The 72,089-nt window shown below is 38.2% G+C and overlaps 1 protein-coding gene and 2 non-coding genes across 5 annotated transcripts; 2 read left to right on the forward strand and 1 right to left on the reverse strand.

The window, feature by feature from the left end:
- Nucleotides 1-11,760: 11,760 nt before the first annotated feature.
- Nucleotides 11,761-11,868, forward strand: LOC130977268 (small nucleolar RNA R71). The gene has a single exon (XR_009084968.1). It is a non-coding gene; the product is annotated as a small nucleolar RNA R71 (small nucleolar RNA).
- A 13,296-nt stretch (nt 11,869-25,164) lies between these two features.
- On the reverse strand, nt 25,165-30,069 carry LOC130976933 (U2 small nuclear ribonucleoprotein A'). 3 transcript variants are annotated; one of them, XM_057901888.1, is made up of 9 exons: nt 29,929-30,069; nt 29,631-29,732; nt 29,513-29,553; nt 29,236-29,365; nt 28,940-29,145; nt 27,980-28,153; nt 27,013-27,063; nt 26,226-26,399; nt 25,165-25,472 (listed from the first exon to the last, which is right to left on the reverse strand). In XM_057901888.1, exons 2-9 carry the CDS (start codon nt 29,710-29,712, stop codon nt 25,467-25,469), a joined length of 864 nt encoding a protein of 287 aa, XP_057757871.1. In that variant the 5' UTR covers nt 29,713-29,732; nt 29,929-30,069; the 3' UTR covers nt 25,165-25,466. The 3 variants fall into 3 exon arrangements, with proteins under 3 accessions (XP_057757871.1, XP_057757872.1, XP_057757873.1); XM_057901889.1 differs by having other exon boundaries at nt 29,922-30,005; XM_057901890.1 differs by lacking the exon at nt 25,165-25,472 and adding an exon at nt 25,651-26,063 and having other exon boundaries at nt 29,631-30,023.
- An 11,328-nt stretch (nt 30,070-41,397) lies between these two features.
- Nucleotides 41,398-41,505, forward strand: LOC130977742 (small nucleolar RNA R71). The gene has a single exon (XR_009085420.1). It is a non-coding gene; the product is annotated as a small nucleolar RNA R71 (small nucleolar RNA).
- Nucleotides 41,506-72,089: the final 30,584 nt, after the last annotated feature.

The following is a 72,089-nucleotide window of genomic DNA, read 5'->3' on the forward strand; positions in this document are numbered from 1 at the left end:
ATCACTTATCGACCACCCAAGAGTTGTCTTGTGTGTCATTAGCACCTGAATTAGTGCTTTCTCTTCCAGTGGCTCTAAAGTAGAGCTTATGATCACGGGAAAAGTGTCATCCTCTCCCAGAAATATATATTTCAGGGATGGTGGTAGTGGTTTGAGCTTGGGTTTAGGAGGCTTCTCCTCTTCCTGAGGAGTTTTCAGAGGTTCTTTTGTTTTCTCTGGTTCCTCCAGATCAGGCTGAACATCTTTAAAAATGTCCTCTAACTCTGATTCGAGACTCTCAGTCATATTGACCTCTTCCACTAGAGAGTTAATAATATCAACGCTCATGCAGTCGTTTGGGGAGTCTGGATGCTGCATAGCTTTGACAGCATTCAACTTAAACTCATCCTCATTGACTCTCAAGGTCACCTCCCCTTTTTGGACATCAATGGGGGTTCCTCCAGTTGCTAGGAAAGGTCTTCCTAGAATGAGAGTTGCACTCTTATGCTCCTCTATTTCCAGCACCACAAAGTCAGTGGAAAAGGCAAATGGCCCAACCTTGACAATCATGTCCTCAATTACGCCTGATAGAATTTTAGTGGAGCCATCAGCAAGTTGGAGGCATATCCGGGTTGGTTTAACTTCATCAGTCAAACCAAGCTTTTTGATAGTGGATGCAGATATCAAGTTGATACTTGCCCCAAGATCACATAGAGCTGTATTGGTACAAGCATCCTCTAATGTGCAAGGTATCATAAAGCTTCCGGGATCTTTAAACTTCTCCGGTAAGCTTTTCAGAATGACTGCACTGTATTCTTCAGTGAGGAAAAATTTTTTAGTTTCTCTCCAATCATTCTTATGACTTAAGATCTCTTTCGTGAACTTAGCATAAGAGGGTATTTGCTCAAGTGCCTCTGCAAACGGAATCTTTATTTCAAGAGTCCTGAGATAGTCTGCAAAGCAGGTAAATTGTTTATCATGTTCATCTTGGCAGAGTTTCTGAGGATAAGGCATCTTGGCTTTATAGTCTTCAACCTTAGTTGCTGCAGGTTTACTTCCTACAGAAATGGTTGGAGAAACCTGCCTAGGGGGTTGTTATCAGCACTTGCAGGAGTCTGATTCCCCATTGGCGTTTGAACGCCAGAATTGGGGGCTGTATGGGCGTTTAACGCCAGATTGCCACCCTTTTCTGGCGTTTAGACACCAGAATTGGCCATCCACTGGGCGTTTAACGCCACTTTTTCACCCTTTTCTGGCGTTTGAACGCCAGAATCATTCCTCTCTGGGCTCTTACTATCCTCAGAGGGATTTTGGGCAGTAGGTTGGTCATCCTCTGTCAGTTGTTCCTTTTTTGGCTTCTTGCTGCCTTGAGTTAAAACATTCAATGTCTTTCCACTCCTTAAATGAATAACTTGGCACTCTTCTGTTATTTGTTTAGATAACTGCTGTCTTGTCTGATCCAATTGTGCTTCCATATTCTTATTAGCATTTTTAGTGTTTTGTAGTATTTCCTTAAATTATGCTCACTGTTTTGTTATAAAAAGCAATTGTTGATTGAGTTCAACAACTTGTTCTAGAGGACTAAGTTCAGTGGATACTGCTTTAGCCTCTTCTTTCATGGAAGACTCACTACTTAAGTACAGATGTTGATTTCTAGAAACTGTATCAATGAGCTCTTGAACCTCTTCAATTGTCTTTCTCATGTGTATAGATCCACCCGCTAAGTGGTCTAGAGACATCTGGGCCTTTTCTGTAAGCCCGTAGTAGAAGATGTCTAACTGCACCCATTTTGAAAACATTTCAGAGGGGCATTTCCTTAGCATCCCTCTATACCTCTCCCAGGCGTCATAAAGAGATTCACTATCCTCTTATTTAAAGCCTTAGATGTCCAGCCTTAGCTGTGTCATCCTTTTTGGAGGAAAATATTGATTCAGAAATTTGTCTAACAACTGTTTCCATGTTCTTATGCTGGCTTTGGGTTGGTTGTTTAACCACCTCTTAGCTTGGTCTTTTACAGCAAATAGAAACAGCAATAATCTGTAGACATCCTTATCCATTTCCTTATCACATACTGTGTTAGCAATTCGTAAGAACTGTGCCAGAAACTCAGTAGGTTCTTCCTGTGAAAGACTGGAATACTGGCAATTTTACTGCACCATGATAATGAGCTGAGGATTTAACTCAAAACTACTGGATCTGATGGAGGGTATACAGATACTACTTCTATATGAAGCAGTAGTGGGGTTAGCATATGACCCCAAAGCCCTTTTGGGCTGTTCATTCCCACTTAGGTCCATGATGGAGAAAGGAAAATAATGTGAATTGTAAATAAACAATTTTTTCTGCTTTTTTTTTTTAAAACCGAAATTAAAAGAAAAAAATAAAATAAAATAAATAAAAAATTAAATATAAGTTTTGAAAATTAAGAAGAGAAAAAGAAATAAAAGAAATTAGAAAACTAAACTAATTAATTAATTGAAAAGATTTGAAAAAAATTTTTGTGTGGATTTTCGAAAAAAAATGAGGAGAGAGAAAGTGGTTAGGAAGTTTTGAAAAAGATATGTCCTAAAATTAAAGATACTTGAAAATTAATACTTGTAAGAAAAGAAAAGATTTGGAAAATATATGATTTAAAATTTTAAAGATTGAAACTTTCTTAACAAGAAAATATCAAACTTAAAGTTTTTCAATCAAAATAATAAAATGGAATAAGAAATTCAAAAATTTAAAAAGAAAAAGGATTTTGAAAAATTTTATAAAAGATTTTCGAAAAAATATAAAAAGAACTTTAAAAAAGGATTTATTTTGAAAAAGATTTAAAAAAAATATAAAGTTTAAAAAATTGAAAGCTTGACTTGACTAACAAGAGACTACCAAATTTTAAAAATTTTGACTAAGTCAACCTAAATAATTCGAAAATGATGAGTAAATAAAGGAAAAGATATATATATATATATATATATATATATATATATATATATATATATATATATATTTGAATTTAATGAGGAAAGAGAAAAATAATAGAATGACACCAAACTTAGAATTTTTAGATCAAAACAAAGAAAACAAACAAGAAAACTTTGAATGTCAAGATGAACACCAAGAACACTTTGAAGATCAAGATGAACACCAAGAACAAATTTTGAAAATTTTTAAGGAAAATAAAAACTCAAAGAACACCAAACTTAAAATGTGAAACTAGACTCAGACAGAAAACTCTAAACCAACAAAAATAAATTATTCCTAATCTAAGTGATGAGCGGATATTTTAGACGCTTTTTGGGGGTAATTTCATGTAGATTTTAGTATGTTTTAATTGATTTTTAGTAGAATATTATTAGTTTTTAGGAAAAAATCATATTTCTGGACTTTACTATGAGTTCGTGTGTTTTTCTGTGATTTCAGGTATTTTCTGACTGAAATTGAGGGAGCTGAGCAAAAATCTGAGTTAGGCTGAAAAAGGACTGCTGATTCTGTTGGATTCTGACCTCCCTGCACTCGAAATGGATTTTCTGGAGCTACAAGAGTCCAATTGGCGCGCTCTCAACGGCGTTGGAAATTAGACATCCAGGGCTTTCCATCAATATATAATAGTCCATACTTTGCGCGAAGATAGATGACGTAACTTGGCGTTGAACGCCAAGTACATGCTGCTGTCTGGAGTTAAACGCCAGAAACACGTCATGATCCGGAGTTGAACGCCCAAAACACGTTATAACTTGGAGTTCAACTCCAAGAAAGGCCTCAATTCGTGGATAGCTTTAGTGTCAGCCCCAGCACACACCAAGTGGGCCCCAGAAGTGGAATTCTGCACCAATTATCTTAGTTTACTCATATTCTGTAAACCTAGGTTATTAGTTTACTATTTAAACAACTTTTAGAGAATTATTTGGGATCTCATGACATTTTCAGATCTGAATTTTATACACTTTGACGGCATGAGTCTCTAAACTCCATTGTTGGGGGTGAGGAGCTCTGCAGCGTCTCGATGAATTAATGCAATTGTTTCTGTTTCACTCAAACGTGTGTATGGTCCGATCTAAGATAGTTATTCGCGCTTAATTATGAAGGAGGTGATGATTCATGACACTCATCACCTCCCTCAATCTATGAACGTGTGCCTGACAAACACCTCCGTTCTACATCAGACTGAATGAGCTTCTCTTAGATTCCTTAATCGGAATCTCCGCGGTATAAGCTAGAATTGATGGCGGCCACTCTTGAGAATCCGGAAGGTCTAAACCTTGTCTGTGGTATTCCGAGTAGGATTCAAGGATTGAATGGCTGTGACGCACTTCAAACTCGCGATTGCTGGGCGTGATGACAAACGCAAAAGGATCAATGGATCCTATTCCAACATGATCGAGAACCAACAGCTGATTAGCCGTGCTGTGACAGAGCATAGGAACGTTTTCACTGAGAGGATGGGAGGTAGCCACTGACAATGGTGACACCCTACATACAGCTTGCCGTAGACGTGCTTTACAAACAATTGAGTTGAATGTTACATTGCAGAAATTCAGAGGACAAAGCATCTCCAAAACTCCAGCATATTTCTCATTACTTCACAACAAGTAACGATTTTATTCTCTTTTATTTTTCCAATCTAACAATTCCAACTGATAATTTTAATTAATATCCTGACTAAGAATAATAAAATAAACATAGCTTGCTTCAAACCAATCATCTCCGTGGGATCGACCCTTACTCACGTAAGGTATTACTTGGACGACCCAGTGCACTTACTGGTTAGTGGTACGAGATCATAAGAAATTTTGACTTTGATAATTGGGATTAAGATTTCGTGCACCACTAAGCAACAAGATGAACCTTCAGTTGTTCAAACTCGAAAAATCCCCGACAACGGCGCCAAAAACTTGGTGCACAAAATTGTGATCACACTTTTCACAACTCCACACAACTAACCAGCAAGTGCACTGGGTCGTCCAAGTAATACCTTATGTGAGTAAGGATCGATCCCACGAAGATTGTCGGCTTGAAGCAAGCTATGGTTATCTTGTAAATTTTAGTCAGGAGATTAATGATAAAAATGATTTTGTTTATGAAAAGTAAATAACATGAAATAAATGATACTTGTGATTCAGTAATGAGGAACAGGTTGAGGTTCCGGAGATGCTCTATCGTCTGAATCTCTGCTTTCTTACTGTCTTCTTCTCCACACACGCATGGCTTCCTTCCCTCAACCTAGGAGGTTTAGAAACACATAGTGATGTGAAAAACAATGGTAAAATGTGTATGATGGTAAAAGTGATGTAAAGGTCTGAATAACATAAATTTAATTCCATTAATACTAAACAAATGAGTAGTAAGGGTATAACAGTCTATTTAGTGGTAAAATTCACTTCTGGGGTCTACTTGGTGAGTGTTTGGGCTGAGCTTTGATGAGATCCACCTGCTATGAGGTCTATTGGATGTGGAACATGGTGCACGAAATTTTGATCAATACTTTTCACAACTCAAATAATCCCCAGTAATGGATCCAAAAACTTGGTGTTCAATACCATGGCATAAACACAACTTCGCACAACTAACCAGCAAGTGCACTGGGTCGTCCAAGTAATAAACCTTACGCGAGTAAGGGTCGATCCCACGGAGATTGTTGGTATGAAGCAAGCTATGGTCACCTTGTAAATCTCAGTCAGGCAGACTCAAATGGGTATAGTGATAAACGAATAAAGCATAAAGATAAAGATAGAGATACTTATGTATATCATTGGTGAGAGCTTCAGATAAGCGTATGAAGATGCCTTCCCTTCCGTCTCTCTGCTTTCCTACTGTCTTCATCCAATCCTTCTTACTCCTTTCCATGGCAAGCTCATGTAGGGTTTCACCGTTGTCAGTGGCTACCTCCCATCCTCTCAGTGAAAACGTTGCCTATGCTCTGTCACAGCATGGAAAATCATCTGTCGGTTTTCGGTCAGGCCGGAATAGAATCCATTGATTCTTTTGCGTCTGTCACTAACGCCCCGCCTGCTAGGAGTTTGAAGCACGTCACAGTCATTCAATCATTGAATCCTACTCAGAATACCACAGACAAGGTTAGACCTTCCGGATTCTCTTGAATGCCACCATCAGTTCTCGCCTATACCACGAAGACTCTGATCTCACGGAATGGCTGGCTCGTTTGTCAGGCGAGCACTCGGTTGTCAGGCGATCAACCATGCATCGTGTATCAGGAATCCAAGAGATAAACACTAGAGCCTTGCTTGCTTGTAGAACAGAGTGGTTGTCAGTCACTTTGTTCATAAGTGAGAATGATGATGAGTGTCACGGATCATCACATTCATCAAGTTGAAGAACAAGTGATATCTTGGACAAAGAACAAGCGGAATTGAATAGAAGAACAATAGTAATTGCATTAATACTCGAGGTACAGCAGAGCTCCACACCTTAATCTATGGTGTGTAGAAACTCCACCGTTGAAAATACATAAGAACAAGGTCTAGGCATGGCCGAATGGCCAGCCTCCCAAATGATCTAAGATAGCATGAAACTCAAAGATAGCTACCAAGATGTCTAATACAATAGTAAAAGGTCCTACTTATAGAAAACTAGTAGCCTAAGGTGTACAAAGATGAGTAAATGACATAAAAATCCACTTCCGGGCCCACTTGGTGTGTGCTTGGGCTGAGCAAATGAATCATTTTCGTGTAGAGACTCCTCTTGGAGTTAAACGCCAGCTTTGGTGCCAGTTTGGGCGTTTAACTCCCATTTAGGTGCCAGTTCCGGCGTTTAACGCTGGAATTTCTGTAGGTGACTTTGAACGCCGGTTTGGGCCATCAAATCTTGGGCAAAGTATGGACTATCATATATTGCTGGAAAGCCCAGGATGTCTACTTTCCAACGCCGTTGAGAGCGCGCCAATTAGGCTTCTGTAGCTCCAGAAAATCCACTTCGAGTGCAGGGAGGTCAGAATCTAACAGCATCTGCAGTCCTTTTGAGTCTCTGGATCAGATTTTTGCTCAGATCCCTCAATTTCAGCCAGAAAATACCTGAAATCACAGAAAAATACACAAACTCATAGTAAAGTCCAGAAAAGTGAATTTTAACTAAAAACTAATAAAAATATACTAAGAACTCAACTAAAACTACCAAAAACATACTAAAAACAATGCCAAAAAGCGTATAAATTATCCGCTCATCACAACACCAAACTTAAATTGTTGCTTGTCCCCAAGCAACTGAAGATCGAATAGGATAAAAAGAAGAGAATATGCAATGAACTCCAAAAACATCTATGAAGATCAGTATTAATTAGATGAGCGGGGCTTTTAGCTTTTTGCCTCTGAACAGTTTTGGCATCTCACTCTATCCTTTGGAACTCAGAATGATTGGCTTCTTTAGGAACTCAGAATCCAGATAGTGTTATTGATTCTCCTAGTTAAGTATGATGATTCTTGAACACAGCTACTTATTGAGTCTTGGCTGTGGCCCAAAGCACTCTGTCTTCCAGTATTACCACCGGATACATACATGCCACAGACACATAATTGGGTGAACCTTTTCAGATTGTGACTCAGCTTTGCTAAAGTCCCCAATTAGAGGTGTCCAGGGTTCTTAAGCACACTCTTATTGCCTTGGATCACAACTTTATTTCTTTCTTTTTCTTTCTTTTTCTTTCTTTTTCTCCCTTTTTTTTGTTTTTTTTTTTTCGCTTGCTCTCTCTTTTTTTTTTGTATTCACTGCTTTTTCTTGCTTCAAGAATCATTTTTATGATTTTTCAGATCCTCAGTAACATGTCTCCTTTTTCATCATTCTTTCAAGAGCCAACATTCATGAACCACAAATTCAAAAGACATATGCACTGTTCAAGCATACATTCAGAGAACAAAAGTGTTGCCACCACATCAATATAATTAAACTGTTATAAAATTCAAAATTCATGCAATTCTTTTCTTTTTCAATTAAGAACAATCTCTAAGAAAGGTGATGGATTCATAGGACACTCATAACTTTAAGGCATAGACACTAAGACACTAATGATCATAAGACACAAACATAGATAAACATAAAGCATAATTTTCAAAAAACAGAAAATTAAAGAACAAGGAGATTAAAGAACGGGTCCACCTTAGTGATGGCGGCTTGTTCTTCCTCTTGAAGGTCTTATGGAATGCTTGAGCTCCTCAATGTCTCTTCCTTGTCTTTGTTGCTCCTCTCTCATGATCCTTTGATCTTCTCTAATTTCATGGAGGAGAATGGAGTGTTCTTGGTGCTCCACCCTTAGTTGTCCCATGTTGGAACTCAATTCTCCTAGGGAGGTGTTTAGTTGCTCCCAATAGCCTTGTGGAGGAAAGTGCATCCCTTGAGGTATCTCAGGGATCTCATGATGAGAAGGGTCTCTTGTTTGCTCCATCCTTTTCTTGGTGATGGGCTTGTCCTCATCAATGGGGGTGTCTCCTTCTATGCCAACTCCTACTGAATAACAGAGGTGACAAATGAGATGAGGAAAGGCTAACCTTGCCAAGGTGGAAGACTTGTCCGCCAGCTTGTAGAGTTCTTGAGCTATGACCTCATGAACTTCCACTTCTTCTCCAATCATGATGTTATGAATCATGATGGCCCGGTCTAGAGTAACTTCGGACCGGTTGCTAGTGGGAATGATTAAGCGTTGAATAAACTCCAACCATCCTCTAGCTATGGGCTTGAGGTCTTGCCTTCTCAATTGAACCGGCTTCCCTCTTGAATCTCTCTTCCATTGTGCGCCCTCTTCACATATGACTGTGAGGACTGGGTCCAACCTTTGATCAAAGTTGACCCTTCTAGTGTAAGGATGTTCATCTCCTTGCATCATGGGCAAGTTGAATGCTAACCTTACATTTTCCGGACTAAAATCCAAGTATTTCCCCCGAACCATAGTGAGATAATTCTTTGGATCCGGGTTCACACTTTGATCATGGTTCTTGGTGATCCATGCATTGGCATAGAACTCTTGAACCATCAAGATTCCGACTTGTTGAATGGGGTTGGTAAGCACTTCCCAACCTCTTCTTCGGATCTCATGGCGGATCTCCGGATATTCACCCTTTTTGAGTGAAAAGGGGACCTCGGGGATCACCTTCTTCAAGGCCACAACTTCATAGAAGTGGTCTTGATGCACCCTTGAGATGAATCTATCCATCTCCCATGACTCGGAGGTGGAAGCTTTTGCCTTCCCTTTCCTCTTTCTAGAGGTTTCTCCGGCCTTGGATGCCATAAATGGTTATGGAAAGACGAAAAAGCAACGCTTTTACCACACCAAACTTAAAAGGTTTGCTCGTCCTCGAGCAAAAGAAGAAAGAAGAGAGTAGAAGAAGAAGAAATGAGGAAGAAGGGAGTGGCTTATGTATTCGGCCAAAGAGGGGGAGAAGTGGTGTTTAGGTTGTGTGAAAATGAAGGAGTGAAGAAGGGTATTTATAGGAGAGAGGGGGGGATAGGGTTCGGCCATTATGGGTGGGTTTGGGAGGGAAAGTGGTTTGAATTTGAAGGGTGAGGTAGGTGGGGTTTTATGAAGGATGGATGTGAGTGGTAAAGAGAAAGATGGGAGTTGATAGGTGAAGGGTTTTTGGGGAAGAGGTATTGAGGTGATTGGTGAATGGGTGAAGAGGAGAGAGAGTGGTGGGGTTGGTGGGGATCCTGTGGGGTCCACAGATCCTGTGGTGTCAAGGAAAAGTCATCCCTGCACCAATTGGCATTCAAAATCACGTTTTGAGCCATTTTTGGCGTTAAACGCCGGGCTGGTGCCCATTCCTGGCGTTTAACGCCAGGTTCTTGCCCTTTTCTAGCGTTTAACGCCAGTCTGGTGCCCCTTTCTGGCGTTAAACGCCCAGAATGGTGCCAGACTGGGCGTTAAACGCCCAGCTGCTAACCTTACTGGCGTTTAAACGCCAGCAACATCTTCCTCCAGGGTGTGCTGTTTTTCTTCCTGTTTTTCATTTTGTTTTTGCTTTTTCAATTGATTTTGTGTCTTCTCATGATCATCAACCTACAAAATAAAATAGCAAAAGAAAATAGATAAAATATAACATTGGGTTGCCTCCCAACAAGCGCTTCTTTAATGTCAGTAGCTTGACAGAGGGCTCTCATGGAGCCTCACAGATACTCAGAGCAATGTTGGAACCTCCCAACACCAAACTTAGAGTTTGAATGTGGGGGTTCAACACCAAACTTAGAGTTTGGTTGTGGCCTCCCAACACCAAACTTAGAGTTTGACTGTGGGGGCTCTGTTTGACTCTGAATTGAGAGAAGCTCTTCATGCTTCCTCTCCATGGTGACAGAGGGATATCCTTGAGCCTTAAACACAAAGGATTCTTCATTCACTTGAATGATCAGTTCACCTCCATCAACATCAATCACAGCCTTTGCTGTGGCTAGGAAGGGTCTGCCAAGGATGATGGATTCATCTATGCACTTCCCAATCTCTAGGACTATGAAATCAGTAGGGATGTAATGGTCTTCAACCTTTACCAAAACATTCTCTACAAGTCCATGAGCTTATTTTCTTGAGTTGTCTGCCATCTCTAGTGAGATTCTTGCAGCTTGTACCTCAAAGATCCCTAGCTTCTCCATTACAGAGAGAGGCATGAGGTTTATACTTGACCCTAAGTCACACAGCGCCTTCTTGAAGGTCATGGTGCCTATGGTACAAGGTATTGAAAACTTCCCAGGATCTTGTCTCTTTTGAGGTAATTTCTGCCTAGACAAGTCATCCAATTCTTTGGTGAGCAAAGGGGGTTCATTCTCCCAAGTCTCATTTCCAAATAACTTGTCATTTAGCTTCATGATTGCTCCAAGGTATTTAGCAACTTGCTCTTCAGTGACATACTCATCCTCTTCAGAGGAAGAATACTCATCAGAGCTCATGAATGGCAGAAGTAAGTCCAATGGAATCTCTATGGTCTCATTTTGAGCCTCAGATTCCCATGGTTCCTCATTAGGGAACTCTGTGGAGGCTAGTGCACGCCCATTGAGGCCTTCCTCAGTGGCGTCCACTTCCTCTCTTTCCACTCCAGATTCGGCCATGTTGATGGCCTTGCACTCTCCTTTTGGGTTTTCTTCTGTATTGCTTGGGAGAGTACTAGGAGGGAGTTCAGTAACTTTCTTGCTCAGCTGTCCCACTTGTGCCTCCAAATTTCTAATGGAGGATCTTGTTTCAGTCATGAAACTTTGAGTGGTTTTGATTAGATCAGAGATCATGGTTGCTAAGTCAGAGGGGTTCTGCTTAGGATTCTCTGTCTGTTGCTGAGAAGATGATGGAAAAGGCTTGCCATTGCTAAACCTGTTTCTTCCACCATTATTGTTGAAACCTTATTGAGGTCTCTCTTGATTCTTCCATGAGAAATTTGGGTGATTTCTCCATGAAGAATTATAGGTGTTTCCATAGGGTTCTCCTAGGTAATTCACCTCTTCCATTGAAGGGTTCTCAGGATCATAAGCTTCTTCTTCAGTTGAAGCATCCTTAGTACTGCTTGGTGCATTTTGCATTCCAGACAGACTTTGAGAAATCAAATTGACTTGTTGAGTCAATATCTTGTTCTGAGCCAAAATGGCATTCAGAGCATCAATCTCAAGAACTCCTTTCTTCTGACTTGTCCCATTGTTCACAGGATTCCTTTCAGAAGTGTACATGAATTGGTTATTTGCAACCATTTCAATGAGCTCTTGAGCCTCTGTAGGCGTCTTCTTCAGATGAAGAGATCCTCCAGCAGAGCTATCCAAAGACATCTTGGACAGTTCAGAGAGACCATCATAGAAAATACCTATGATGCTCCATTCAGAAAGCATGTCAGAAGGACATTTTCTGATTAATTGTTTGTATCTTTCCCAAGCTTCATAGAGGGATTCTCCATCCTTTTGTCTGAAGGTTTGGACTTCCACTCTAAGCTTACTCAATTTTTGAGGTGGAAAGAACTTTGCCAAGAAGGCATTGACTAGCTTTTCCCAAGAGTCCAGGCTTTCTTTAGGTTGAGAGTCCAACCATATTCTAGCTCTGTCTCTTACAGCAAAAGGGAATAGCATCAGTCTGTAGACCTCAGGGTCAACCCCATTAGTCTTGACTGTGTCACAGATTTGCAAGAATTCAGATAAAAACTGATGAGGATCTTCCAATGGAAGTCCATGGAACTTGCAATTCTGTTGCATTAGAGAAACTAATTGAGGCTTAAGCTCAAAGTTGTTTGCTCCAATGGCAGGGATAGAGATGCTTCTCCCATAGAAGTCGGGAGTAGGTGCAGTAAAGTCACCCAGCACCTTCCTTGCATTGTTGTTGTTGTTGTTGTTTTTGGCTGCCATGTGTTCTTCTTCTTTGAAGAATTCGGTTAGGTCCTCTACAGAGAGTTGTGCCTTAGCTTCTCTTAGCTTTCGCTTCAAGGTCCTTTCAGGTTCAGGGTCAGCTTCAACAAGAATGCCTTTGTCTCTGCTCCTGCTCATATGAAAGAGAAGAGAACAAGAAAATGTGGAATCCTCTATGTTGCAGTATAGAGATTCCTTGAGGTGTCAGAGGAAAAGAAAAGTAGAAGATAGAAGTAGAAAATTCGAACTTATCAAAGAAGATGGAGTTCGAATTTTGCATTAAGGAATAGTGTTAGTCCATAAATGGAAGGATGTGAGAAGAAGGGAAGTAATATTCGAAAATTAAGTAAAAGATTTTGAAAACATTTTTGAAAAATACTACTTGATTTTCGAAAATAAGAGTGGGAAAGAAATCAAATGATTTTTGAAAAAGATTTTGAAATTAGAAGTTAAAAAGATTTGATTGAAAACTATTTTGAAAAAGATGTGATTAAAAAGATATGATTGGTTTTAAAAAGATGTGATTGAGAAGATGTGATTTGAAAAACATTTTAAAAAAAAAATTTGATTTTAAAATTAATGACTTGCCTGACAAGAAAAGATATGATTCAAAAATTAAACCTTCCTCAACAGAAAAGGCAACATACTTGAAATTTTGAATCAAATCATTAATTGTTAGCAAGTATCTTTGAAAAAGGAAAGAAATTGATTTTAAAAAACATTTGATTGAAAAGATATGATTTGAAAAAGATTTGATTTTGAAAAACTTTGAAAAAAACTTGAAAAAAAATTGATTTGAAAACAAAATCTTCCCCCTTGTGCCATTCTGGCGTTTAACGCCCAAAATGCTACCTTTTTGGGCGTTAAACGCCCAACCAGGTACCCTGGCTGGCGTTTAAACGCCAGTCTGTCCTTCTTCACTGGGCGTTTTGAACGCCCAGCTTTTTCTGTGTAATTCCTCTGCTGCATGTTCTGAATCTTCAGTCCCCTGTACTATTGACTTGAAAATAGAACCAAGATCAAATAAACAAGGCATGCAAGACACCAAACTTAAGATTAGACACTAGACTCAAGCAAGAAACATAAAATCTTTTTTTGGTTTTTATGGTTTTGTAATTTTTTTGTGCTTTTTCGAAAATTATATGAAAATAGAAAATGAAGGTTTCAGAATTCTCAATTTGGATTCCAGGAATCATTGCAATGCTAGTCTAAGACTCCGGTCCAGGAATTAGACATGGCTTCACAGCCAGCCAAGCTTTCAAAGAAAACTTCGGTCCAAAACACTAGACATGGCCAATGGCCAGCCAAGCCTTAGCAGATCATTGCTCCAATAGCAAGATTGATAGAAATCAACAAGCTCTTGTGATGATAAGTTGAAACCTCGGTCCAATAAGATTAGACATGGCTTCTCAGCCAGCCAGACTTCAACAGATCATCATGAAACACTAGAATTTATTCTCAAGAACTCTGAAGAAAAAAAAATACCTAATCTAAGCAACAAGATGAACCGTCAGTTGTCCATACACAAGAACAATCCCCGGCAACGGCGCCAAAAACTTGGTGCACGAAATTGTGATCAATACTTTTCACAACTCAAATAATCCCCAGTAATGGATCCAAAAACTTGGTGTTCAATACCATGGCATAAACACAACTTCGCACAACTAACTAGCAAGTGCACTGGGTCGTCCAAGTAATAAACCTTACGCGAGTAAGGGTCGATCCCACGGAGATTGTTGGTATGAAGCAAGCTATGGTCACCTTGTAAATCTCAGTCAGGCAGACTCAAATGGGTATAGTGATAAACGAATAAAGCATAAAGATAAAGATAGAGATACTTATGTATATCATTGGTGAGAGCTTCAGATAAGCGTATGAAGATGCCTTCCCTTCCGTCTCTCTGCTTTCCTACTGTCTTCATCCAATCCTTCTTACTCCTTTCCATGGCAAGCTCATGTAGGGTTTCACCGTTGTCAGTGGCTACCTCCCATCCTCTCAGTGAAAACGTTGCCTATGCTCTGTCACAGCATGGATAATCATCTGTCGGTTCTCGGTCAGGCCGGAATAGAATCCATTGATTCTTTTGCGTCTGTCACTAACGCCCCGCCTGCTAGGAGTTTGAAGCACGTCACAGTCATTCAATCATTGAATCCTACTCAGAATACCACAGACAAGGTTAGACCTTCCGGATTCTCTTGAATGCCGCCATCAGTTCTCGCCTATACCACGAAGACTCTGATCTCACGGAATGGCTGGCTCGTTTGTCAGGCGAGCACTCGGTTGTCAGGCGATCAACCATGCATCGTGTATCAGGAATCCAAGAGATAAACACTAGAGCCTTGCTTGCTTGTAGAACAGAGTGGTTGTCAGTCACTTTGTTCATAAGTGAGAATGATGATGAGTGTCACGGATCATCACATTCATCAAGTTGAAGAACAAGTGATATCTTGGACAAAGAACAAGCGGAATTGAATAGAAGAACAATAGTAATTGCATTAATACTCGAGGTACAGCAGAGCTCCATACCTTAATCTATGGTGTGTAGAAACTCCACCGTTGAAAATACATAAGAACAAGGTCTAGGCATGGCCGAATGGCCAGCCTCCCAAATGATCTAAGATAGCATGAAACTCAAAGATAGCTACCAAGATGTCTAATACAATAGTAAAAGGTCCTACTTATAGAAAACTAGTAGCCTAAGGTGTACAAAGATGAGTAAATGACATAAAAATCCACTTCCGGGCCCACTTGGTGTGTGCTTGGGCTGAGCAAATGAAGCATTTTCGTGTAGAGACTCCTCTTGGAGTTAAACGCCAGCTTTGGTGCCAGTTTGGGCGTTTAACTCCCATTTAGGTGCCAGTTCCGGCGTTTAACGCTGGAATTTCTGTAGGTGACTTTGAACGCCGGTTTGAGCCATCAAATCTTGGGCAAAGTATGGACTATCATATATTGCTGAAAAGCCCAGGATGTCTACTTTCCAACGCCGTTGAGAGCGCGCCAATTGGGCTTCTGTAGCTCCAGAAAATCCACTTCGAGTGCAGGGAGGTCAGAATCCAACAGCATCTGCAGTCCTTTTGAGTCTCTGGATTAGATTTTTGCTCAGATCCCTCAATTTCAGCCAGAAAATACCTGAAATCACAGAAAAACACACAAACTCATAATAAAGTCCAGAAAAGTGAATTTTAACTAAAAACTAATAAAAATATACTAAGAACTCAACTAAAACTACCAAAAACATACTAAAAACAATGCCAAAAAGCGTATAAATTATCCGCTCATCAGAACACCAGCTAGGGAGTCCTCTCTGGGCGTTTGGATGCCCTTCTCTGCCCTTTGGGCGCTGGACGCTTGGAAGGCGGCAGGAAGCTGGCGTTGGACGCCATTTTTGGGCCTTCTAATCCGAAGCAAAGTATAAACTATTATATATTGTTGGAAATCTCTGAAAGTCAGCTTTCCATAGTCATTGAGGTGCTTCATTTCAAATTTTGAAGCTCCAGAAAAGCTCTTCCGAGTGCAGGTAGGTCAGATCCATACAACACCTGCAGTGCTTTCTCTGTCTCTGAATCAGACTTCTATTCCAGCACCTCAATTTCAGCCAGAAAATACCTAAAATTGTACAAAAACACAAAAAATCATAGTAGAATCCAAACATGTGAATTTAACACTAAAACCTATAAAAACTTAATAAAAACTAAATAAAATATACCAAAATCTATATGAAAATGATGCCAAAAAGTGTATAAAATATCCACTCATCACAACACTAAACTTAAACTATTGCTTGTCCCCAAGCAACTAAAAACATAGTAGGATAAAAAAAATTAAGATACAATAAATTTCTAAGTTTCCAATGAAGCTTAGTAACAATTAGATGAGCGGGACTTAGTATCTTTTTGCTTCTGAATAGTTTTGGCATCTCACTATCCATTGAAACTTAGAATGGTTGGCATCTTTAGGAACTTAGAATCCAGATGATATTTGACGTTGGGACTTTTGATGATCTAGATTTTTTTCTCAACATGAGATTTCTTTCGTTGCAAGTATAGTCTAAATCAACAAACGGTCCTCACAATCAAATATTTCAATTCAAAACAAAATATAACCGAGAGTATCTAAACCTCATGTCGTTCTCCCTAGGAAGGCAATTGAAGTGTTACTTCCTTGGTTGTTAAGACAAAAAGGGGTTTTCGAGGAAGAAATTAAAGATTAAAAGAACTAAGAAATCAAAGAACTAAGTAATGATCAAAATTGTGGGTTAATGCATAAAAGAGACCTTGACTTGGGGATTAAGAATTCAAGGAATCCTATCATTGCCATAACTACAACTATGGTAATTGTCATGAGTCAATCTCGCCTAGTCAACCCCAACCATCGAGGAGTAAGTCAAGCAAGCATAATTGACCTTAATCCATAAGTCCCAACCAACTTATCAAACTAGTTGATAAAAGGCTAACGTCAATGGAAACAAGAGCCAACTAACTACCCAAGAATTACTACTAAATGTCGGACAATATGACTCTAGTATCCTAGGAACTCAAACCACAAACCAAGGTGTGAAAATCTACTCAAAATCCAAGGTTGGCATTTTCACAAACACCTTGTGTACATGAAAGTAAAGTATGAAAAATTGCAAAGGAAATTGGAGAGCTATAACCAACTATCAACAAAGCCAAATATGAACAAACAATCAAGCATAAAGAAAGCAATAAACACTAAATTCATCAATCAAAACTTCAAGAACTCAAAATTGCAAACATAAACAAAGCACTTGAACCAAGAGGAAATGAAAATAAAGACAATCTAATTAAAGAGAAAATTAAGAGTACTTACAAAAGAGCTGATCAACATCCAAAATTAAAACTTGCTATAAAATGCTATAATTGAAATTGCATAAACCCTAAGAGAGCAATGCTACACTATGCCTTCTCCTATGGAAGCTTCCTATACTACTACTACCTACATAAAAGTGAGCTCTCATGCTAAGTGTTAATTCTCCCCTTAAATAGCACTTCAATTCAGCAATTCAGCCTTCCAAAATGGGCCAAAATCCCCCAAAATACACGCTGCACATGTTTCATTAATGAAATCACGTGTTGGGTTCTGTGCGGATGCACAGACGTGTGCGTCCGCACACTTTGCTGTTTTGGCTCCTGTGCGTACACACGCAGGGTTGTGCGCACGCACACTTCGCTGTGTGTGCGTTTCCTTATTTTCTTCATGTTTTCTTCCTTGTACATACTTTCTTCCACTTTTGCCCATCCATTCTTGCCTTCAAGGCCTGAAATCACTCACAAACCATATCACGACATCGAATGATATAAAAGTGGGATTAATTTGCTCTATTAAAGCACAAAATTGCATGTTTTCACATTTAGGATCAAATTAGGGATCAAACACAAAAGTATGCTATTTTGGTGCTTAAGTGTGAGTTCATACGCTAGAATCCATTCAAATCAAGCCAAAATATACCATCAAATATGGACTCATCAATATTATTGACTCTCCTAGTTAAGCTCTTTTTAATTCTTGAACACAACTTTTAGAATCTTGGTCGTGACCCTAAGCACCTTGTCTTCCAGTATTCCCACCGGATACAATAATACCACAGACACTTTAACTGGGTAAACCTTTTCAGATTGTGACTCAGTTTTGCTAGAGTCCTCGGATAGAGGTGTCCAGAGTTCTTAAACACACTCTTTTTGCTTTGGACCACGACTTTAACCGCTCAGTCTCAAGCTTTTCACTTGACACCTTCACGCCACAAGCACATGGTTAGGGACAGCTTAGGCTAGGATTTCATTCCTTTGGGCCCTCCTAACCACTGATGCGCAAAGCCTTGGGCCCTTTTACCCTTGCCTTTTGGTTTAAAGGGTTATTGGCTTTTTCAATCTGCCCTCATTTTCCTGCACTACTTTTGGGCAGTAATGGATTTTTTTATTTTTCTTTATTTTTTTGGGATGCATAATAATTTTTTTTCTTTTGCAACATGCTTTTTCTATTTCTTTTTGCTGTTTTTTCTTACTTCAAGAATCAATTTTTAGATTTTTCAGATTATCAATAATATTTTTTCTTTTTTCTTATTCTTTCAAGAGCTAACATTCTAAAGTTACAACTTCAAATATGCACTGTTTAATCATACATTCGGAAAACAAAATCAATGACACCACATCAACATAATTAAACTATTCTTATTTTAAACTTGAAATTCATGTATCTCTCAGTTTTTTCCAATAAAAAAATTTTCTATTAAGCAAGGTGAGAGATATATTGAAACATTTTACATCTTTAAGGCATAAATGCAAATGATCATGCAACTAGAACAAGAGAACAAATAACACATAACAGTAAACAGAAAAATTAAACAGGAAAGGAGGTAAAAGAGAACGAGTCCAACTTTAATGGTGGCGGCTAGTGTTCCTCCTTGAGGATCCAATGTGATGCTTGATCTCTTCTATGTCACTCCTTTGCCTTTGTTTCTCTTCCTTCATAACTCTTTGGTCTTCCCTTATGGCTCTATACAAGTCAGGGAAAAAGGCTTCGCATTTGAATTTAGTCTCAATTTTACCATCGGAATAATCCGACAGTAACTCACTAAAACGACGCATTTTATTAAGCAAAGATACCATCGAGTTTCTCCTCGCTACCAACGGTAGATTTGGCATGCGTGACTTCCGTTTTTGCGCCAACAATTATCGTCGAATTTAGCGAGAAAAAATCTGTTCCAATGGTAACTTTTTATGGCGATGAATTCCTTCTCCTTTTCAATAGAAAATCTGACACAAAATCTACCGGTACATGTCGACGCTAATTCTGGCAGTAAATCCAATAGTACTTAGTATTTTTTGTAGTAATTTTCTACAATACAAAAGAAAAGAATATATAAGTATTTACAACGTAACATACTCCCATCAATACAAATCAATAGACAAACATGATCTATCTTTTAAAGAGGACAGCGAATGAACCACTTCCCAGGATTACTCAATGTTTCAGATTGTAGCAATATCACATACTATCCACAAAAGTATCTCCTAGACAAATTCTTCTCTTAGTTCCTCTCGAAAGATAAAGCTATATCTCTGTTGAAGGTAACATTATATTTGAAGTACAAGGGTTGGATCTACTGTGCATATTATTCTCATTCTAGGATTTTCAATTTGGGACAAATGAAAGAGAAGGATAGTATTATAACAATAATATTTTTGACACCTTAGAATAATAATAATATTAACGTGCCATGTTGGACTCCCACTTAATGTTTCTAGGGACTGTCTTAGGTGGAGAAAGTATATTTAAGTTCTTGGTGGTTTAGATAAAAAAATTATAAAATAAAGTAGTAAATTATATAAATATCCTTTTCTTCTTCCTCTCACATCTTCTTTCTCTTCTTACATCTTTTTTCAACAACCACCATTACTATCATCACACTTACCACTATACCACCAACATATATTGTAACCGATTATTAGATTTTATTGGTTTTTATAGAAAAAAATATGAAAATTTTTTGTAAAATGTCATTAATATCCTTTTTCTTTATCATCTTTTTTTAAAAAAAAAAACCTCTTGTTCTTCCACCAATCTTTTTAGGTGTGGCCATTAGCATTCATGAAGGTTGAAGCACTATGAATCTTTCCGACAGTGAATTATTCTCCATATGACCCTTTCTTCATGGCACTCTATCACCTATATATGTAACTAAGCATTGCAATTTGAGATTGCAACTTTTGGGTCTTTCTTTTTTGAAATTTCAACTTTTAATTTTGTTAAACAGGGAACGACCAAAAAATTTACTTCCATATTTATTAGGACTCTCAAGACTTACTACCCTGGGTGTTAATAGAGACTTAGTGTTTTGAAATTAAAAAGGTAAACATGTGAAAAAAATTAGTCAAATAAAAGAAAAAAATAGAAAAAATAGCAGTTGTAATAGAAAAAACAAAATTTAAGAACTAACATTCTTGACCTTTTATTGTGTATTCTGTGAGCTTATTTTATTTGTAATAGGAGTCATGGAAGGAACAAATAAAATTGAATTAAGGTAGTGATGTACAGAGATAAAAGTGAGAGAGAAGAAAAAAAAAGGATAAAATTAAAATTTTAAAAAATAAAATTATTATTTAAAATATTTAAATATAATATAATTATTATATAATTAATAAAAGGTTTGAATCTTAGATATTAGTTTAAATTTTCAATGGTTATGATTTTTTTGGATCACCAAAAATCAAAATATATTTTTTTCCATTGAAAAAAACTCCATGTTTCTAATGCATCTTTGATGTTAGATATTTTCGATAAATGAGACTAAATCTTTATGAGTATAAAGTTTGTTTTGATATATTAAAAATAATTTTGTCAGTTTTTATATAAATGCATCTTTTATGGATATAAATAATTATTTTTTTCTAAAATAAAATAACATAGCATTGAATAAACGAGGAAAGAAAAAATAACAAAACAAAAAAAAAGTAGATATAGAATAATATAGAAGAGTAAAAAATTGTCTTTTATAGACAGAACCTCATATCAGGTGGACCATTAGTAATTTGAACCTAAGCAAAAAAAAAAATTACGTAATTAAAAATATTTTTATTTGTTTTAAAAAATAAAAAATTATTTTAATTGATTTTGAAAAAAAAAATCCACCTCCTGTTACATCTTCTAAATCAAGTTCACTCCATTCTTTGATAGCGATATTTTGAATTTTCAAATTTAAATGGGATGTAAATAAATAATTTAAATTGAAAAGTTTTTTAAATTTAAATTTTAATAAAAATATAATTCAATTGTTTAAATAATTAATAATAAAAATTTGTTAATTATAAAATTTAAAATTTAAATAAAAAAATATAAGTCGTTCAAATTTAAATCACAATCGTTTGAATTCAATTGGCTTAGTAAAATCAAGCCATACAATTCAAATAGTTACAAATGTTATCCATTTTATCTTTTAAATCAATCTAAAGTTCTAAACGACAATATAAATACCGATTATATTGTAATTAGCAAATGTTTTATCACAATACGTGTACAAAAACGCCTTTAATAAGCTTAGCCTTTTCTAGGAAAAAGTCTGTTTGTGTTTCAGTAAGCATGTCAAAATATAATAACAACGAGAAAATATCTAAGGACTCAATTTTTATTAAGGGGAATGCTAGGGGGACAATGACTTTGTTAAACAATATGAACAACCACCAATTAAATAAAAACACACTACACCTCCAAATTAATTTTCTAAATTTTAATATTAAAATAACCATCCATATACTAGTAAAATAAACATCCGATATATCTATTGTTTACATTGTTTAATATTTCCATTGTTCACCTATACTTTTCCTTTTATTAAAATTTGTTAAATAATTTTATATTATTAAAAATATTAATAATAATTTATTAATAATTACAAATCATAAAATTTACTAATTTTTTAACACTCCTCTAATAACAAATGCCACCGTGATAAAATAATAACTCCTGAATAAATAATTAAAATGATTAATATTTTAATAATAAATTTTAGAAATGGTCAAGTATTAGTTAAAAAGCCAAGATTAGGAAGTTTTGTAATTAGAACTTACAAATGCAATGTAACACGTGCATTCAAACTCCATGTACATAAATATTTTTAAAAATAAATAAATTTGTTAAATAAAAAAAAGATTATTATCTCTTTTGAAAATTAGCTTTAGCCATAATCCTCTTTAAATATGATCCACGTAAACTCTTCTTAATAATTTTAATTTAAATAATTTTTTTAATAAATAATTTTTGTTAGTTGTCTTTAAGAGTAATTTTTTTTTGGTGACTATCTTCAAGAGTAATTTCCTCTGTCCCTATCTATCTATTCTTTTACGACGAATTTCATCATTCACATTTGATCAGGCAGAAAATAAATAATAAATTCGCGAGTGTTTACGTTTTAAATTTCTGAAATATCTAATACTTACTCAAAAAAATCATTCATAAATGAGAAGATAGGATAGATAGCATTGACCAGGCAAAACTATTTTTAACGAGTCTTAGAGAACACGTTTAGGAAATTAATAAAAAAAAAAGTTATAAGTAAAGAAGATTCCTAATCCCTATCCTATACCCATTCCGGGTCTTCTGATACAAATAAATGTAATACATACGAAATTGTCAGAGTACATAAAAGCATATCACGTTGACGAACTTCGAAATAGTTTTCGTGGAAGCGTGGTGCTTGATTTGATTGCATTTAATTTTGGGTATATATAAGGAAAGAGGATAGAGGAAAATAATAGCTAGGACTCGTCATTAGAATCTGCAATATTATTAAGCAACGAACTATGGGTTGTTTTTGTTTCGGTGGTGGTGGAAAGAAGAATGCTCAACAGAAAGTAGATAATAAGAGAAGTGAAAGAATTTGTAAGGATGCACGTACAACAAAAACTACAACTACAACTAATTCCACTACTGCTCAAAAACCAAAATCTCATACAAGCGGTAGCGGCGGAACCAAGGACGGTGGCTTAGTTATTATGACAGCTGCTGCCTTCGACAACACAGCAACTACTTCTGCCGCTTGCGGTGGCGGAGGGGATGGTCAGCATCATCATCATCATCATCATCATCATCATGGACACGGTGGAAGTGGTGGCGGAGGGGGTGGTCATCATCATCATCATCATCATCATGACCACGGTGGAGGTGGTGGTGGTGGAGGTTGTGGTGGTGGCGGTGGCAGCGGAGGAGGTGGCGGAGGAGGTTGTGGTGGTGGTGGCGGTGGAGGAGGTTGTGGTGGTGGCGGCGGCGGTTGTTGAAGTTTTATTTTGAATATACACATAAATAGGTAGTTAAGAAATTTTATTTTATCAAAAACAAATGTTAAAAGTCTTTTTTAACTGAATCTTTTAAATATCAAAATGACTATTTACTCCTCATGTCACCATCATAATAATAATACTATATGTTGTTGAGTATTGCTCCTCTGAGCAGAAGATAGAGCTCGATCATCTACTCGTCTGGTAAGAATTCTACACGTGTGCGCTCATTTCTAATTTACATCGGAATAGTTCCAATTTCTAACACCAAATCAGGCCTAGCATGTATTATATGTAAAACGCATATACGCTATGGTACTTATTGATTCACTTTTCTCAATTTTGTATACAAGAAAAATCATTATGAACATAAAAAAATATTGTAGGACAGTCAATATCATATAAAATATTATATAAATTGGACAATACAATGATAATAAGACACCCATTCTCACGTCGCTCCAATGTAACAAATCTATAAACTGGTACTAAAATTTGATGTTATGCATTAAAATTCTCTTTAAAATTTTAATTATATTAATTATGTCTTTGAGATTAAAAAAATTATACTGTATTAGTTTTTGTTTTTTTTTTTTTTTGTTAACGTACTAATGTAATTTAATAACGTGAATTTTGGGTAATACGTATCATTTTATAGTTTGTCCACGTGTAACGATATGATAACGTATCGGTGAGTAACACGTAATATGCTGACGTAGATGGTTATGTTACGTGTCAGATTATGCCACGTGTCACAATATTATTTGTCCACGTATCATCTACTATGTCATCATTATATATGCACTAAATTGGTCTTTTACTTTGCATCAAATGACTCATTTTAATTTTTAAAATTGAATGTCATGCACTAAATTAGTCTTTTCATCAGTTTTTTCTCTTTTTTTATAAATTCAAAAATTTTAATATCTTTGAATACACTAACTTTAATTTTATCTTTTTACAAGTTATTTTAAATGCAAGTGCTTTTATAAAATATTTTTAAAATACTTGATAAGACACTTGCTAAATAAAGAACCAATATTGTGCATATATAATGGTGACATAGTGGATGACACATGAACAAATAACATTGTGACATGTAGCATAACTATCCACGTTTGCATGCCATGTGTTACTGACCGACACATCACACATGGCCAAACCATGAAGTGACACGTGTTACCAAAGGTCCTCGTCATCGAGTTATGTTAGCGCGTCGTTAGCAGAAAATAGACCAAGAATTAATATGATATAATTTTTTCAATATATAAGACATATTGATGCAATTAAAATATCAAGAACAATTTTAATGCACAATATCAATATCAGAAACCACTTTGGAGATTTAGTCAATCTTTGTTCAATCTTTTAGCAATTGCTTGAGGAGAACCATGTGAGTTGGTGCCCTCGCATTGGATATATATATATTTAAAAGAAGTTTTGTAATTTCAGATAAAAAAAATGGGTTTAAATCAACTTATGTTTTCACCAAAATTTTTGGAGCCTATGTTTTTCAGTTCCCTAAACTTACTTCTATGTTCTAAGGCAACCAATATTATCCTCAGCCTAATTTTTATTGATAAAGTAAAACGCATTTATAATTTTAAAGTAGTTTTTATGGAAAGGAAATAAACCACCAAATTAACATTTAAAAAAATTGTAACTAAGAAAATAACTCCTAGAGAAATAAAATATCATTAACATCAGCATACGTGTCGCATCTAATCGTTATATCACCATTTTTTGTAATAAATTAACCTTAATCAACCTTAAATCACTAAATCCCAAGTGAGAAAATCCTATTTCCCCATTCCCTATGCCCCCAAATTCCTAATTTCATAGATGTGCGACTCTTGTGTATTGTCAGTTAACGCCTTAAGGAAATCACGTCATCAAGAAAATTCATTCTCTCAAAACTATATTATCAAAACATTAATATCTTTTCAAAATCACAGAATAGCTTCATTTTCTTGGTGACAAATTTTCAAGTGCAATCTTGTTTCATTGAAAACATATTTTTCAAAATCAAACGAGCACAAAGTTTCAGGTCGCCTTTTTTCTTTTATATTTTGGTTGTGCTGGACATCTTAAGACCTGCAAATGATTGGCTATGGACGAGAGTATCATATTCATTGTGAAGAGTGAAGACAACTTTTCAATACATGAAAAACACTAAAGCATTGATACATCATGATCGGAAAAGAAACCTTAAGTACCAAACAATTCATGAGACTCAAAAAACGGTTTAAAATATTTGCCTATTTGGTCCTACACAAACTTTGGTACATGTCTGGAGGCTGGAGCTTCATCAAGTACACCTAGGAAAATCACCAAGATTTTTTACCCAAGAACTCAACATTGAAGAAATTCACGAGGCTATAGGAATACTACAAAATCCTTGCTCTACTCCTGAAAAAAAATGTAATGAAAATTGATGACAAGGCAAGAAACACAAACAACTGCAATATTCATCAACTCAAAGCAGTTCAAAGGAAATTAAACTTCTTTAGAAGTATTTTTTCTTAAAGAAAATATAGAAAACCACCTTTTAGTTGGCCAATCTTAGCCAACTTAAGGATTTAGGTTTATAATTTAAGATATAGGGTTAAGAGTTTATAATTTAAGGTCTAGAATTTCAGACAGATAATTTAGTAAAAAAAATTGGCGGATATTGGTCGAGAAAAGTTGGTTCCTTAGCATTACTCAAACTTCAAATTATTCATAGTGGAATGGATGCACCGTATATCATTGCATGCTCTCTATTTTCAATGCCTAATATGATGGTTAGAAACATGAACAGATCTAGTACAAGATGAGATTATGAGAACAAAAGAAGATACACTATTTATGGATATAAAACAATTAGGCAACTGCAACAGTAATAAGAACTACATGCACTCATTCTTCTTAGAGTTGAGATATTTTATATCCATAACCTTTTGCAAACCATTGAATGCATACTTCTAAGCCTCCACTCATTTATTCCTTTCGTGATTAAAACTGGAATGAAAGAAGTAAACTACAGTTGTGACAAACAAATAACAAAATAATATTGTAAATTGAGTTTTTGAACTAATTATTTAGTTACTAGAACCAAATAAAACTGCTAGGTACTACATACAGAAGATATATGTTCGACAGGAGCATAATATGGTATAATACCTGTTCCATCGGAGAAGTATCAGTATCCTTCTGCTCTTTCGTATCATCAGATTCACCGTCAGCTTGATCTTTGCTTTCTTGAATCGTCTCCTCATGCTTTTCATGAGCATTATCCAACATCATATTGTCATTCAAACCTTCAAAATCAGCTGGAAGCTGACCAGACTTCAGTGCCTGTCACCATTTCACCAAATCAAATGTGTTGCATTAGCATCAATTTTTAACCATAGATAAGAAATTGAAGTTAGATGAAAAGAAATCCTCAACGAAGATAACAGCCAAAGGAAATATCATAACAAGGCTTCCCATAATTGTGTGCTCTGCAGGTTTAGGGGAACTATCAATTTTGATTACTCTTGCAGCAAGAATCTAAAATAGTTTTCCTTCATTTTCTAGACAGATTCTACTTCACCTAAACACATATACTCAAGTTTAGGGGAGCTATTGAGTTTACCTTGGTAGCAAGAACTAAATAGTTTTTCTTCTTTTTACGAACAAGGATCCTGTCTAAACTTTTAAGCCTAGCAAAATGGTTAAAATAACAGGTCATTTGAGATCTCATTTTATTATTAACTTTGAAAATCATGGTCTGATGTTCAAGACAATCTCAATGATTTTTTTGTTTTGTGATTAAAGAGAAAATTAGACAGCAGAGGAGGAATACAAAGGACAACAGATTCTCTTTATAAAAATGAGCAATCAGAAGAAAAGGTCATCTAAGAAGTAAACAGCAGAGCGCAAAAATCAAAATTGAACAAGTGAACATCAGATCTAGAAAAGCAAGGACCTTTTCAAGTCTTGCAACTTCTTCAAGGGTCTGTGAATTCACAATGGCAGCCTGCACACAGCAAAAATATGTTAAACCACAGATAACAGAGTTAACAACTTGTTGCACCAGATTCAAAGATAATTTGAAATTTATAGCTCATCAAGATAATCAATTACTATAATCTAAAAACAACAATGATTTCTTAATTCGGAGAATATCTCATATGCATGAAAGATGATTTATTAGACACTGATTAACTATTAAAGAACTTATGAAATGAATCAATGGTGGGCAAGAATGAGACCCTTGCACTAACTTAAAAGATAACGAATTGTGCTGTACAAAGTTACTTTCCAAGGTCCTGTAATATATTTAGTTGGGAACATCACTTGCATATCCGTGGCATTTTCATGCAAGAAACTCAGAAGGGCCAACTGGACCAAAGCTATGTGCTTTTATGATTTTGAATTACTAAGGTTCTATGCATGTGACAAAATAAAACTAAAGCAGAACAGATTAACAAGTTTCATCCACCCAAAATACTAATATTATACAGCACAAATCAAGAAGCAAAACTGCAGCAGTCTAAGCTCAAGATTTTTTTCTGCAGTCTGCAAACGGTACTGAATAGTAGTAATACCCCAATGCTATTGGCAAATATCATCACAAATTCAAGAGAGAAAAAAAAATAAAAGAAACTCATTTGAGTCATGTAAGGTGACTTCTTCTATATGGAACAAATCTATATGGGATTCAAGGTTGTCACTGTGTGTCTCCCTCCACTTTGAAGCAGCTGGCTATAGATAGTTGTTAAGCTATGGGTGAAAAGAAGTAGCTAACCATCTCATCTACAAATTTTCAGTCAAGTAGCTTCAAATGCATTAATTATAAATCTGAATCAAACATGTAAGTGCATGTCACATGATCACACCTATTAGCAATAAGGCTCACAAAAGCTACGTTCACTTCTCTTTATAGTTTATACCTTAATAGCAATGATTTGCTCTGGTGTGGGAGCAACCACTTTGGGCGTCTGTTGTTCTTCAGCAACTTCTGGAACATTTGGAGTTTCAGGAGGTGAAATTCTTTTTGGCGGTGCCTTTTGAACTTCATCTATAGCTTCCTTTGAATCAAACAAGCGCTTCGCCTCCAATCTTTCCTATTAATTTCAAAGAACAATCCTTAGTCCTATAATTAATGAGGGAAGTGGAGTTGGTAATAAGAAATAGACCCAACAATATATTGTTAATTTCCTTAACAAAGCTGAGAAGAATGAAAAGTGGAGAAGGGCTAAATATTTTACTCATATATTTCTCAGACACACTCTGAATAATAACAACATAAACATACAAGCCATATAAATAGTTAGGGAATTTCTTGGTGAGGAGTAGAATTAGGTGAAGAGTTAAGTTTTTTACTAAATTTAGAACATTGCACATGACAAATTTTTTTTGGTGGATTTTTTCTCTACTAAAAGAAATAATCTTCACTGTTCACCAAAACTTCACTCTTCACCATAGCATTACCCAAATAGTTATACACACAGATAAGATGATGATATCTAAGATAATCCTATAACAGGTAATACAAGATAAACCTTATGAATTATGAATAGATATCCTAAAACAGATTATATAAACCATATCAACATACATCATCATCATCCAATAGACATTGCAATTTATGGCAATGTCCAGTTTAATTTTCAAGTCACTTAGCCAAAGAATGCTTAACCAGAGTAAAAACTATAGCTGCCTAATAAAAAATTTATACACAGTAAAGCTAACAAATGGAATCAACGTGTTCAAGGTTTACTTCTGGTTTTCTAGCTAAAACCGTTATTTATTAATTGAAAGTAGGCATTATCAAAATATCATAACTGTCATATTCCAAAGAAAAATCTAGGGACCAAACTATCAAATGCGACAAAAAAGATAACCTATACCTTGTTTTTCACTTTCTTGAAATCTAAAACCCTTAGGGACTTCAGCTTGTGAATAACATAAAGCCTGTAATTCTGCTTCTTCGTAATGTTGTTGTCTAGCAAGCTAAGGTACTGGAGCCTCGGTAGGGACGCAAGGGGATCGATTTCGACTAGGTTGACAATCCTGTTGTTCGTGAGAACTAGCGTATGCAACTTTGGCAAGAATTCTGCATTGTAAAAAATCACAAGGCAAGTAAGTTACATGCTGTATAACCAAGTGCAACATTGATATGAACAAGGCAAAGCTAAAACTATACCTCCAATGTTAGGGTTAATTCTGGTAATTCTATTATTATTTATGAGCATAGTTCCCAACCGGTTAAGATAGGGTAAATTTTCTAGCTTCACAATCTCATTGTCAGATAAATCAATGGTGTCAAATTGATCCTGCAAGAAACACAAATTTACCAACACCAAGGGGAACAAAAACCAATGCTAAATTTGGAACGAAAAATAGGAAAAGTGCAACCTAATATATTACTTGAAGGCATAAAAAATAAAAACTTCAAAGCAAAAGACCGAAATTTTGTGCACCTCAGTAGCGCCCAAGTTTTCGATTACAGGGATCTTGTTGCCTGGAAACAAAAAAGAGAAGCAATATAGTTAATTAAAGAGAGGAAAAGAGTGAGAAATGGAGAAATATATAATATACCTCGAAGGTCTAACTCGCGTTCTTTGACGGCATTGAAGAAATGAGGGCTTTTCCAGATCAAATCAGCGGTGAGCCTCACCATATCTGTCTTCTTCTTCTTTTCTGAGTGTAAGAAAGGGTTTAGCTGTTTAAGTTAGGGTTTAGATGCAGCGAGAACAAAAATAATGAGTTGAGATATATGGGAAACGTTGAAAGCGAGAAAAAGAAGAAAACGAATTGAAAGACTGGGTGGTGTTTAGGGTATCGAGAAAGAGAAGGAGAGGATGCGAAGAAGGTGCTTTGGGTCGGCACCGGTCACCTCTGCGGCTGTAGCTTCCCAGTAAGGCGGCACGCACGACTCAAGGACTCGAGTGATATTGAAGTGCTGGCTGTGTAGCAACCTGGAAAAAATAATGGCACAGAATTATTTATTGTTTCGAAGAATTTGGTTACACAAAAGTTATTCAAGTAAACACAAGCTAATAACACAGTCATTTTAATAATAAAAGATATAAAAATAAAAAATATAAATTAAAAACAGAATAAAATTTGTATTTCTTCTAATTTTTTCTTTTATTTTTTCTATATTACTTCTTTAATCTTTTTCTTTTTTATAAAATTTGTAGGGAAAAAAACATAAAAAGAAAAAATATAAAAAAAATAGAAGACTAAGAGATATAAGAAAAGAAGTTATAGAAGAATAAGAAGAAGGAAAAAATGAGAAGATACAAAATATTAGAAATTCAATTGAGAGTTTACAAGTAAAAAAAAAAAAAGAAATATACATACTTAAAAGTATTTTGTTACATGTTCGTCTGCTCGGGTATTTGTTGAGTTGGGTCAGACTGGTATGGGAGTAGATGTCGATGGGAGTCGGGACCTGAGCCCGAATTTGGGTGATGGAGTCGGGATGTGACGTCGATTATCTGTATTATCTGTTTTAGGCCGGAAGTAGAGGATATATTGTATTATCTCTTCTGTGACTAGGATCTATTTGCCTCTAAGCTGCACTGCATCGAGGGTCGTCCGATAATAGTTGGAATAAAATTCTCGGACCCATGATGAGTTTACTTCCACCAGCTCCCTGACGTTAGGATTTTTGTTAGTAAAGGATTTATAAAAATATTCGCGTTGTAGATATAGCTTCTAAACTAACAGAAATCCCTTCGTACAAATGTTTTGGTGGTGACAAGTAACAAACCCCTTTAAAATTGATAACCGAGTATTTAAACCTCGGGTCGTCTTCTCAAGGAATTGCAGGGAGGTATGCTCTTATTATTGGTTATGAGTTTGTAAATTGGGGTCTTGGAGTTTGGGCAATGGGCACAAGCATATTTAAATGACAAGTAAAATAAATTAACAATAATAAAATCTCTTGGCAAGGTATAAGAACTGGAAGTCCTATCCTAGTTATCCTTATCAATTGTGATGAGAATTGGATTTTTCTCCCACTTTGTTAACCTCTAACTATGAAGGTAAGTTAAGTGGATGAATTAATTCGAATCCTCAAGTCTCAGTCTTTCCTTGGGAAAAGTTAGAGTTATTGGATCTCGAATCAATTCTTGAAGAATTCCAATTTCCAATCAACAATGAGTTTGATAACTCAAGAGTCACCAATTAATCAACCAAAGCCAAAAAGAAAAATATCTAAATTAAATTAAAAGCATTCATGTAAATAAAGCAATCAAACTACGTTTAAACATAAATTCAAATTCAACATAAAAGAGTTCATAAATTAAATTGGGAAAATAAGTAAAGGAAATATTAAACCTGGAATTCAGAGAAAAATTGTAAGTTGGAATAATAATAAATCCTAAATCCTTTAAGAGGAATCCTAATCCTAATCCTAAGAGAGAGGAGAGAACCTCTCTCTCTAAAAACTACATCTAAAATAATAAAAAGTGAATTATGAGAGCATGTTTATGAATGGATGCATTCCCCCACTTTATAGCCTCTAATCTGTGTTCTCTGGGTAGAAAACTGGGTTACAAACAGCCCAGAAATCACTTCCAGCGCTTTCTGGTCCGTACAGGTCGCGGAAAAGTGACGCGGCCGCATGGCTCACGCGGCCGCGCGGGTTGCGTTCCTGCCAGGTCACGCGTCCGCGTGACTCACGTGTTCGCGTGCTTAGCATCGGGGAAGCTATGGCAAATTATATATTAAATCGAAGCCCCGGACGTTAGCTTTTCAACGCAACTAGATCCGTGTCGTTTGGACCTCTATAGCTAAAGTTATAGCCGTTTGAGTGCGAAGAGGTCAGGCTGGACAGCTTAGCAGTTTCTCCAACTTCTTGTATTCCTTCCACTTTTGCATGCTTCCTTTCCATCCTCTGAGCCATTCCTACCCTGTAATGTCTTAAAACAATTAACACACATATCAAGGCATCTAATGGTAATAAGAGAGGATTAATAATAAGCAAATATAAAATCAAAGAAGCATGTTTTCAATCAAAACACATAATTAGGAAGGCAAATGTAAAACATGCGAATAGTATGAATAAGTGGGTAAAGAGTTGATAAAATCCACTCAATTAAGCACAAGATAAACCATAAAATATGGGTTTATCAACCTTCCCACACTTAAACAATAGCATGTCCTCATGCTAAGCTTAAGAGAACTATAAAGATGAAGAGGAATGGTAGAATGTATGAAATGCAACCTATAAATGCAACTACATGCTAAGATGTTTCTACCTACTTGGTTAAAAGTAAATAAGTTCTCCAAGACAAAAATAATTCAAATTCCACCAATTCAAATCATATAAAAGAAAGACAAGTAAACTTGTAAGAAGGTAGCTCATGAAAGCAGGGAACATAGAATTAAGCACTGAACCCTCACTGGTAGTGTATATCACTCTAATCTTTCAAGTGTATAGGGTTAATCACTCTACTCTTCTCTAATCATGCTTTCTAAACCTTGTTCTTCATCTATCCAATCAACAAATATTTAATGTACCAATGCAAACATCAGGAGGTCTTTTCCAAGGTTGTAATGGGGCTAAGGTAAAGGTAAGGGTATATATAAGGCTAAGTGAGCTAGTGAAGTGAATCCTTGATTAGTCCAAGATCTCACCTAACATACATACTTTGTAAAGCAAAGCTTCTTTACCTATTCTCCCATATTTTTCCCACTTTTGATGTTACATGCTCATGTATTAGTTTTAATTTTGTCCCATGTGCATTGCTTTATTTTGCATTTGGAGAATTCTTTTGTATCCCCTTTATTCAAATACTGAATAATTATTATTTTTTTAATGCACATGGTAATTCAATTATTTTGATTTCACATGAGCATGCTTCCCAAAATTTTTATTTTGAATTATTTCATTCTTTTCAACTTCCTACCCTTTGTTTTTATCATCCATGTTCCCAATAGGTTTCCCACACTTAAACAATTACACAATTTCTATCTTAAGCTAACCAAGGATTCAACTTGGAATTTTAAATTTGTTTTTCTGCTTAAGGCTAGTGTTGTGGTTTATAGAATAGGAGGGGATTAAAAGGCTCAAGGGGGCTAACAAGGATGGCATAAAAGGTAGGCTTTATTTGGGATAGTGAGTTAAAATCAAACAAGGCCTCAATCATATGCAAGCATGTAAATATATTAAATATTGGACATATAGAATGGAACAAAGCAAAGATTACAATTATAGATAAGAAAACACACAAGAATAAAAATTTATGGTTAAATAATGTAACCATATAAATAAGCTCAAAATCTCACAGGTTGTGTGTTCTTTGGCTCAAAAACCATGTTCCAAATACAACTTCAAAACAAGTTTAACACAAAATTTTTTTTTCAATTTAAATTAGTGAAATACTATAAAAATTTCTTGAAAAAGAAAATATTACTTCAACCAAGTAGTAACTAAATGCACAAAATCAAATAAATATGCAAATGCAACAATGAACTAACAAATAAAATAAAACATTGGTGTTGAGATAGGAAATAACTAACCCCTGGAGATCGATATCGACCTCCCCACACTTAAAGAATGCACCGTCCTCAGTGCTTGCTGAGATGTGCAGGTGGACGGGTGGTTCCAACTGATGCTTTTCTTCAAGGATTGTGCAGATGGACTTGTTTGTCTCCCCTTTTAGAAGTTCCTCCCTTTTCCCGTCTTCGGTGACCAGCCTGAAAGAAGAGAAAAAGACGAACAGTAACCCAAAGATAAAGATAAGAACATAAATAAAATATGGGTGTTAATGCCAAATAATAGAGGTCTCAATTACATGGTAGCTACAACATGCAAGTGAGGAAACAATAGAAGCACATGGCATACTAGCGGTGCAAAATGTTGCAACAATTAGGGAGAGTGTGGGTACTGAAAGACAGTATAAGCTCATGTCAATGCAAAAAGGAATACAAATATCATAAAAGAATAGCATTAATTTAAATAATATTGCCCAACAGTGTAAACAAGTCACTAAACACCAGATAATACCAGAAAAGTTGTAATAGTTGAATAAGAAAATTTAACACCAATGAAAATAATGTAATGAATGAAGGTATGGAATTGAGTAAAAGAAAATGAAAGATAAGAAGAATGAGAAGGGAAAGAAGGGAAGAAGAAGTAAATAAAAGAGGAGGAAGATAGAATAAGAAAAGATAGAAAAAATTAGGATTAGAAAAGAAAAGATAAGAAAATTGGCACTGATCTGGATAGGTTGTGCGATGCTGGCGACGCGGTCGCGTGGGTGACGCGGCCGCGTGGGGCGCAATAAGTTCAGGCGACGCGGACGCGTGGGGCACGCGAACGCGTGGGGCACGCGAACGCGTGGCCTGATTTGTGCGATTGGCGCGAGTGCAGCCTCGCGTTTGCACAACTCTCTATTCGAAACTCTTTTTGCCAATTTTTAGGGTGACGCGGTCGCGTGGTTAACGCGATCGCGTGGGTGGCCAAGATTGGAGGATGACGCGGACGCGTGGGGCACGCGTTCGCGTGGTAAGGCTTGTGCGTCTAGCACCAGTCCAGCCTTACTCCAGCACAACTTTTGGCCATGCACCCCTTATACGTCGATTACCAGGTCACGCGGCCGCGTGGGTGACGCGGACGCGTGGGAGGCGTGGTTCCCATGTGACGTGGACGCGTCAGCGACGCGGTCGCGTGGGTCAAATTGTGCCAAAGGCACGCCTCCAGCCACGCTTTCGCGTGACTCTCTGTTCAATTCTTTTCTTCCTAACGCATTAGTGACGCGGATGCGTTAGCGACGCTGCCGCGTCGCATGCGTGCTTTCCTTTTTTTTTTGCAATATGCAGATGCAAATGCAGTGCTTAATGTGAATGCTATGCATGATTCCAGGTTCAATAAAATAAAATATATCTCAAAAACAAACAAAACTAAATAAAATTAAAATTGCAAAATGAACGATCATACCATGGTGGGTTGTCTCCCACCTAGCACTTTTAGTTATAGTCCTTAAGTTGGACATTTGATGAGCTTCTTGCTAGGGTGGCTTGTGCTTGTATTGATCCAGGAATCCCCACCAATGTTTGTACTTCAAATAGCCTCCGGGATCTGGTGTGCGAAATTGTGATCACTACTTTTCACAACTCAAATAATCCCTAGTAATGGCTCCAAAAACTTGGTGCTCAATACCATGGCATAAACACAACTTTGCACAACTAACCAGCAAGTGCACTGGGTCGTCCAAGTAATAAACCTTACGCGAGTAAGGGTCGATCTCACGGAGATTGTTGGTATGAAGCAAGCTATGGTCACCTTGTAAATCTTAGTCAGGCAGACTCAAATGGGTATAGATGATATATGAATAAAACATAAAGATAAAGATAGAGATACTTATGTATTTCATTGGTAGGAATTTCAGATAAGCGTATGAAGATGCTTGGTCCCTTCCGTCTCTCTGCTTTCCTACTGTCTTCATCCAATCCTTCTTACTCCTTTCCATGGCAAGCTTATGCAAGGGTTTCACCGTTGTCAGTGGCTACCTCCCATCCTCTCAGTGGAAATGTTCAACGCACCCTGTCACGGCACGGCTATCCATCTGTCGATTCTCGATCAGGCCGGAATAGAATCCAGTGATTCTTTTGCGTCTGTCACTAACGCCCCGCCATCAGGAGTTTGAAGCACGTCACAGTCATTCAATCATTGAATCCTACTCAGAATACCACAGACATGGTTAGACCTTCCGGATTCTCTTGAATGCCGCCATCAGTTCTTGCCTATACCACGAAGACTCTAATCTCACGGAATGGCTGGCTCGTTTTTCAGGCGAGCGCTCGGTTGTCAGGCGATCAACCATGCATCGTGTATCAGGAATCCAAGAGATATTCACCCAATCTAAGGTAGAACGGAGGTGGTTGTCAGTCACACGTTCATAGGTGAGAATGATGATGAGTGTCACGGATCATCACATTCATCAAGTTGAAGAACAAGTGATATCTTGGAACAAGAACAAGCGGAATTGAATAGAAGAACAATAGTAATTGCATTAATACTCGAGGTACAGCAGAGCTCCACACCTTAATCTATGGTGTGTAGAAACTCCACCGTTGAAAATACATAAGAACAAGGTCTAGGCATGGCCGTGAGACCAGCCTCCCAAAGAGGGTTCAATCATAAAAACATGATCAAAAAGCTTCAAATACAATAGTAAAAGGTCCTATATATAGAGAACTAGTAGCCTAGGGTGTACAGAGATAAGTAAATGACATAAAAATCCACTTCTGGGCCTACTTGGTGTGTGCTTGGGCTGAGCAATGAAGCATTTTTCGTGTAGAGACTCTTCTTGGAGTTAAACGCCAGCTTTTATGCCAGTTTGGGCGTTTAACTCCCATTTTGGTGCCAGTTCCGGCGTTTAACGCTGGGAATTCTGAGGGTGACTTTGAACGCCGGTTTGGGCCATCAAATCTTGGACAAAGTATGGACTATCATATATTGCTGAAAAGCCCAGGATGTCTACTTTCCAACTCCGTTGAGAGCGCGCCAATTGGGCTTCTGTAGCTCCAGAAAATCCACTTCGAGTGCAGGGAGGTCAGAATCCAACAGCATCTGCAGTCCTTTTCAGTCTCTGAATCAGATTTTTGCTCAGGTCCCTCAATTTCAGCCAGAAAATACCTGAAATCACAGAAAAACACACAAACTCATAGTAAAGTCCAGAAAAGTGAGTTTAACTAAAAACTAATAAAAATATACTAAAAACTCAACTCAAACTACTAAAAACATACTAAAAACAATGCCAAAAAGCGTACAAATTATCCGCTCATCACAACACCAAACTTAAATTGTTGCTTGTCCTCAAGCAACTGAAAATCAAATAAGATAAAAAGAAGAGAATATGCAATGAACTCCAAAAACATCTATGAAGATCAGTATTAATTAGATGAGCGGGGCTTTTAGCTTTTTGCCTCTGAACAGTTTTGGCATCTCACTTTATCCTTTGAAATTCAGAATGATTGGCTTCTTTAGGAACTCAGAATCCAGATAGTGTCATTGATTCTCCTAGTTAAGTATGATGATTCTTGAACACAGCTTCTTTATGAGTCTTGGTCGTGGCCCAAAGCACTCTGTCTTCCAGTATTACCACCGGATACATACATGCCACAGACACATAATTGGATGAACCTTTTCAGATTGTGACTCAGCTTTGCTAGAGTCCCTAATTAGAGGTGTCCAGGGTTCTTAAGCACACTCTTTTTGCCTTGGATCACAACTTTATTTCTTTCTTTTTCTTTCTTTTTCGTTTTTTTTTTGTATTCACTGCTTTTTCTTGCTTCAAGAACCATTTTTATGATTTTTCAGATCCTCAGTAACATGTCTCCTTTTTCATCATTCTTTCAAGAGCCAACATTCATGAACCACAAATTCAAAAGACATATGCACTGTTTAAGCATACATTCAGAAAACAAAAGTGTTGCCACCACATCAAAATAATTAATCTGTTATAAAATTCAAAATTCATGCAATTCTTCTCCTTTTCAATTAAGAACATTGTTAATTTAAGAAAAGTGATGGATTCATAGGACATTCATAACTTTAAGACATAGACACTAAGACACTAATGATCATAAGACACAAACATGGACAAACATAAAGCATAAATTTTCGAAAAACAAGAAAATAAAGAACAAGGAGATTAAAGAACGGGTCCACCTTAGTGATGGCGGCTTGTTCTTCCTCTTGAAGGTCTTATGGAGTGCTTGAGCTCCTCAATGTCTCTTCCTTGTCTTTGTTGCTCCTCTCTCATGATTCTTTGATCTTCTCTAATTTCATGGAGGAGAATGGAGTGTTCTTGGTGCTCCATCCTTAGTTGTCCCATGTTGGAACTCAATTCTCCTAGGGAGGTGTTCAGTTGCTCCCAATAATCTTGTGGAGGAAAGTGCATCCCTTGAGGCATCTCAGGGATCTCATGATGAGAGGGGTCTCTTGTTTGCTCCATCCTCTTCTTAGTAATGGGCTTGTCCTCATCAATGAGGATGTCTCCCTCTATGTCAACTCCAACTGAATAACAGAGGTGACAAATGAGGTGAGGAAAGGCTAACCTTGCCAAGGTAGAGGACTTGTCCGCCACCTTATAAAGTTCTTGGGCTATAACCTCATGAACTTCCACTTCTTCTCCAATCATGATGCTATGGATCATGATGGCTCGGTCTAGAGTAACTTCGGACCGGTTGCTAGTGGGAATGATTGAGCGTTGGATAAACTCCAACCATCCTCTAGCCACGGGCTTGAGGTCATGCCTTCTCAATTGAACCGGCTTCCCTCTTGAATCTCTCTTCCATTGGGCGCCCTCTTCACAAATGTCAGTGAGGACTTAGTCCAACCTTTGATCAAAGTTGACCCTTCTTGTGTAAGGATGTTCATCTCCTTGCATCATGGGCAAGTTGAATGCCAACCTTACATTTTCTGGACTAAAATCCAAGTATTTCCCCCAAACCATAGTAAGCTAATTCTTTGGGTTCGGGTTCACACTTTGATCATGGCTCTTGGTGATCCATGCATTGGCATAGAACTCTTGAACCATTAAGATTCCGACTTGTTGAATGGGGTTGGTGAGAACTTCCCAACCTCTTCTTCGAATCTCATGTCGAATCTCCGGATATTCACTCTTTTTGAGTGAAAAAGGGACCTCGGGGATCACCTTCTTCAAGGCCACAACTTCATAGAAGTGGTCTTGATGCACCCTTGAGATGAATCTCTCCATCTCCCATGACTCGGAGGTGGAAGCTTTTGCCTTCCCTTTCCTCTTTCTAGAGATTTCTCCGGCCTTGGATGCCATAAATGGTTATGGAAAAACAAAAAGCAATGCTTTTACCACACCAAACTTAAAAGGTTTGCTCGTCCTCGAGCAAAAGAAGAAAGAAGAGAGTAGAAGAAGAAGAAATGAGGAAGAAGGGAATGGCTTTGTGTTCGGCCAAAGAGGGGGAGAAGTGGTGTTTAGGTTGTGTGAAAATGAAGCGGTGAAGAAGGGTTTATATAGGAGAGGGGGGCTCATGGTTCGGTCATGTATGGGTGGGTTTGGGAGGGAAAGTGGTTTGAATTTGAAGGGTGAGGTAGGTGGGGTTTTATGAAGGATGGATGTGAGTGGTGAAGAGAAAGATGGGATTTGATAGGTGAAGGGTTTTTGGGGAAGAGGTGTTGAGGTGATTGGTGAATGGGTGAAGAAGAGAGAGGGTGGTGGGGTTGGTGGGGATCCTGTGGGGTCCACAGATCCTGAGGTGTCAAGGAAAAGTCATCCCTGCACCAAATGGCATGAAAAAACACGTTTTGAGCCAATTCTGGCGTTAAACGCCAGGCTGGTGCCCATTTCTGGCGTTTAACACCAGGTTCTTGCCCTTTTCTGGCGTTTAACGCCAGTCTGGTGCCCCTTTCTGGCGTTAAACGCCCAGAATGGTGCCAGACTGGGCGTTAAACGCCCACCTGCTAGCCTTACTGGCGTTTAGACGCCAGTAGGTTCTTCTTCCAGGGTGTGCTGTTTTTCTTCCTGTTTTTCATTCTGTTTTTGCTTTTTCAATTGATTTTGTGACTTCTCATCAACCTACAAAAAACAAAAGAAAATAGATAAAATATAACATTGGGTTGCCTCCCAACAAGCGCTTCTTTAATGTCAGTAGCTTGACAGAGGGCTCTCATGGAGCCTCACAGATACTCAGAGCAATGTTGGAACCTCCCAACACCAAACTTAGAGTTTGAATGTAGGGGTTCAACACCAAACTTAGAGTTTGGTTGTGGCCTCCCAACACCAAACTTAGAGTTTGACTGTGGGGGCTTTGTTTGACTCTGATTTGAGAGAAGCTCTTCATGCTTCCTCTCCATGGTGACAGAGGGGTATCCTTGAGCCTTAAACACAAAGGATTCTTCATTCACTTGAATGATCAGTTCACCTCCATCAACATCAATCACAGCCTTTGCTGTGGCTAGGAAGGGTCTGCCAAGGATGATAGATTCATCCATGCATTTCCCAGTCTCTAGGACTATGAAATCAGTAGGGATGTAATGGTCTTCAACTTTTACCAGAACATCCTCTACAAGTCCATAAGCTTGTTTTCTTGAGTTGTCTGCCATCTCTAGCGAGATTCTTGCAGCTTGTACCTCAAAGATCCCTAGCTTCTCTATTACAGAGAGAGGCATGAGGTTTACACTTGACCCTAAGTCACACAGAGCCTTTTTGAAGGTCATGGTGCCTATGGTACAAGGTATGGAAAACTTCCCAGGATCTTGTCTCTTTTGAGGTAATTTCTACTTAGACAAGTCATCCAGTTCTTTGGTGAGCAAAGGGGGTTCATCCTCCCAAGTCTCATTACCAAATAACTTGTCATTTAGCTTCATGATTGCTCCAAGGTATTTAGCAACTTGCTCTTCAGTGACATACTCATCATCTTCAGAGGAAGAATACTCATCAGAGCTCATGAAAGGCAGAAGTAAGTCCAATGGAATCTCTATGGTCTCATTTTGAGCCTCAGATTCCCATGGTTCCTCATTAGGGAACTTATTGGAGGTCAGTGCACGCCCATTGAGGTCTTCCTCAGTGGCGTTTACTTCCTCTCCCTCCTCTCCAAATTCGGCCATGTTGATGGCCTTGCACTCTCCTTTTGGATTTTCTTCTGTATTGCTTGGGAGAGTACTAGGAGGGAGTTCAGTAACTTTCTTGCTCAGCTGTCCCACTTGTGCCTCCAAATTCCTAATGGAGGATCTTGTTTCAGTCATGAAACTTTGAGTGGTTTTGATTAGATCAGAGACCATGGTTGCTAAGTCAGAGGTGTTCTATTTAGAACTCTCTGTCTGTTGCTGAGAAGATGATGGAAAAGGCTTGCCATTGCTAAACCTGTTTCTTCCACCATTATTGTTATTGAAACCTTGTTGAGGTCTCTCTTGATTCTTCCATGAGAAATTTGGATGATTTCTCCATGAAGAATTATAGGTGTTTCCATAGGGTTCTCCTAGGTAATTCACCTCTTCCATTGAAGGGTTCTCAGGATCATAAGCTTCTTCTTCCGATGAAGCATCCTTAGTACTGCCTGGTGCATTTTACATTCCAGACAGACTTTGAGAAATCAAATTGACTTGTTGAGTCAATATCTTGTTCTGAGCCAGAATGGCATTCAGAGTATCAATCTCAAGAACTCCTTTCTTCTGACTTGTCCCATTGTTCACAGGATTCTTTTCAGAAGTGTACATGAATTGGTTATTTGCAACCATTTCAATTAGCTCTTGAGCTTCTGTAGGCGTCTTCTTCAGATGAAGAGATCCTCCAGCAGAGCTATCCAAAGACATCTTGGATAGTTCAGACAGACCATCATAGAAAATACCTATGATGCTCCATTCAGAAAGCATGTCAGAAGGACATTTTCTGATCAATTGTTTGTATCTTTCCCAAGCTTCATAGAGGGATTCTCCTTCCTTCTGTCTGAAGGTTTGGACTTCCACTCTAAGCTTACTCAATTTTTGAGGTGGAAAGAACTTTGCCAAGAAGGCATTGACTAGCTTTTCCCATGAGTCCAGGCTTTCTTTAGGTTGTGAGTCCAACCATGTCCTAGCTCTGTCTCTTACAGCAAAAGGGAATAGCATAAGTCTGTAGACCTCAGGGTCAACCCCATTAGTCTTGACAGTGTCACAGATTTGCAAGAATTCAGCTAAGAACTGATGAGGATCTTCCAATGGAAGTCCATGGAACTTGCAATTCTGTTGCATTAGAGAAACTAATTGAGGCTTAAGCTCAAAGTTGTTTGCTCCAATGGCAGGGATAGAGATGCTTCTCCCATAGAAGTCGGGGGTAGGTGCAGTAAAGTCACCCAGCACCTTCCTTGCATTGTTGGCATTGTTGTTGTTTTCGGCTGCCATGTCTTCTTCTTCTTTGAAGATTTCTGTTAGGTCCTCTACAGAGAGTTGTGCCTTAGCTTCTCTTAGCTTTCGCTTCAAGGTCCTTTCAGGTTCAGGGTCAGCTTCAACAAGAATGCCTTTGTCTTTGCTCCTGCTCATATGAAAGAGAAGAGAACAAGAAAATATAGAATCCTCTATGTCACAGTATAGAGATTCCTTGAGGTGTCAGAGAAGAAGAAAAATAGAAGGAAGAAGGAGAAGAATTCGAACTTAATCAGATAGAGTTCGAATTGTGCATTGAGAAAGAATGGTACTCCATAAATAGAAGGATGTGAAAAGAGAGGAAGAAATTTTCGAAAATTAAGTGAAAGATTTTGAAAACATTTTGAAAAACTTTAATTGATTTTCGAAAACCAAGAGTGGGAAAGAAATTTTTTGAAAAAGATTTTGAAATTAGAAATCAAAAAGATATGAAAAACTGATATGATAAAAAAATTATGCTTTTAAAAAGATATGATTGAAAAGATATTTTGAAAACAATTTAAAAAGATTTGATTTTTAAAAATTAATAACTTGCCTAACAAGAAAAGATATGATTCAAACATTAAACCTTTCTCAACAGAAAAGGCAACATACTTAAAATGTTGAATCAAATCATTAATTGATAGTAAGTATCTTTGAAAAAGGAAAGAAATTGATTTTGAAAAAGGTTTGATTGAAAAGATATGATTTGAAAAAGATTTGATTTTGAAAAACTTTGAAAACTTGAAAAAAATTGATTTGAAAACAAAATCCTCCCTCTTGTGCCATCCTGGCGTTAAACGCCCAGAATGGTGCACATTCTGGCGTTTAACGCCCAATGCACTACCTTTTTGGGCATTAAACGCCCAACCAGACACCCTGGCTGGCGTTTAAACGCCAGTCTGTCCTTCTTCACTGGGCGTTTTGAACGCCCAGCTTTTTCTGTGTAATTCCTCTGCTGCATGTTCTGAATCTTCAGTTCCCTGTACTATTGACTTGAAAATAGAACCAAGATCAATTAAACAATGCATGCAAGACACCAAACTTAAAATTAGACACTAGACTCAAACAAGAAACATAAAATATTTTTGGTTTTTATGATTTTAATTTTTTTTTTGGATTTTTTCGACAATTATATGAAAATAGAAAATAAAGGTTTCAGAATTCTCAATTTGGATTCCAAGAATCATTGCAATGCTAGTCTAAGACTTCGGTCCAGGAATTAGACATGGCTTCACAGCCAGCCAAGCTTTCAAAGAAAGCTTCGGTCCAAAACACTAGACATGGCCAATGGCCAGCCAAGCCTTAGCAGATCATTGCTCCAATAGCAAGATTGATAGAAATCAACAAGCTCTTGTGATGATTAGTTGAAACCTCGGTCCAATAAGATTAGACATGGCTTCTCAGCCAGCCAGATTTCAACAGATCATCATGAAACTCTAGAACTCATTCTTAAGAATTCTGAAAAACACCTAATCTAAGCAACAAGATGAACCGTCATTTGTCCATACACGAAACAATCCCCGGCAACGGCGCCAAAAACTTGGTGTGCGAAATTGTGATCACTACTTTTCACAACTCAAATAATCCCTAGTAATGGCTCCAAAAACTTGGTGCTCAATACCATGGCATAAACACAACTTTGCACAATTAACCAGCAAGTGCACTGGGTCGTCCAAGTAATAAACCTTACGCGAGTAAGGGTCGATCCCACGGAGATTGTTGGTATGAAGCAAGCTATGGTCACCTTGTAAATCTTAGTCACGCAGACTCAAATGGGTATAGATGATATATGAATAAAACATAAAGATAAAGATAGAGATACTTATGTATTTCATTGGTAGGAATTTCAGATAAGCGTATGAAGATGCTTGGTCCCTTCCGTTTCTCTGCTTTCCTACTGTCTTCATCCAATCCTTCTTACTCCTTTCCATGGCAAGCTTATGCAAGGGTTTTACCGTTGTCAGTGGCTACCTCCCATCCTCTCAGTGGAAATGTTCAACGCACCCTGTCACGGCACGGCTATCCATCTGTCGGTTCTCGATCAGGCCGGAATAGAATCCAGTGATTCTTTTGCGTCTGTCACTAACGCCCCGCCCTCAGGAGTTTGAAGCACGTCACAGTCATTCAATCATTGAATCCTACTCAGAATACCACAGACAAGGTTAGACCTTCCGGATTCTCTTGAATGCCGCCATCAGTTCTTGCCTATACCACGAAGACTCTGATCTCACGGAATGGCTGGCTCGTTTGTCAGGCGAGTGCTCGGTTGTCAGGCGATCAACCATGCATCGTGTATCAGGAATCCAAGAGATATTCACCCAATCTAAGGTAGAACGGAGGTGGTTGTCAGTCACACGTTCATAGGTGAGAATGATGATGAGTGTCACGGATCATCACATTCATCAAGTTGAAGAACAAGTGATATCTTGGAACAAGAACAAGCGGAATTGAATAGAAGAACAATAGTAATTGCATTAATACTCGAGGTACAGCAGAGCTCCACATCTTAATCTATGGTGTGTAGAAACTCCACCGTTGAAAATACATAAGAACAAGGTCTAGGCATGGCCGTGAGACCAGCCTCCCAAAGAGGGTTCAATCATAAAAACATGATCAAAAAGCTCCAAATACAATAGTAAAAGGTCCTATATATAGAGAACTAGTAGCCTAGGGTGTACAGAGATAAGTAAATGACATAAAAATCCACTTCTGGGCCCACTTGGTGTGTGCTTGGGCTGAGCAATGAAGCATTTTTCGTGTAGAGACTCTTCTTGGAGTTAAACGCCAGCTTTTATGCCAGTTTGGGCGTTTAACTCCCATTTTGGTGCCAGTTCCGGCGTTTAACGCCGGGAATTCTGAGGGTGACTTTGAATGCCGGTTTGGGCCATCAAATCTTGGACAAAGTATGGACTATCATATATTGCTGGAAAGCCCAGGATGTCTACTTTCCAACGCCGTTGAGAGCGCGCCAATTGGGCTTCTGTAGCTCCAGAAAATCCACTTCGAGTGCAGGGAGGTCAGAATCCAACAGCATCTGCAGTCCTTTTCAGTCTCTGAATCAGATTTTTGCTCAGGTCCCTCAATTTCGGCCAGAAAATACCTGAAATCACAGAAAAACACACAAACTCATAGTAAAGTCCAGAAAAGTGAATTTTAACTAAAAACTAATAAAAATATACTAAAAACTCAACTCAAACTACTAAAAACATACTAAAAACAATGCCAAAAAGCGTACAAATTATCCGCTCATCAGGATCCCAAACTAGGCACAAAAAGCCTTCAAGCAAGTTAAAGCAAGTGACAAGGCCCCAAGAGTGGTGATTGGTAGAATGGATTCCGGGGTCCCAGACCTTGCCTTTGCACCCGTCTTTTGGTTGAGCAATATTGTTCCATCTAGGTGGCAAGCAGTTTGAATTCTCACGTAAGCGGCCAAACAACTTCCTAGACCCATTCAGTTGAGCTTTACACCAACCTTTACGTTTAAACTTTGAGCTTCCAACCATGATGAACCTTGCAGGACAATTCTTACCACTGGCCATCTTCCTCTTACTCTTAATGTCACAAAGAGCTCTAAGTTGGCCATCCGTCTCAAGTAGCCCATATTCAAGTGGAATTAGAGAGCTAAGGGATATGAATTTTACCCACTTGAATGTTGTGAAGGATGATGGCAACTTAGGGGGAGGTATTTTTAATGAAATTGCAAGCTCCACTCCCTTGTGCTCTTCTCTGATAATTACCACCTCTTTGCAAGCTTCTTCAGTTTCAACCTCTTCCTCTTGGTAGCTTTCTTCCAATTCAATCTCCTCTTCATTGCTTACCAAGGGCATAGGAGGGTGTGCTTCTTCTTCTTGAATCTCCATCTCTTGATCAACCTCTTCAAAGTCTTTAGCTATGATATGCCTTGGAGGTTGTACACCCTCCTCAACATCAATTGCAACCGTCTTGGAAGGAGGCTCTATGTCTTGACTTTCCCATGGAGGTTCAGTATCTCCTAAGTCTTCAACCACTTCTTCCTCTGCAACTATTATGGCTTCCTCTACTTGTTCCAATACAAAGCCATGTTCCTCGTTGTCCACCGAAGTTTCTAGTGTCTTCTTCATGCTTTGCTCTTCTTTTGATTTCCCACATGTAGCCATGGGAGTTCTTTGAGTGCTCAGATATTGGGAAGCTATTATATTTACTAACTCGCCTAAGGTGGCCGCGAAATTTAGCACACTCTTATTCATACTTTCTTGCCTTTGAAGAATAACACGAAGTCTGTCATCCATTGGAGGTTGGGGTGGATATGAAGATTCATTGGTTGGGAGAGAGGGTTCATAATAGGAAGGTGGTTCATCTTGATAATGATATGGAGATGGTGAATATTGAGGTGGTGGTTCATGAGGGTAGTTGTGTTGGAAAGGTGGTGGTTCTGTGTATGGTTCATTTGGCTCATAAGGTGGTTGGTATGGTGGATATGGGTTAGGGTCATATGGAGGTGAATGGTGAAAAGGGACTTGTGAGTAAGGTGGTTCAAAGCTATGTTGAGGAGGGGGTTCATAGGCGTATGGTGGTGGTTGTTGATAGTCAAAAGAGTGCTCACCATAGCCATTGCCTTGATATGCATCACAGAATGGTTGTTGATAGTCCATTGGAGGTGGTTGTTGCCATGAAGGTTGATCAAATCCTTGTGGCTCCTCTCATCTTTGATTATTCCATCCTTGATGCATGTTGTCATTAAAATCTCCTCTTTCTGCAACATAATTATAACCAGACTCATAGCCAAAGGGGTGAGAGTTCATAGTAGTAGGAGAAAATAAAAACAAAAACTAACAAAAAGAAAATATTTTAAAAAAAGAGATGATTTTAAAAAAAATTAAATTTTGAAAAATAAGATACGAAAGATAAAAAAAATTTTAAAATAAAAATCTGAAAATTTTTTTTAAAAAATATTTACAATAACCAATAATAAGGCACACGTTTGCAATTCCCCGGCAACGGCGCCATTTTGACGTTAGGATTTTTGCTAGTAAAGAATTTATAAAAATATTCGCGTTGTAGATATTGCTTCTAAACTAATAGAAATTCCTTCGTATAAACGTTTTGGTTGTCACAAGTAACAAACCCCTTTAAAATTGATAACCGAGTATTTAAACCTCGGGTTGTCTTCTCAAGGAATTGCAGGGAGGTATGCTCTTATTATTGGTTATGAGTTTGTAAATTGGGGTCTTGGAGTTTGGGCAATGGGCACAAGCATATTTAAATGACAAGTAAAATAAATTAACAATAATAAAATCTCTTGGCAAGGTATAAGAACTGGAAGTCCTATCCTAGTTATCCTTATCAATTGTGATGAGAATTGGATTTTTCTCCCACTTTGTTAACCTCTAACTATGAAGGTAAGTTAAGTGGATGAATTAATTCGAATCCTCAAGTCCCAGTCTTTCCTTGGGAAAAGTTAGAGTTATTGGATCTCGAATCAATTCTTGAAGAATTCCGATTTTCAATCAACAATGAGTTTGATAACTCAAGAGTCACCAATTAATCAACCAAAGCCAAAAGGGAAAATATCTAAATTAAATTAAAAGCATTCATGTAAATAAAGCAATCAAACTACGTTTAAACATAAATTCAAATTCAACATAAAAGAGTTCATAAATTAAATTGGGAAAATAAGTAAAGAGAATATTAAACCTGGAATTCAGAGGAAAATTGTAAGTTGGAATAAAAATAAATCCTAAATCCTTTAAGAGAAATCCTAATCCTAATCCAAAGAGAGAGGAGAGAACTTCTCTCTCTAAAAACTACATCTAAAATAATAAAAAGTGAATTATGAGAGCATGTTTATGAATGGATGCATTCTCCCACTTTATAGCCTCTAATCTGTGTTCTCTGGGTCGAAAACTGGGTCAGAAACAGCTCAGAAATCACTTCCAGTGCTTTCTGGTCCGTACAGGTCGCGGAAAAGTGACGCGGCCGCATGGCTCACGCGGCCGCGCGGGTTACGTTCCTGCCAGGTCACGCGTCCGCGTGACTCACGCGTTCGCGTTGCCTGGCGTCGGGGCAGCTATGGCAAATTATATATCAAATCGAAGCCCCAGACGTTAGCTTTCCAACGCAACTGGAACCGCGTCGTTTGGATCTCGGTAGTTAAAGTTATAGTCGTTTGAGTGTGAAGAGGTCAGACTGGACAGCTTAGCAGTTTCTCCAACTTCTTGTATTCCTTCCACTTTTGCATGCTTCCTTTCCATCCTCTGAGCCATTCCTGCCCTGTAATCTCTGAAAACACTTAACACACATATCAAGGCATCTAATGGTAATAAGAGAGGATTAATAATAAGCAAATATAAAATCAAAGAAGCATGTTTTCAATCAATGCACATAATTAGGAAGGCAAATGTAAAACATGCGAATAGTATGAATAAGTGGGTAAAGAGTTGATAAAATCCACTCAATTAAGCACAAGATAAACCATAAAATATGGGTTTATCACTAAGAGAGGATTAATAATAAGCAAATATAAAATCAAAGAAGCATGTTTTCAATCAAAGCACATAATTAGAAAGGCAAATGTAAAACATGCGAATAGTATTAATAAGTGGGTAAAGAGTTGATAAAATCCATTCAATTAAGCACAAGATAAACCATAAAATATGGGTTTATCACTCCCTATCCAGAAATGCCCAACCTCTCTGTTCAATTTGATGTTCAGTATACTTCCTCAAATTGGTTGGTATGCGGAGCTTCCTTTCTAGAGTTTCCATTTTTCTAGAAATACCAGAAACCTGAGTTCACAGTAAAGATTGGCAAATCTGACTGAGTCAGAAGCAGGTGCAAGTTAATCAGCCTTTTCTTTCTCAGTAAATTTTTTTTCACACCAAAATTCATCCGAAATAGTAACGGATGAATGTACTCTCTTTCTTTTACCGGAGCTGGCCTTAGCCTTGCCTTTCCCTTTCCTATCAGACATCCATAGTGGTGTGTCTCTCACCTAGCACTTTTAGTTAAAGTCCTTAAGTTGGACATTTGGTGAGCTCCTTGTCATGGTGGCTTGTGCTTGAACTCATCTTGAAACTTCCACCAATGCTTGGACTTCCAATAAGCTCCAACATTTCCAAGTGAATTCACCAAGCCTTGATGAAGTTCTTCACAAGCTTTGAGCTCTCAAAGTTAATCCTCTTGTATGCCGGAATCCCAAATCTTGTTTCTACACCCATCTTTAAGTTGATCATCATTGTTCCAACCGAGTGGCGAGCAATCCGAATTCTCAATGAAGTACCAAACTCTTCTCTTAGATCCAACCAATTGATCATTAGTCCAACCTTTGCATCTAGCTCTTGAAATCTCAACCTTGATGAGTCTTGATTTGCAACTCCAACCCCTAAACATCCTTCTCTTACGCTTAATTCCACAAAGCCTCCTAAGTTGGCCATCCGTTTTAAGAATACCACACTCAAGTGGGACAATAAAGCTAAGAGAGATAAGTTATACCCACTCAAATGAAGGAGTAGACAACAACCTAGGTTGAGAAGTCTCCAACAATCTTGACAAAGTGTATTCAACTTCCGTCCATCCTTTTCGAAAGATTTCCACCTCTACATCATTCTCAAACTCAATCGGAGAAGGTTCTTCATACTCAAAGAGTTCATTTGCATATGCAGATTCATCACTAGGAGGACTTGATTCATGATCATCATCACCAAGAGAACTTGTCTCTTGATATATTCCATCCAGTTCTTCATAGGGAATATGCCTTGGAAGTTGTGCACCTTCTTCCTTAACCTCTTTTTCAAGTCCAATGGAGGGGGATTGAACTATAGATAGAAATTCATCAATTATTGAATCCATCTCTTGATCAACCTCCTCAAAAGTCTTCAACCATGATATGCTTTGGAGGTTGTACACCCTCTTCAACATCAAATTCAAACTTCTTGGAAGGAGGCTCTATGACTTGAGGTTCCCATGGACTCTCAACATCTCCTAAGTCTTCAACCACTTATTCCTCATCGACAATTACGGCTTCCTCCATTTGTTCTAGTACGAAATCACATTCCTCATTTTCCACCGGAGCTTCTAATCTCTCCTTCATGCTACGCTCCTCATTAAATTCTCCACATGCGGCCATGGAGTACTTTGAGTGTCGAAGCGTAGTGATGAGTCCATATTTGACGATATATTTTAGCTTGATTTGAATGGATTTCATCACATAAACTCACACTTATTCACTTAAATAGCATAATTTTTGTGTTTTCTCCCTAAATTGATCCTAAATCTGAAAACATGCATTTTTTGTGCTTAAATTAGTGATTTTAATCCCACTTTTATGCCATTCGATGCAATAACATGTTTGTTGAGAGATTTTAGGTCCTAGAGGCAAGTTTGGCAAGGCAAAAGTGGAAGGAAGCATGTACAAAGGGAGAACACATGAAGAAAACAAGGAGGAAGCACACACTAGAGTGTGCGTGCCCACAATCCTATGTGCGTACGCACAAAAAGGAAATCAGCATACGTGTGTACGCACAGCCATCTGTGTGCACGCACAAGTGAAACTTCAGCGAAGTGTGCGTACGCACAAGTCCCTGTACGTGGTTTCATTAATGAAACACGTGATCTGTGATTTTTTGGGGCTTTTGGCCCAATTTTGGAAGGCTTGATGCTGAATGAAAGTGCTATATGAAGGGGATATCAACATAAATGAAGGCATTAGTTATTATTAGGTTTGATGAGGTTTTATTAGTTTTAGGAAGCTTCCATAGATAATTTAGGAGTAGGAGTAGTGTAGAATAGAGAATTCTCTCTTAGGGTTTATGTAGTTTCTATTGTAGCATTTTATAGCAAGTTTTGATCTTGGATTTTGCTCAACTCTTTTGTAAGTACTGTTTAATTTCTCTTTAATTACATCTTTTGTTTTTATTTCCTTTTGGTTCAAGTTACTTGTTAATATTTGCAATTTTGATTTCTTGAAGTTTTGATTGATGCATTTAATGTTTTATGCTTTATAGTTACTTGGTTGTTTGTCTATTGTTGATATTGTGAATATTTTGGTTATATTTTTCATTTTTCTTTACAATTTCTCATGTTTTGCTTTTATGCCCACTAAGTGTTTGTAAAAATACCACTTGGTAATTTTGAGTAGATTTTTACACCTTGGCTTAGGATTTGAGTTCCTGGGATACTAGAGTCATGATGTCCGACATTTAGTGACAATTCTTGGATAGTTAGTTGATGCATGAGCATCTTATCTATCTTTTCCTAGTGAATTTGCATCTAAATTGTTGAGTTTAATTTAGAATTAATTATATTTTAGCCACTATGGATGCTATTTTGAGTTTTGTGCAATTTTATTTATTTTAGGTAGCATTCGGAGGGATTTGATGAAATTTCTGCAGAGAAAAAGAAGAAACCAAAGAGATGACCAGCGAAGACCGACGCGGATGCATGGCTCACGCGATCGCGCGGAATGGGGAAATCGCAATGACGCGATCGCGTGCTTGACGTGAACGCGTGGACTGGAATCTGCACAAATGACGCGAGCGCGTGGACGACGCGGACGCATCACATGCGGGATCTGCAATAATTCAGAAAATGCTGGTTACGATTTCTGGGCTGTTTTTGATCCAGTTTCCAGCCCAGAAAACACATATTAGAAGCTGCAGAATGGACAAATCAAGTGGTCCCCACCCATAAACTGAAAATCTGTTAATTAATTCGAATTTAAATTCAAATCTTATCTTTTAGGAAAAGATATTATTTTTAATTTTTGATTTTAAACCTATTAGGATTAGTAATAAATAGAAACTCTGTACATTTAGACAGGTACCAGATTGTTACCAGAACCATTATTTTTCTTCTCTAAACCATGAGCAACTAATCCTCCTCTGTTAAGGTTAGGAGCTCTGTCTATTTGTAATGGATTAATTCGTTTAATCTTTCTAATTTATTCATGTTTTGATTTATATTTCAATAATTGTTTTCGCTCTTAATTTTATGAATATTGGGTGGAACGGAAGTATGACCCATGTTCTAATTGAGTTCTTGTAAAACTTGGAAAAGCTCTTTACTTGAACAACAGCTTGAAAACATATTATACTGAATTTTTAATTGTTTGCATTTAATGGGATACGTGACATATAATCCCTTTATTTGTGGATAATTAGGATTCTTTTGGCATATAAACTAGAAACTGATCATCACCCTCTAATTGGAATTAATTATCCAAGGAATTGGCAGTCAATGAATTTTAGAGGAGACTAGGAAGGTCTAAGGAATTAGGGCCTAGTCACATATAGTTTGCCATGAAATTATATCTTGCATGATTAAATTAGTTAGTGATAAAAGTTAATCTGGAAAATAGATAACTCTAAAACCTTAACTGCTTTCTCAACATTTTATTCCCAACTCATTTATTTGTCTATCCTTTTGATATTCTAAGTTCGAACATAAACCTTTTGAACATCTCAAAACCAATTTTTGCTTGCCTAACTATCCAATCAATCAATCATTGTTGCTTGATCCATCAATCCTCGTGGGATCGACCTTTACTCACGTAAGGTATTACTTGGTACGACCCGGTGCACTTGCCGGTTAGTAAGTGTGGGTTATAAATTCCGCATCAAGTTTTTGGCGCCGTTGCCGGGGATTGATTGTGATTAACAACTATTAGTTGTTTGATTGTTTAAATTAGGCGTTTTAATTTTAATTTTATTTAAATATTATTTTATTAATTTTCGAAAAAAAAATTTTAAAATTTCCTTGTTTTTTTTCGTTAGCGCTCCCCTGTCCCCGTTTTCTTTATTATTTTTTTTACTTCCGTTTAAAATTAAAAAAAAAAACTCGTCGATTTTTTTTCTCTTTTTATTTTCATTTTTTCCTTTGTTTTACCTTGTTCTTTTTTTTGTTATTTTTTTAATTTTTATATTCTATTAAAAAAAAAGTTTTAATAAATAGCACCAATATTTTTCTTAATTTCTGAAATTAAGTTTGGTGTTGACTATTTATTATTTTTCTTCTATTTATTTTATTCAATATTTTTATCTCTTTACACAGGTTACCTCACTGGAAATTCTCTGCACTCTAACGTAGAGATTTCCATTCTTTTTTGTTTTCTGGTTGTTTATGCGCAGGAACAGAGACGAAGAACATCTCTTAGACTTTGATCCTGAACCTGAAAGGACTTTCAGGCGACGTTTACAACAAGCAAGACTTTACAAGGCTGCAGAATCCACTATGGATCTGAATAATAATGATAATCCCAATGCGGTAAACCCGAATGGGAATGAGCAACAAAGGAGAGTGCTTGGCTCCTACTCTTCTCCTATTGCAGATCTTTATGGAAAAAGCATCGTGGTGCCTCCTATTACTGCAAACAACTTTGAGTTGAAGCCTCAACTGGTCACTCTGGTGCAACAAAACTGCCAGTATCACGGTCTCCCCCACGAAGATCCAAATCAGTTTATTTCTAGTTTTCTTCAAATTTGTGACACTGTGAAAACAAATGGAGTGAACCCAGATGTGTACAAACTAATGCTCTTCCCGTTTGCTCTGAGAGATGGAGCAAAACTATGGCTAGATTCTCAACCCAAGGACAGTTTGGATACTTGGAACAAGGTGGTTACTGAGTTTCTCACAAAAATTTTCCCACCAAAGAAGTTGACTAAGCTAAGGATGGAGGTTCAGACCTTCAGACAGAAGGATGGTGAGACTCTGTATGAAGCTTGGGAGAGATACAAGCTACTGACTAGGCAATGCCCTCCAGACATATTCTCCAAATGGACACAAATAGACATATTTTATGAAAGCTTGGGTGAAATGTCTAAAATGTGCTTAGACAATTCTGCAGGAGGTTCATTGTACAAGAAGAAGACACCGGAGGAGAATATTGAGCTAATTGAATTGGTTGCAAGTAACTAATATTTATACTCCTCTAACAGGAATCCTGTGAATTCTGAAACCCCTCAGAAGAGAGGCGTGTTAGAAGTAGATGCTATTAATGCTCTTCTTGCTCAGAACAAGCAGATGTCTCAGCAAATAAATCTACTTACTCAACAGATGGGTGGCATGCAAGTCTCAGCTATCAACACCCAAAATCTACCACAGGAAGTCTCCTATGACATGGCAGGTAATTTTGTGCAAAATGATAATTATGATTATTCTCAACCTTCTTTTGAACAGGTGAATTACATGGGGAGTGGTCCTAGGAATCCCAACAATGACCCATATTCTAAGACATACAACCCGGGATGGAGGAATCACCCAAATTTTGGATGGAGGGATCAACATCAGAGACCTCAGAACTTCAACAATAATTTTCAGGGTGATTTCCAACAGAACAATGATTTGGAAGCAATATTGACAGGTTTTAGACAGGAAACCAGAGCATCCATCAAGAACCTGGAGATTCAAATGGGTCAAATAGCCACCAGAGTTAATGAAATTGATCAGAGGAGCACTAATAGCCTTCCTAGTAACACAATTCCAAATCCAAGAGAGGAATGCAAGGCTATCACTGTGATAAGTGGACAAGTGGCAAGTGCAGAAGCACAAGTTATGCAGGAAACCAGAGCCTCCATTAGAAATTTAGAGGTGCTAGTAGACCAACTGAGCAAGCAAATACTTGAGAGGTCTGCAAGTGCATTTCAAGGTGACACAGTGATGAACCCAGGAGAAGATTGCAAGGTTATTCAATTGAGAAGTGGTAAAGTAGTTGGTTGTTCTGAGACCAAGGTCAATAAAGAGCCAGTTGAAAAGGATGCTCCAGAGGAGAAGAAGGAAAAAGTAGAGCACGCCCCTCCAAAGCGTGCAGACAACCCATTCCCAGACTCTCTTGACACTTATACTATACTGCCAAAGGCTCCTAAGTACAAGCCTAAGATGCCATATCCTCAGAGACTTCAAAAGGAGACCAAGGACAAGCAGTTCTCAAAGTTCTTGGAAATCTTCAAAAAGTTACAAATCAATATTCCTTTTGCTGAGGTTTTGGAGCAAATGCCTATCTATGTCAAGTTCATGAAGGAGCTGTTGTCAAAGAAAAAACGTTTAAAGGGAGATGAGACAGTAGTCCTGACTAAGGAATGTAGTGCTGTAATTCAGAATAACTTGCCAAAGAAGATGCCAGATCCAGGGAGCTTTCAAATTCTATGCACCATTGGGAGCACAACCTTTGAGAAAGCCCTATGTGATCTGGGGGCAAGCATAAATCTAATGCCCTTATCTATGATGAAAAAGCTGAAAATCCAAGAGGCACTACCCACAAAGATAGCATTGCAGATGGCATATAAATCTATAAAGCCTGCATACGGATTAGTGGAGAATATCTTGGTCAAAGTGGGTAAGTTCTTCCTCCCAGCAGACTTTGGGATTCTGGACACGGGGGAGGATGAGAATGCCTCTATAATTCTAGGAACATCATTCCTAGCCACTGGAAGAGCTCTGATTGATGTAGAAGTGGGTGAATTAGTGCTTAGAGTGCATAATGAGCAACTGGTCTTTCATGTCTTTAAAGATATACATCCAATAGGTGAAGAAGAGAGGTGCATGCAGGCTGAGCTTATTGATCCAAACCTTCAAAAACCGCCTGATGATACACAACAGAATCTGCAACTCAAACCTCCCTTGGTAACAGTCAATAAAATTCCTCCTGACATCAAACCTAAGTTTGGTGTTGGGAATGCATCATCAACCAAGGAAGAGGTTCCCAAAAAGAAGAAAGTACCTAGAGGATGGAGAAATAAAAAGATCCCCACTGAAGGTTTCTCCTCAGGAATGAAGGTAGTATTGACCAGCAATCCAACATGGGTTTATACAGTAATTAGAATCCTCTCTTCGGAGCATATTGAGCTACGTTATGGAGACACAGGAAAGAAGTTCAAAGTAAGGGGTGAAGAGCTGAGCCCCTATGATCCTCCTCCTTAGAGGAGCTGACTGTCAAGCTAGTGACGATAAAGAAGCGCTTGTCAGGAGGCAACCCGATAACTTCGTATCCTTAGCTATTTTTCATAGTAGTAGTTTTCTTATTTATTTTATTTGAGTTCTTACTAATTTTCTGATCATGCAGCTATATTATTCCAGGAACTGAATACTTCAATATTTCAAAAAAAAAAAAAGCGAGAGAACGCACACGACGCAACAGCGTCACTGACGTGGACGCGTCACTTATTTGTGCGTGAAAAAATAAATTTGACAGAGAGTTGCGCAGGAGTGGCGCCAGAATGGAGCCTTTTGCACAAATGATCCCATGCATTTGCGTACCCCACGCGTTCGCGTCGTTTGTGATTTTTGCCATTCACGCAGATGCGTGACCTGCAAATTCGACGTAAAAGAGTGTTTGGGCAGAGAGTTATGCTGGCTTGGGGCAGGAAGTGTGCTAGAAGCACAAATTTGGTCACGCGGATGCGTCCCTGACGCGGCCGCGTCAATTGCACATTTGGCCATCCACGTGTGTGCGTGCGTTACGCGAACGCGTCGTATGAAATTTTGGTTCCCAAGCCATGCGAACAGAAAGTCGCACAAAATCGCACAAATCGCACAAAATCCAGGGCACGCGAACGCGTGCCTGACGCTAACGCGTCATTCTGGAAATTTCGCGACCCACGCGAACCCGTGCTGCACGCGTTCGCGTCGCTTGCGCCACACTAGTTCGCCGTCCAATTTTCTTTCTCACTCTCTCCCGATCCTAATTCTCTCTTATTCTTTTATCCTTTTATTTTTCTTTCCTCATAATATTTGTCTCTTCTATTTTCAGTTCTTATTTGCTTGAGGACAAGCAAACTTTTAAGTTTGGTGTTGTTGGACGCTGCGCTTATTGGTTTTCTGGCACAAAAGGGAGGCGAATCATCTTCACGGAGGAGCACAACCTGAAGAATAAAGCGACCGCTAGGATAACTAAGGTGGTTGAGTTCTTTTCATTTTTATTCCTCCCCCTCTTCTTCTACGTTATGTTCCAGTTTTTTGCTATTTTACTTTGTCTGTTGCATGATCTTTTATTAGTTAGAATCCTAGGTTTAGTTTTCTTTTAATTGCTTTAATGCTGAAAAAATGTTTCATGTACCACTCAATGAACTTGAATCTAAAAAGAAAAAGAAAAAGAAGTGATGTATTGTATGAGAAATTGAGTTTAATTTTAAGAATAGTCTTATTTACTTAAATGTGGTGGTATTTTCTGTGATATTTTTGAATGCATGATATGAACAGTGTATATTTGACTTTGAATCAAGGGATGTTGATGTATAAGGAACATGAATTTAGAGAATTATTATGCCTTCTCTGAAATAAACAAAAATTTAATCCTTGAAAAAAAATAATAAAATAAAATAAAAGCAAGGTCCAAGGCTCTGAGCATCAATGACTAGGGAGGTCAGACATGATTAAAAGCTCAAAGAGTTGTTTTCCTAGTCATATGCTTGTGGTGTGATTGTGTCAAGTAATCCTTGAGACAGAACACTTAGAGTCGAGATCAATTACATTTAACAGAGTATGCCAAAGGCTTTGGGCACCACTGTCTGGGAGTAACTGAAAGAAAATTAGGACTCAAAGAGAGTTCCCCAGTTAAGTGCTTGTGGTGTTTCTGTGTCAAGTAAAGCTTGAGACAAAACATTTAAAGTCACGGCTAGGCTCAAAGGTGTAAAGCACCAAAGAAAAATAAATTAAAGTAAACTTTGATGTGTTCAAGGATTAAACTGAAATATAAAAGATCAGAGAATTCATAATATTATTCGGATTCTAATTCCAGATGACAGTGACATCCTTCTGATTCAAAGGAGAGTGAGATGCCAAACCTATTCAGGATTACAGTTATAAACCCCATTATAAAAAGAGACATGAGCTTAATCAAACTCTCATTCTCATGCAAATTCACATCATAAGCTTATATTAGTTTTGGTTGCTTGAGGACAAGCAACAGTTTAAGTTTGGTGTTGTGATGCGTGAGCATCTTATCTATCTTTTCCTAGTGAATTTGCATCTAAATTGTTGAGTTTAATTTAGAATTAATTATATTTTAGCCACTATGGATGCTATTTTGAGTTTTGTGCAATTTTATTTATTTTAGGTAGCATTCGGAGGGATTTGATGAAATTTCTGCAGAGAAAAAGAAGAAACCAAAGAGATGACCAGCGAAGACCGACGCGGACGCATGGCTCACGCGACCGCGCGGAATGGGGAAATCGCAATGACGCGATCGCGTGCTTGACATGAACGCGTGGACTGGAATCTGCACAAATGACGCGAGCGCGTGGACGACGCGGACGCGTCACATGCGCGATCTGCAATAATTCAGAAAACGCTGGTTACAATTTCTGGGCTGTTTTTGACCCAGTTTCCAGCCCAGAAAACACATATTAGAAGCTACAGAATGGACAAATCAAGTGGTCCCCACCCATAAACTGAAAATCTGTTAATTAATTTGAATTTAAATTCAAATCTTATCTTTTAGGAAAAGATATTATTTTTAATTTTTGATTTTAAACCTATTAGGATTAGTAATAAATAGAAACTCTGTACATTTAGACAGGTACCAGATTGTTACCAGAACAATTATTTTTCTTCTCTAAACCATGAGCAACTAATCCTCCTCTGTTAAGGTTAGGAGCTCTGTCTATTTGTAATGGATTAATTCGTTTAATCTTTCTAATTTATTCATGTTTTGATTTATATTTCAATAATTGTTTTCGCTCTTAATTTTATGAATATTGGGTGGAACGGAAGTATGACCCATGTTCTAATTGAATTCTTGTAAAACTTGGAAAAGCTCTTTACTTGAACAACAGCTTGAAAACATATTATACTGAATTTTTAATTGTTTGTATTTAATGGGATACGTGACATATAATCCCTTTATTTGTGGATAATTAGGATTCTTTTGGCATATAAACTAGAAACTGATCATCACCCTCTAATTGGAATTAATTATCCAAGGAATTGGCAGTTAATGAATTTTAGAGGAGACTAGGAAGGTCTAAGGAATTAGGGCCTAGTCACATATAGTTTGCCATGAAATTATATCTTGCATGATTAAATTAGTTAGTGATAAAAGTTAATCTGGAAAATAGATAACTCTAAAACCTTAACTGCTTTCTTAACATTTTATTTCCAACTCATTTATTTGTCTATCCTTTTGATATTCTAAGTTCGAACTTAAACCTTTTGAACATCTCAAAACTAATTTTTGCTTGCCTAACTAATCCAATCAATCAATCATTGTTGCTTGATCCATCAATCCTCGTGGGATCGACCCTTACTCACGTAAGGTATTACTTGGTACGACTCGGTGCACTTGCCGGTTAGTAAGTGTGGGTTATAAATTCTGCATCATTAGTTGACTCTTGTTTCCGTTGATGCTAGCTTTTTACCAATTAATTTGGTAAGTTAGCTAGGACTTATGGATTAAGGTCAATTATGCTTGCTTGACTTACTCCTCGATGTTAGGTGTAGACAAAGTGAGATTGACTCATCATAGTTGCCATAGTTGTGGTTATGACGATGATAGGATTCCTTGGATCCTCATTTCCAAGTCAAGGCTCTTTTATACATATCTTTGCTTTTTCACTAGTTTTGATCTTGTTTCCTTTTTAATTGCTTTGATTCCAATTTTGATCATATCTTAGTTCTTTTAATATTTCGTTCTTTGATTGCAAAAACCCTTTTTCCTCACAACCGAAAGTGTAACACTTTAATTGCATTCCTAGGAAGAATGACCCGAGGTTGAATTACTCTCAGTCTCGGTTTATATTTTGTTTTTGAAAAATCAAACTTTGATGTTTGGGATTGAATTGCCGATTTGTACTATGCTATCAACGAAATACTTAATTTCAATTGAGAAATTCTAAACCGGTGCAAATTCCATCTATCAAGTTTTTGGCGCCATTGCCGGGGATGCAATTGGTGTTATGTTTTCTGTTGTTGCAAATATGTCAATAGTGTAAATAGCTTAATTTTTGGTTATTTGGTTGTTTTTTCTAATACTTAGGTGTTTGTTTTTCTTATTTGTTGATGTCTTTTACTTTTATTTTCTACTTTCTCTATGAGCTATCACCCTTGTTGCTTGGAGTTTGGTTGTGATCAATTTTTGTAGGGTGTGATAACTTCAAATTGGGATTGCCTTATGGAGTGGGAGAATCAATTGAAGGAAGAGCAATCTTCCCCATACTACAACGAGCCAAACCCTCCCCTATGTGAATATCAAACCCAAAGATATGAAAGATACCCTCTACACGACCCTCAACCACCAAACCTTCAAGCACCACACCATCCACCTCCATGGAAATCTAATGTCTATACACCTTGCTAACAACCATATGAACCATCAACCCCTTATACACCACCTTAATACCCTCACCCATATGACACACCTTCCAACTATATAACTTTTCTCCCAACTATTGAACCTTCTTCACCTCAATATGAAGTTCTCCAACCCTTGCCCCAAGAACAACAAGATCTTCAAGATTTTCTCCAAGTGCAAGGAGAGTTCTGAAAGAAGCAAGGGGAATTCATAGCTACTATAGCCGAAGTGGTGAACGGCTTGGCCTTACTACACTCAAGCAATCAAGACATCTCCCTTGAGGAAGGTGGAAGATCAATGGTGAGTGTGTACGCAAAACCCACACTATTTCGTACAGCAGCAGTACCAACAAGTGCACTAGATCGTCCAAGTAATACTTGAGCGAGTCAGGGTCGATCCCATGAGGATTGTGGCTTGAAGCAAGCTATAGTTGTCTTGTAGGTCTTAGTCAGGCGGAATCAGAAGTTTGTTAATTGTATGATGATTGATTATATGTCATAAATGCTTGGATAAAACTAATACGATTAGCTAATAGGAATTATATGCTGGGAATAGGAATAGGGTTGAGAGTTGGAGTTGCTTTGCCTTTCTGAATTAACTCTGGTACTACTGCTCCCCTTGTTTGTGAGTGATTTCTTCAATGGCAGGCTGTATGTGATTATCACTGGTTTGAGTAGCTGCCAATACTTCTCCAGATCTGAACCCCAGGGTTAGTGTGGATCCATCTCTACTTGAGGGTGAAGTTCCTGTAGGCTATTCTCCTTAATGATCCTACTCAAAATGCCACGGACAAGGTTGGATCTTCTGGATTGGAGAATGCTGTATCTTTGAGTTCTAGCCTCTACCACAGAGACCCTAATCTCCCCAAAAATTGGCTGAACTGATGCCTCGAGAAGTCTCCAACGAAGTCGTGGATTAGCTGTCTGAGAGATGTATATTCAAGCTGTTGGTCGTCCTTGTTTGGTGAAAGATGCATTCTGACCCAAGTAGACACGGGTGTTTGTCAGGCACGTTCATCTTAATGTGATGAATAGAGCTAATTGGTTAGATCATTCTATTCACCATGATGAAGTACGAATATACATCTTAGAATTAATCAAACATGGATCGAAGAGAAACAACAGCACTTTTATTAATTCATAGGACTCAGTAGGGCTCCTCTCCTCAACCTAGGAGGTTTAGAAACTCATACTGAAAGTTAAAACCTGTATGATGGTAAAGATGATGTAAAAAGTGTACGAATAACATGAATAAAATCCCTTAAATACTAAACAATGACTAGTAAGGGTGAAACCGTCTATTTTGTGTTAAAATCCACTTATGGAGCTCACTTGGCGAGTTTTTGGGCTGAGCTTTGATGAGATCCATGTGCTATGAGGCTCCTTGGGCGTGGAACACCAGCTAGGGGATCCTCTCTGGGCCTTTGGATGCTGGGCTCTACTCTTTGGGCGTTGGACTCCTAGAAAGGGGCAGGAAGCTGGAGTTGGACGCTAGTTTTGGGCCTTCTAATTCGAAGCAAAGTATAGACTATTATATATTACTGGAAAGCTCTGGAAGTCAACTTTCCATAGCCATTGAGAGCGCTCTATTTAGACTTATGTAGCTCCAAAAAATCTCTTCCAAATGCAGATCGGTCAAATCTGGACAGCATCTGCACTGCTTTCTCTGTCTCTGAATCAGACTTCTACTCGAGCTCCTCAATTTCAGCCAGAAAATACCTGAAATTGCCCAAAAACACAAAAATCATAGTAAAATCCAAAAATATGATTTTAAAACTAAAAGCTATAAAAACTCAATAAAAACTAAATAAAAACTACTAAAAACTATATGAAAATGATGTCAAAAAGCGTATAAAATATCCGCTCATCACAACACCAAACTTAAACCGTTGCTTGTCCCCAAGCAACTAAAAAGACAGTAGGATAAAAAAAAGAAAATTAAGATACAATAAATTTCTAAGTTTCAAATGAAGTTTAGTTAAAATCAGATAAGCGGGACTTAGTAGCTTTTTGCTTCTGAATAGTTTTGGCATCTCACTTTCTATTCAAGCTCAGAGATGTTAGCATCTTTAGGAACTTAGAATCTAGATGATATTATTAACTCTCCTAGTTATGCTCATTTTGATTCTTGAACACAGCTTCTTGAGTCTTGGCCGTGACCCTAAGCACTCTATTTTCAGTATTACCACCGGATATATTCATGCCACAGACACTTTACCTGGGTGAACCTTTTCAGATTGTGACTCAACTTTGCTAGAGTTCCCAGATAGAGGTGTCCATAGTTCTTAAGCACACTTTTTTTGCTTTGGATCACGACTTTAACCGCTCAGTCTCAAGCTTTTCACTTGACACTTTCACGCCACAAGTACATGGTTAGGGACAGTTTGATTTAGCCGCTTAAGCTAGAATTTTATTCCTTTGGGCCCTCCTAACCACTGATGCTCAAAGCCTTTGGCCCTTTTACCCTTGCCTTTTGGTTTAAAGGGTTACTGGCTTTTTCTGCTTGCTTTTATTTTTTTTCATGCAAGTTTTTCTTTTTCTTTCTACTACTTTTTCTTTCTTTAAGAATCAATTTTTAGATTTTTTTCAGATTACCAATAATATTTCACTTTCATCATCATTCTTTCAAGAGCCAACATTCATAAATTTTAACTTCAAATATGCACTATTTATTTCATACATTCAGAAAGCAGAAGCAAATGTCACCACATCAAACTATTTAAACTAATCTTATTTTAAACTTGAAATTCATGCATCTCTCAGTTCTTTTTAAATAAAAATTTTTCATTTAAGCTAGATGAGAGATATATGGAATATTTTACAACTTAAAGACATCAATGCAAATGATCATGCAACTAGAACAAGAGAACAAAAAATAAAACAGACAGAAAACAGAAAAATAACAAAGGAAAGGAATAAAAGGGAATGAATCCACTTGAATGATGGCGGCCAGTGCTCCTCCTTGAGGATCCCATGTAGTGCTTGATCTCTTCTATGTCACTCCTTTGTCTTTGTTGAGGCGGCTGCACAGGTTCATGTGCATGCTTTCTGGTTTGCTCCATCATCTTCTTCTATACTTAAGAGTGGTAGAAGTCACAAAGCAGAGCTTTTGCAACACCAAACTTAAGAGTTTTGCTCGTCCTCGAGCAATTATGATCAATCGGAAAGAAGGCAAGGTAGGTGGAGCTTCTGTGGGACCTCTTGGTCCTGAGAGGCTAGGGAATTCCAGATTCCTTGCTTTTCTGCACTGGCATTTAAACGCTCCCTGGCTGCGTTTAACACCAGCAATGCTCCCCTCTTGGGGCGTTGAACGCCCAATAGGGATACCCTGGCTGGCGTTCAACTTTAACACTCCATCTGGAGTGGTCTGATTTTACTGCTGTGAATTCTGTCTCTTGACTGATGCACATGATCATGACGCTAAGAAAAACAAAATAAAATAAAATGAAATAAATAATTAAGGTTGGCTTGCCTTCCAACAAGTGCTTCTTTAATGTCATTAGCTTGGTGGACAACTCCTTTCAAGGAGGAAGATAGTCATAGAGGAATAAATCCTCACTCCTTAATAGGAGCTTCCTTCCTGTGATCTCATGGAATAGCGTAATATGCTAAAGAGATAGAATTTTGTTCACTGTCGGAGGCAGGGTTGGGCTTGCAGCAGTATGCTGATGTCCTTTCTTGTCACTTCCCTCTTCTATAGTGAATACCATGATAGGATAAGTGAATACCACCATCTTCCATGGTAAAAAACCCTCAGTAGAGATATTTTTATTTTTTCAGCCCCTAGGTATCTTCCTTTTGGGGCTTTCCTCCTTGGTGGATAATGTATATCCAACACCAAACTTATGTTTGGTCTTACGAAGGATTGAATGAATTCCATCCAAGGGAGGAGGCTTGGATGCTGAATCCTTTATGCAAGTGCCTCCCTTGTCAAGGGGTAATGGAGGTTCAAGAACCTTGAATATCATCCAGTCCTTATTCAAGGTAACCTCTTGGATTCCCAGCTTCTCCATTACTATACTTGACCCTAGGTCACATAGAGCCTTCTCGAAGCTCACAGTGCCTATGGTGCAAGGAATCAGAAAGCATCCAGGATCTGGAAGCTTCTGAGGTAGCTCTTGCTGAACCAAGGCATGGAGTTCTTTGGTAAGCAGTGGAGGTTTTTCCTCTAGAGGCCTTGTACCACATAGCTTGCCATTCATCCTCATAAGAGCTCCTAGGTATCGAGCAACTTGCTCTCCCCTAGTGTCTTCATCCTCACTTGGGGATGAGTAGTCATCAGAACTCATACACTGTAGAAGTGCATTCAAAGGAATAGGTTTTATGGTTTCTTTTGGTTCCGAGATAGAGGGTTCTTGAGTGGGCTTTAAGCACTCAAGGGGTGTGCTTTCATTGGTGTTCAACGCCAGCTCTGTCAGCTTATTGGGCGTTGAATGCCCTTGCTGTCTACTCTGACTGGCATTAAACGCCAGTCCCTCTATGTTTTTGGGCGTTGAACACCCAACAGAGATGTCCTTGCTGGCGTTCAACGCCAACTTCCTTGGATGTATGGGCGTTGAACGCTTAGTGAGGGGTTTCTCACTGGCGTTCAGCGCCAGAATGGCTGCAAGGATGGGCATTGAATGCCCAGTGAGGGCTTCCTCACTGGCATTCAATGCCTTCCCAGTCTCTCTAGACTTGGCCTCTGCCTCAGTGAAAGGTATCAGATTTAGACTTAAGCCAAGATCATACGGGGCTTTGTCAAAAATGATATTTCCAGTTATCCATAGGATCTGAAAGCTCCATGGATCTGGCATCTTCCTTGGCAGCTCATGGTGAATTAGAATACTGTACTTCTTAGTAAGTATCTCTATTTCATCTCCCCTTAGGTCCTTCTTTTAAAAAAGAATGTCTTTTAGACAGGCCGTATAGGGGGTCTTCTTTTCCAATACCTCTGTAAAAGAGATATTGACTTGTAGCTCCTTAAGGGCTACTGAGAAATGAGCCAACTACTCATCTACCAATTTTTTTTGCACGCCAAGAAAAGGTAGCTCTTGAGGCTCTCTCACCTCTGCAAGGGTGTGCTCAATGGCAGTCTCAGGATCCTTCTGGTCCTTGATTGCCTTAAGTCCCTCAGTAACATGCTCCTAAGGTTCGGCCTCCTTGGTGAAGACTACTGTCCCACCTTCTTTTAAGGTCTCCATGTTTAGAACTTCTGTCCTAGCTGGGGTCTCCTCACAGAAGTATAAGTGCTGGTTATTGGCAGCTACCTCAATGAGCTCATCTACCTCTTCATGTGTCTCTATAAGGTCCAGAGAACCACCTGCAAAGTGATCTATTGTCTCTCTTGCCATCTCAGAGATAGCTTCATAGAAGATGATCGTCTTGCCCCATCCAGACAACACATGGGGGGACAATTTCTGAACATCAGCTTGTACCTCTCCCAAGCATCACGGAGAGACTCACTCTCCTTCTGTCTGAAGGTCTGGACATCTGTCACTAGCTTTGCTAGTCTCTATGAGGGAGAGAACTTGCTCAGGAAATTATTAACAACCTTATCCCAGGTGTTCACATTTCCTCTATGTTCCATATGCCACCATTCATTTGCTTGAGCATTCAGAGCAAATGGGAAGAGTTTTAGTCTGGGGGCTTCAGAGTTCACTCCATTGACCTTTCAGTATCACAGAACTGCAGGAAGTCAGAGATGAACTTACTGGGGTCTTCCTGTGGGTGTCCATGAAACTTGAACTTTTGTGGTATAACATGATCTGGTCTATGTTGACCTTAAAGTCATATGTGTCAATAGGAATATTAAATAAATAAGAACCTTGAGGTCTCTCAATCTGAATATTTCCTTTTGGATTCATAGTGACTTCAGTGTTCCTACATACATAAACAGGAAAAAGAAAACAAGAAAGAAGAAAAATGGGAGATCTATCAGTGTTCCTACATACATAAACAGGAAAAAGAAAACAAGAAAGAAGAAAAATGGGAGATCTATGTCAAAGAATAGAGGACTCCTGGTGCACAAAATTGTGATCATCAATGGCGCCATCAACATGGTACGCTCAATTGCAATCTCAACTCTTTATCACAACTTCGCACAACTAACCAGCAAGTGCACTGGGTCGTCCAAGTAATAAACCTTACGCGAGTAAGGGTCGATCCCACGGAGATTGTTGGTATGAAGCAAGCTATGGTCATCTTGTAAATCTTAGTCAGGCAGATTCAAATGGTTATGGATGATATATGAATAAAACATAAAGATAGAGATACTTATGTAATTCATTGGTGAGAATTTCAGATAAGCGAATGGAGATGCTTTGTCCCTTCCGTCTCTCTGCTTTCCTACTGTCTTCATCTAATCCTTCTTACTCCTTTCCATGGCAAGCTGTATGTTGGGTATCATCGTTGTCAGTGGCTACAGTCCCGTCCTCTCAGTGAAAATGTTCAACGCACCTTGTCACGACACGGCTAATCATCTGTCGGTTCTCAATCAGGTTGGAATAGAATCCAGTGATTCTTTTGCGTCTGTCACTAACGCCCAGCCTTCAGGAGTTTGAAGCTCGTCACAGTCATTCAATCATTGAATCCTACTCAGAATACCACAGACAAGGTTTAGACCTTCCGGATTCTCTTGAATGCCGCCATCAATTCTAGCTTATAACACGAAGATTCCGATTAAGGAATCCAAGAGATAAACATTCAAGCCTTGTTTGCTTGTAGAACGGGAGTGGTTGTCAGGCACGCGTTCATAAGTGAGAATGATGATGAGCGTCACATAATTATCACATTCATCAAGTTCTTGAGTGCGAATGAATATCTTGGAATAAGAACAAGCTGAATTGAATAGAAGAACAATAGTAATTGCATTAATACTCGAGGTACAGCAGAGCTCCACACCTTAATCTATGGTGTGTAGAAACTCCACCGTTGAAAATACATAAGAACAAGGTTCAGGCATGGCCGTGAGGCCAGCCCCCCAAAACGTGATCAAAAGATTCAAAGATCTAAAAATGATCTAAGATCCCAAGATGAAAATAAAATAGCAAAAGGTCTTATTTATAAAGAACTAGTAGCCTAAGGTTTACAGAAATGAGTAAATGACAGAAAAATTCACTTCTGGGCCCACTTGATGTGTGCTTGGGCTGAGCATTGAAGCATTTTCATGTAGAGACTCTTCTTGGAGTTAAACGCCAGCTTTTGTGCCAGTTTGGGCGTTTAACTCCCATTCTTGTGCCAGTTCCGGCGTTTAACGCTGGGCAGTTTTGAGCTGATTTGGAACGCCAGTTTGGGCCATCAAATCTCGGAAAAAGTATAAACTATTATACATTGCTGGAAAGCCCAGGATGTCTACCTTCCAACGCCGTTGAGAGCGCGCCAATTGGGTTTCTGTAGCTCCAGAAAATTCACTTCGAGTGCAGGGAGGTCAGAATCCAACAGCATCTGGAGTCCTTTTCAGTCTCTGAATCAGATTTTTGCTCAAGTCCCTCAATTTCAGCCAGAAAATACCTGAAATCACAGAAAAACACACAAACTCATAGTAAAGTCCAGAAAATTGAATTTTAACTAAAAACTAATAAAAATATAATAAAAACTAACTAAAACATACTAAAAACATACTAAAAACAATGCCAAAGCGTATAAATTATCCGCTCATCACAACACCAAACTTAAATTGTTGCTTGTCCCCAAGCAACTGAAAATCAAATAAGATAAAGAGAAGAGAATATTCAATGAATTCCAAAAACATCTATGAAGATCAGTATTAATTAGATGAGCGGGGCTTTTAGCTTTTTGCCTCTGAACAGTTTTGGCATCTCACTCTATCCTTTGAAATTCTGAATGATTGGCTTCTATAGGAACTCAGAATCCAGATAGTGTTATTGATTCTCCTAGTTAAGTATGATGATTCTTGAACACAGCTACTTTATGAGTCTTGGCCGTGGCCCAAAGCACTCTGTCTTCCAGTATTACCACCGGATACATACATGCCACAGACACATAATTGGGTGAACCTTTTCAGATTGTGACTCAGCTTTGCTAGAGTCCCCAATTAGAGGTGTCCAGGGTTCTTAAGCACACTCTTTTTGCCTTGGATCACAACTTTATTTCTTTCTTTTTTTTTTCTTTTTCTCTTTCTCCCTTTTTTTTTTCATTTTTTTTCTTTTTTTTCGCTTCTTTTCTTTTTTTTTTGTATTCACTGCTTTTTCTTGCTTCAAGAATCATTTTTATGATTTTTCAGATCCTCAATAACATTTCTCCTTTTCCATCATTCTTTCAAGAGCCAACATTCATGAACAACAAATTCAAAAGACATATGCACTGTTTAAGCATACATTCAGAAAGTAAAAGTATTGCCACCACATCAAAATAATTAATCTGTTATAAAATTCAGAATTCATGCAATTCTTCTCTTTTTCAATTAAGAACATTTTTCATTTAAGAAAGGTGATGGATTCATAGGACATTCATAACTTTAAGACATAGACACTAAGACACTAATGATCACAAGACACAAACATAGATAAACATAAAGCATAATTTTCGAAAAACAGGAAGATAAGGAACAAGGAAATCAAAGAACGGGTCCACCTTAGTGATGGCGGCTTGTTCTTCTTCTTGAAGATCTTATGGAGTGCTTGAGCTCCTCAATGTCTCTTCCTTGCCTATGTTGCTCCTCTCTCATGATTCTTTGATCTTCTCTAATTTCATAGAGGAGAATGGAATGTTCTTGGTGCTCCACCCTTAGTTGTCCCATGTTGGAACTCAATTCTCCTAGGGAGGTGTTGATTTGCTCCCAATAGTTTTGTAGAGGAAAGTGCATCCCTTGAGGTATCTCAGGGATTTCATGATGAGTGGGATCTCTTGTTTGCTCCATCCTTTTCTTAGTGATGGGCTTGTCCTCATCAATGGGGATGTCTCCCTCTATGTCAACTCTAACTGAATAACAGAGGTGAAAAATGAGATGAGGAAAGGCTAACCTTGCCAAGGTAGAGGACTTGTCCGCCACCTTATAAAGTTCTTGGGCTATAACCTCATGAACTTCTACTTCTTCTCCAATCATGATGCTATGAATCATGATGGCCCGGTCTAGAGTAACTTCAGACCGGTTGCTAGTGGGAATGATTGAGCGTTAGATAAACTCCAACCATCCCCTAGCCACGGGTTTGAGGTCATGCCTTCTCAATTGAACCGGCTTCCCTCTTGAATCTCTCTTCCATTGGGTGCCCTCTTCACAAATGACTGTGAGGACTTGGTCCAACCTTTGATCAAAGTTGACCCTTCTAGTGTAAGGGTGTTCATCTCCTTGCATCATGGGCAAGTTGAATGCTAACCTTACATTTTCCGGACTAAAATCTAAGTATTTCCCCCGAACCATTGTAAGCCAATTCTTTGGGTCCGGGTTCACACTTTGATCATGGTTCTTGGTGATCCATGCATTGGCATAGAACTCTTGAACCATTAAGATTCTGACTTGTTGAATGGGGTTGGTAAGAACTTCCCAACCTCTTCTTCGGATCTCATGTCGGATCTCTAGATATTCACTCTTTTTGAGTTTGAAAGGGACCTCGGGGATCACCTTCTTCAAGGCCACAACTTCATAGAAGTGGTCTTGATGCACCCTTGAGATGAATCTCTCCATCTTCCATGACTCGGAGGTGGAAGCTTTTGCCTTCCCTTTCCTCTTTCTAGAGGTTTCTCCGGCCTTGGATGCCATATATGGTTATGGAAAAACAAAAAGCAATGCTTTTACCACACCAAACTTAAAAGGTTTGCTCGTCCTCGAGCAAAAGAAGAAAGAAGAGAGTAGAAGAAGAAGAAATAGATGAGATGGAGGTGGCTTTGTGGTTCGGCCAAAGGGGGAGAAGTAGTGTTTAGGGTGTGTGAAAATGAGGGAGTGAAGATGGGTTTATATAGGGGTGGAGAGAGGGGTAGCGTTCGGCTATGGGAGGGTGGGTTTAGGAGGGAAAGTGGTTTGAATTTGAATGGTGAGGTAGGGGAGGTTTTATGAAGGATGGATGTGAGTGGTGAAGAGAAATATGGGATTTGATAGGTGGGGGGTTTTTGGGGAAGAGGTGTTGAGGTGATTGGTGAATGGGTGAAGAAGAGAGAGAGTGGTGGGGTAGGTGGGGATCCTGTGGGGTCCACAGATCCTGAGGTGTCAAGGAAAAGTCATCCCTGCACCAAATGGCGAGCAAAAATTGCTCTCTGTGCCAATTCTGGCGTTAAACGCCGGACTGGTGCCCATTTCTGGCGTTTAACGCCAGCCTCTTGCCCTTTCCTGGCGTTTAACGCCAGTCTGGTGCCCCTTTCTGGCGTTAAACGCCCAGAATGGTGCCAGACTGGGTGTTAAACGCCCATTTGCTGCCCTTACTGGCGTTTAAACGCCAGCAAGGTCTTCCTCCAGGGTGTGCTATTTTTTTTTCTGTTTTTCATTCTGTTTTTGCTTTTTCAATTGATTTTATGACTTCTCATGATCATCAACCTACAGAAAACATAAAATAACAAAGGGAAATAGATAAAATATAACATTGGGTTGCCTCCCAACAAGCGCTTCTTTAATGTCAGTAGCTTGACAGTGGGCTCTCATGGAGCCTCACAGATACTCAGAGCAATGTTGGAACCTCCCAACACCAAACTTAGAGTTTGAATGTGGGGGTTCAACACCAAACTTAGAATTTGGTTGTGGCCTCCCAACACCAAACTTAGAGTTTGACTGTGGGGGCTCTGTTTGACTCTGTTTTGAGAGAAGCTCTTCATGCTTCCTCTCCATGGTGACAGAGGGATATCCTTGAGCCTTAAACACAAAGGATTTTTTATTCACTTGAATGATCAATTCTCCTCTGTCCACATCAATCACAGCCTTTGCTGTGGCTAGGAAGGGTCTGCCAAGGATGATGGATTCATCCATGCACTTCCCAGTCTCTAGGACTATGAAATCAGCAGGGATGTAATGGTCTTCACTCTTCACCAGAACATCCTCTACTAGCCCATAAGCTTATTTTCTTGAGTTATCTGCCATCTCTAGTGAGATTCTTGCAGCTTGTACCTCTAAGATCCCTAGCTTCTCCATTACAGAGAGAGGCATGAGGTTTACACTTGACCCTAAGTCACACAGAGCCTTCTTAAAGGTCATGGTGTCTATGGCGCAAGGTATTGAGAACTTCCCAGGATCTTGTCTCTTTTGAGGTAATCTCTGCCTAGACAAGTCATCCAGTTCTTTGGTGAGCAACAGAGGTTTGTTCTCCCCAGTCTCATTACCAAATAACTTGTCATTTAGCTTCATGATTGCTCCATGGTACTTGGCAACTTGCTCTTCAGTGACATATTCATCCTCTTCAGAGGAAGAATACTCATCAGAGCTCATGAATGGCAGAAGTAAGTCCAATGGAATCTCTATAGTCTCATTTTGAGCCTCAGATTCCCAGAGTTCCTCATTAGGGAACTCATTGGAGGCCAGTGGACGTCCATTGAGGTTTTCCTCAGTGGCGTTCACTGCCTCTTACTCCTCTCCATGTTCGGCCATGTAGGTCATGTTAATGGCCTTGCACTCTCCTTTTGGATTCTCTTCTGTATTGCTTGGAAGAGTACTAGGAGGGAATTCAGTAACTTTCTTACTCAGCTGTCCCACTTGTGCCTCCAAATTCCTAATGAAGGACCTTGTTTCAGTCATGAAACTTTGAGTGGTTTTAATTAGATCAGAGACCATGGTTGCTAAGTCAGAGTGGCTCTGCTTAGAATTCTCTGTCTGTTGCTGAGAAGATGATGGAAAAGGCTTGCCATTGCTAAACCTATTTCTTCCACCATTATTATTGTTGAAACTTTGTTGAGGTCTCTGTTGATCCTTCCATGAGAGATTTGGATGATTTCTCCATGAAGAATTATAGGTGTTTCCATAGGGTTCTCCCATGTAATTCACATGTGCTACTAACATATCA

Source organism: Arachis stenosperma, chromosome 4, assembly GCF_014773155.1.
Source record: "Arachis stenosperma cultivar V10309 chromosome 4, arast.V10309.gnm1.PFL2, whole genome shotgun sequence".
Classification (NCBI taxonomy): domain Eukaryota; kingdom Viridiplantae; phylum Streptophyta; class Magnoliopsida; order Fabales; family Fabaceae; genus Arachis; species Arachis stenosperma.

Bases quoted from the DNA above. Each gene is read 5' to 3' on its own strand.
- LOC130976933 (XM_057901888.1), bottom strand. From the start codon at position 29,712: ATGGTGAGGCTCACCGCTGATTTGATCTGGAAAAGCCCTCATTTCTTC. The intron at 29,366-29,512 runs GTGCACAAAATT...TGTTTCTTGCAG, and splicing joins AAAACTTGGGCGCTACTGAG to GATCAATTTGACACCATTGA. The intron at 27,064-27,979 runs GTATAAACTATA...TGCTGTGTGCAG, and splicing joins AGCAAATCATTGCTATTAAG to GCTGCCATTGTGAATTCACA.